This window comes from Brachyistius frenatus, unplaced genomic scaffold, assembly GCF_029030835.1.
Source record: "Brachyistius frenatus isolate BFR_SWC_R1_liver_20210118 unplaced genomic scaffold, ASM2903083v1 Contig_36, whole genome shotgun sequence".
In the NCBI taxonomy this organism is placed as follows: Eukaryota; Metazoa; Chordata; class Actinopteri; family Embiotocidae; genus Brachyistius; species Brachyistius frenatus.
Genome location: NW_027210635.1, coordinates 701,901 through 762,848, shown reverse-complemented (window position 1 = coordinate 762,848; position 60,948 = coordinate 701,901). Strand labels below are relative to the sequence as shown.

The 60,948-nt window shown below is 42.4% G+C and overlaps 4 protein-coding genes across 4 annotated transcripts; 2 read left to right on the top strand and 2 right to left on the bottom strand.

Moving 5' to 3' along the window:
- Nucleotides 1-2,048: 2,048 nt before the first annotated feature.
- mcoln1b (mucolipin TRP cation channel 1b) lies at nt 2,049-10,922 on the bottom strand. The gene is made up of 13 exons (XM_069701159.1): nt 10,705-10,922; nt 9,718-9,968; nt 9,438-9,599; nt 8,612-8,768; nt 8,046-8,127; nt 7,860-7,956; nt 7,590-7,689; nt 7,370-7,476; nt 6,396-6,545; nt 6,173-6,277; nt 5,846-5,968; nt 5,233-5,439; nt 2,049-4,629 (listed from the first exon to the last, which is right to left on the bottom strand). The coding sequence occupies exons 1-13, from the start codon at nt 10,745-10,747 to the stop codon at nt 4,495-4,497; spliced, it is 1,719 nt and encodes a 572-aa protein (XP_069557260.1). The 5' UTR covers nt 10,748-10,922; the 3' UTR covers nt 2,049-4,494.
- A 102-nt stretch (nt 10,923-11,024) lies between these two features.
- LOC138622395 (trafficking protein particle complex subunit 5-like) lies at nt 11,025-14,388 on the bottom strand. The gene is made up of 3 exons (XM_069701158.1): nt 14,336-14,388; nt 12,901-13,173; nt 11,025-12,817 (listed from the first exon to the last, which is right to left on the bottom strand). The coding sequence occupies exons 2-3, from the start codon at nt 13,168-13,170 to the stop codon at nt 12,521-12,523; spliced, it is 567 nt and encodes a 188-aa protein (XP_069557259.1). The 5' UTR covers nt 13,171-13,173; nt 14,336-14,388; the 3' UTR covers nt 11,025-12,520.
- Nucleotides 14,389-15,630: 1,242 nt separating this feature from the next.
- Nucleotides 15,631-21,187, top strand: pglyrp6 (peptidoglycan recognition protein 6). Its single transcript, XM_069701157.1, has 5 exons — nt 15,631-16,201; nt 17,182-17,997; nt 18,091-18,301; nt 18,373-18,667; nt 19,805-21,187. Exons 1-5 carry the CDS (start codon nt 16,135-16,137, stop codon nt 19,832-19,834), a joined length of 1,419 nt encoding a protein of 472 aa, XP_069557258.1. The 5' UTR covers nt 15,631-16,134; the 3' UTR covers nt 19,835-21,187.
- A 1,314-nt stretch (nt 21,188-22,501) lies between these two features.
- Nucleotides 22,502-44,623, top strand: wizb (WIZ zinc finger b). The gene is given in 19 exon segments (XM_069701156.1): nt 22,502-22,725; nt 23,252-23,429; nt 23,523-23,727; nt 24,024-24,099; nt 25,628-25,767; nt 25,852-26,393; nt 26,395-27,502; nt 28,464-28,904; nt 30,013-30,432; nt 32,312-32,458; nt 33,526-34,089; nt 34,172-34,621; nt 34,738-35,160; nt 35,163-35,243; nt 35,449-36,015; nt 36,099-36,310; nt 39,334-39,583; nt 40,976-41,141; nt 41,612-44,623. Coding segments are annotated over 18 exon segments (6,345 nt in total). The 5' UTR covers nt 22,502-22,725; nt 23,252-23,321; the 3' UTR covers nt 42,057-44,623.
- Nucleotides 44,624-60,948: the final 16,325 nt, after the last annotated feature.

The following is a 60,948-nucleotide window of genomic DNA, read 5'->3' as shown; positions in this document are numbered from 1 at the left end:
CATGTGGAGTCAGATCGCACAGAGGTCTGAATCTCCTGCTACTCCACCAGGCCACTCAAGAAAGCAGCTGGTACTGAGAGACACACCCATCACATCAGACACTGTCGCCATTTTCTTTTTTTTTTTTTTTTTTTTTTTGGCAGAGATATTCACAAATCAAACCCCTTTCAACACCCAGTGACTTCCAAATGCATAAGCGGTATCATCATGCATTGAAACTCTAATTGTGTGAATATCATTATCTTACAAATGGGTGTGTGTGTGTGTGTGTGTGAATGAATACCAGACAGATACAGGTTAGCAATCGTCAGTGCAGCTGCCACTCTCTGTGCACAGCATGGACACCCTGAAGAAAACATATCATACCAGCACAGCATATCATTAACATGCAGGATGTTTCTACGCTCAACATGTGAATAAGAAAGACAACAACCATCATCATACATTAGGCATGTGCTTCAGCAGTGTGTGGGCCATAGCGGTTCCTCACGGAATAAAATGATAATCTCAATGTTAAAGCAGATAATGAAACTTGTAACTCGTGTCTATGATGTCAGAGTCTCTGGTTTTTATGCCTCCACGATAGCGATGGTCATAGCTGGAGGCATTATGTTTTCAGGTTGTCTGTCCGTCCATCCATTCTGTTCTCGTGATATCTCAAGAACGGGAATTTCTGCAAACTTGGTACAAACATTCACGTGGTCCCAAGGATGAACTGACTAGATTTTTTTTTGGGGTGGGGAGGGGGTCAAAAGTCACCGTGACCTCACGTCGACCAATGTTTGTGAACATGATGTTTCTGAAACGCCTCAAGGAAATCTCTTAGAATTTGGCACAAACGTCCACTTGGACTCTCGAATGAACTCGATGAACGCGTTTTAGAATTTGTAGCTTCTTTGCAGAAACATATATTTGAAGCATTGTCTACTGTCGATCAGCTTTTTTGACCAAGAATGTGAACACACATAAGTACTCTCACTTTAAATTCTTTAAGACATATATTATACATATATATATATATATAAATTTTTTCACTACAGCAGCATACAGAAGCAATAAGATAATAATTATATTATTTTTATTATCTTATTGCTTCTGTATGCTGCTGTAGTGAAAAAAAAATTTTCCCTCGGGGATTAATAAAGTAAATACCTACCTACCTACCTACCTACCTATACAAGTTTGGACAGACGATGTAAACTGCAACTTGTTGTTGGAGGCATTTATTCTTAAGGCAGTCATTTTTGTTGTTCTAGTCAGTTAAGAAGAAGTAGTCGTGAGTTTCCATTTGAGTGCCGTTAACGCTGTAAAAGCTAGCTGCAAGGCCATGCCCTACAGCCTGTTTTCTCTGTGGGGCTGTTTAATTAGCTTTAACCTGAAACCTGATGATGTCCAGGGCAGGCTGGCCAGTTCCTGTCAGTCTGATTCTAAGTGCTTTATCTCAGCCCCGGTAGCATCCTTGAGTGAATAATGAATGCAGGTACTGAGTATATTGGACAGCTATACCACTCCACTGAGAAGAGTGATTATGCACATATCTGTGTCCAATATGCTCTCTTATTTTCGCCAATTTTTGTCTTCAGTATGTGCGTTTTCTTTAGCAGATCAAGCCAGCTGCTTCTTCCATTTTTCTTGTGTTTAGATGTAAGGTAGTTTGTGATAGTGGTAGACTTGAGGGTAAAGTACTTTACTCAGCATTATCTATTTTTAATGAGGGGTAATGTTTCACCCCTCCCTTCCTCCTCCTCAAAGTGTCTGTGTTTTAGCTTCCTGTCATTTATTTTATGCTTCTGATTGTATTGATTTCTTGTGATTGGTCAGCTGGTCGCTGCAGAGAGAGCCTGCTCTCACCCTCTAGTGGTGTCACACTACAAGTTCATCAGCGTTTTTGTGTTACATTCAATTGTATTTTCCATTACTTTGTTGATACCATGGATAACAGCAATTTCCTTTGTAAAAAATTGAATATATATATAGACTAAAAAAACAACAACATTTAATTAGTGTGATTTTAACCACTGACAAGTAGCACTGACCAAACCATGACACAGTTTTACTGTCTTTACTGTTTATTTTTGCTGATATGCATTTCCAGAGGGCAGCATCTTCACAGAAAAGAGGGTAAAAAAACATCACAATTTCCTTCTATACAGAAACCAATCAACTCCCTTAAGCTAAGACTTGTGTCTTCTTATTATGAGGTAAAAAATATTTAAGACAGCATACAAAATGTAAGCACACAAACACAGCGAGCAGTAATTGTTCCATTAAATCTAAATCAATTACAGACCATTTCCCAGAAGTGTCAGGAGAACACTAACAGATGCGTTACATTTAAAGTGCTTTGCTTTGTATGACTCCTTTGTGACACATTTAAAATCTAAGTAAGCGACACATTGATCTTCGTTAAGTACAAATAAATAAGTGCAAATTAACTTTGAGATTGTAAACAATATTAATCAATCTAAGTAAACATGTCAGTGTGCAATAAAAAAAAAATTAAAAAAAACATTCAGATATCTGTGCGGCACCTGAAATCCCTTTGCTCCCTTATATCCGGATACAGTTTTGGTACAGTGAAAATCTGTGTTTCGCTGAACAGTCCCCTTCATATGACCTTGCACAGTATGCTGGAATGACATTACCACTTCAGTAAGTTTCTATAATAGAAGTAATAGTTATCTTAAAAGGTTAACTGGAGAAGTGCTAGTTTTTAGAGATGCCCTAACTCATTCACAGATAAAATAAATTACTTTTACACACATGGCTTCAGTGTCAGTGCACTGAGAAGGTCCAAGTCTGACACCTTATATATAAAATACAAACTGAGCATGTACCGTAGATACCGCACTAAGAAGCCAAAATGCAGTAACTGCATATTTGTTCAACGTCATTCCGTACTACAAAAATTACATTGCAATTTTTGGGAGGAAAAACAGCACAAACAATTCGCAAGGATTAAAAAAACAGCAGTGAAAACCAAACTGCAGTGACTTGAGCCCCAGCTCCATAAACTAGCTGGTGAGATAGCCTTTAAGCTAATTCACTAACTTTTTACTGTTTCCTGAAATACAAAATTCCACAATGATATTCCATCACCGTGATTGAGCGTGTTAAACCACAAAAATAAGATGAGCTAAATGTTTAATGACTTTAGAGAAATAAAAAGTAACACCTAAAAAACTAGCCCCGTTAAACTAGCAGTAAATGCAGTCTCTGCAGCTTCTACTGGCACTCACACGATTGTATTTGTTTGAGCTACCTTTAAGTTTAAATGTCATTATATCTAATATTATATTATTTTAAATATTTTTTTAATTAAAGATGAATTATTGAACAAGCGTGTTGGTTAAAATAGTAAATAAAGCCAATGAAGAATCAAGAATTGTTTGTAGGCGTGTCGCCCGGAGTGCTCTGTCAAAATGTGTTTCTCGATTTTAGTGTAAATGCTGAAACAATCCTTAATTATCAGCATAAAAAGGCATATAATTGTACTTGTTTGTTCTGTAGTTACTGCTCTTTGCCTTTGCAGGGTAGCACCGCATTGAGCAACTCCTAAAAGGTTCAAAACACCTTCCTTTAAACATCACTTGACGTTGTTTGAATCCTTGAATCCTTTCTATAACAATACTGGTAAAAACGCCGTCTCCCGGTGCGTGCAGTCACCTGGCTCCTTAAAGCAGAAACAGTTCATCCATATTGATGAGTCATAGTTGGCTGCAGGGCTCGTCCTTCCTCGAATAACCATCACCTCCTTGCAGCAACGGAGAACATGAACAAAGGGGATGAGGAGCAAGCAAATTAAACAGTAGAGTGGAGGAACGGCCTTGACTGAAAAGGTTAACTAATGCATATGTACAGGGGTTAATGGACACTGTTTTTTCAGTTCGCCTGGCTGACTCTTGTGCCTAGTTTACCTATGCTGTGAAGAGTCACATGATATACATATATTTACATAATCAAGAGGCACAAAACCTCTGTGACCCAGGAAGTCATGTGAACAAAAAAATTATAATGACAACCCTGTACATAGTGGCTCATTCAAGCAAAAATTGGCATTCATTTTGCTTAATGAACGCTGTGTCAGGTCTACAGCAATGAATGCGTTCACTGGCATTGTGCGTCTAGTCATCACAGCCCGAACAAACTGACATTTCAGGCAGAGACGATAAATTATTCATAGACTATAAAAGCTGAAGCAGGTAACTGGGCGTGTGACTGTACAGTGCAATCTTTCATTCCAGTGCAGATTTAAATGCAAAATTCAAACACGGGCAGCAGAGGACAAAGTGGAACAAGGTCACTCGGTTCACTCTCAAGGCATTCATCGTCCCTGCCGAGTGAGCGGAAAAAGGAGCGCAATTGCAATCAACTGTCACTGGAGTGGAAATATGGTGCTTTACAGAGAAGAAAAAAATTAATAAAAAAAAAAAATCAAGAATCTCTTGCCAGTCCACACACACTGCTTACTCCCTTTGTGCATCCACTACGGACTTACGAGTCACAGCAGCAGAAGAAGGAGCACGACGACCCTTCAGGCCCACGAAACTTGCCCGAACTGGGCGTGTCCATGCACTCTGCGATGAAGGCGTGTAGATCTGTGATGCGTACCTGCTCCTGCGTTTGGGCCTGACGGAAGACAACATAAAACTGGATAATTTAAAAATCCTAATGTCACCAGACGAGGTGAAGAGAACCACACAACAGAGAATTGGATCCTGCTTGCTGTAGCTCACCTCACATTAAATGTCCAAGGGCTTGTATGCATCGGATAGAAAATAATAATAACAACAATCCATTTGAACTTTCATCTTGTTACTCTTTGCCTAAATATAACATTTAGCGATTGGGGTTGACTTACTAAATTTGTACTTAACAATGTTTTGATTTTAAAGTAAAACGGCAATTTGTTTTATCACAAGAGTCTACACCCATGCTACAGAAAGTCTGTGAGGCTGCACTTAGGCAGAGCAGGGGTTTCCACAGTGGCATGCCAACATGCTCACAATAACAACGCTACCATGCAGAAAAGTAAGCAGGTGCAATGTTAACCTTGTTCACCATCTTAACGTAGCACACTAAATGAGCACAAAACAAAGTGCGGCTGTGGCTGATGAGAAGTTGTGGAGATATTTTGACCGATGCGACCACCCCTCGGGCCACGTCACCAGCGTGGCTAAAAACGCACACAAGCAACAGCATAATAACACGAAACCAAAGTATTGACTGTACCATGATGGTGTCGTAGGCTCCCGTGATGAGGGCGATGAAGAGGGACAGCACCATGTAAATGAAGAGGGAGATGAAGGTGTAAAGGTAGACCTGGCTGAAGATCCACACCAGCGTGCCGCTTTGCTCCATCTCGGCGAACGTGACAAACATGTCGTCTCCATTGATCAGCGAAAACAGGCACTCGGACACCATGGACAGGGAGCGAAACTGGACACGTCGGGTCCATGTTAGCAAAAATAATGCTTTATATAATTAACTTTTAAAACAGTATTATGAAGTGGCGTGTCATTGTTTGGTTTTCTCTTTCTAATCTAATCTTCATTTTCTATGAAGTTTGCATATGTGAAGTTTTATGACTTGTTACTTGTAAAGTTTGTCTTTCCACCAGGGCACATTACACTTAGCCAACAAATCTCCTAACAGAATACTGGCATGATTCATATTTAATTACAGTAAATTTTCTCCTCTCATTACTTCTGCATAACTACAGAAATGATATGCTAAGGGACATTTTATGGTAATTAGACTGTTCTGACATGTACGTCTGGTCTGAATGACTCATGCCTGCTCAGTCCTGGTTAGAGACACTGGAGAGAGAGTGTGTGTACAGTACCTTAGCATGATAGGGCCCCAGCACAATCCATCCACAGAAGCAGTATCCCAAATAGATGGCAGCCACACAGCAGCAGAAGCGGATAACGTTCGGAAAAGCAGCTCGAAGAGTCACAATCAAGATCTGTGGGATAAAGAGTAACAGACGGAATAACCAAGAGATATGCAAAATAAGAGCATAATACACAAAAATAAATCAATGAAATATTGAAATACAGACACAGTAGGGTGTGTGTGTGTGTGTGTGTGTGTGTGTGTGTGTGTGTGTGTGTGTGTGTGTGTGTGTGTGTGTGTGTGTGTGTGTGTGTGTGTGTGGGGAGGGGTTCACATACATTGTATTTTGGAAGAAGCTCAGGTAGCGGATGACTCCCACCCACACCAGCAGAGTGGAGGTTCCCAGCAGGATCCCGCACACGTCATATGATGACAAATTCTGCATCACGAGGGTGACATCATTAATGACCACAAGCTGTGTAAGTTTGTACAGTTCAGCGGCCAGAGTTTAAAAATCTATTCTTCAAAAAGCAATCTTACTGATGATGTCACGTTACCTTGGAGTCTATCCCAATTTTGATGAAGCTGCCGATGATGGTGAACGTGTCGCTGATGATGAGCAGAATGTACCAGCCGTTGATGAACTCCATCCTTTCGCCCCAACTCACACTGCGGCCAAGTTTGTGTTTGAAAAACTGCACGTACTCCTGCGAGGGGAGATGGGAGGCGATCAATGAGGAGTACTGTTATAGTGGTAAAATATGGAAATAGGCCAGTCTTATTCTTTTAAGGTGATATTCTGATCCTGTAAACTGGGAGACCCATTTTTTTTATGAAGCTACTGTTTGTTCAGGAGGTGTGTGTAGTTCCCATCATGAAATTATCAGTGTTAAATATGATTTTATGGAATTTTGTTCTGGTCGCGGCAACCTGTGTAGAACAGATCAGTGACATCTCCTCATGTTAATATGAGAATAAACAAAAACCTGAACTTCTATCATCACATTTCCTTCATCATGAGGACATATTTAGACTGCTGCCTTGTTGCCTTATTGTAGTCTTATCGATACTGTATCGATGTTGTAATGATAAAAGTGTTCAAATATCCTGCAAACAGACCGTGATGTGCACATCAGCGAACACACAAGTGTGCGCACTGTTAAGCTGTGGCTCACTTACAAGGTTATGTAACCACTGCGGTGTGCTCGCAAGTTTACATGTCAACAATGATTATTTTCATTCCTTTAATTCAATAGTCAACATAATCACGCTATTTTTAACTGTTCAGTCTGGATAACTCATCTAAAGCATGACTGTCGGATTTTTTTTTTTCTCACAACACGCTCCTGCAAATGTTTCACAATAAAAGCCCTTGTTATAAGATGTGCCCTAAATTTCCAGTTAAAGGTACGTAGCCTTATGGAGTCATTTTTAATTCCACGGGACTCTTATTACGGATTAAGAAAAGAGAATGCATAAGATGGAAATTTAGTGAAACGGAAATACAGACATGTCTGGTGGACTTTCTTACGTGCTGTAGGAAGATGCCTGTGAGGATGGAGCGCCCACACAGCAGGAGGGACAACAGACAGACGGTCGCCACCACCACATCAAAGAACTCCCGTGTGTAGGTCTCCGCTGACAGAGGAGGAGGGAAATTAGGGAGATTAAAGGCAGTTAAGAACCTCGGTGGCAGGTGCATCAATAACTCCATCCAGTGAAGCTCACCCACCCACCCACCAGTCACTCACCATGTCCAGACACATTGGGGTCTTTACACTCCTTTATGGAGGCCTGGTTCTGTAGGCTGATCTTAACTTTGCCGCTGTGCGCCCTGTTATCCATGACGATCTGATAGCACAAACAAAAAGCATGTTAACCATGCGATGTTATGGTGTGACATCTTTTACAGAAATGCATTAGCTTATTTCTGGCTCAAAGTTTGAGAGCTGCTATCCCCCGTTGTGGTAATTATTACAGATTTCTATCGATAAATAGAAATAAAAGAAGAGCTAGCTCACTGTGATAGCGAAGGTGTAGCAGTCAGGGATTTCATTGTTTATGATGGTCTGAATGTTGATGGCCTTCAGCTGGAAGTCAATTGTGACATTGATCAACCTGGAGAGGAAATAAATGACACAAGAGAGTTAAAACAGTCATGAGGAATCATGCTTTTTAATGATGAACGAACAAAAGTGATGACTAACTTGGAAAACTTGAGAGTGAAGTTCTTATAGTCAGTGTTTCCGGGAGCCAAAGTGTTAGTCAGTGGATTCAATCCGATGCACTCTGTAAAAAGAAAATAGCATTAGAGGAACTAAAAAAAACAAACTCACATGAGGAAGTAATTTTTTTTTAACACTGATCCTCATCACATGAATGTCAAACCACTTTTCTACACTTCTTCATAGCATCTAAATTACCCCTTTGGAGCTTTTATTTGCCTTACTTTATTTTCACCACAGTTATCACGCCAAATCAACAGGTGTATGCAAATAACCCCCTTCCCAAGAAGTGTGTTGCTACCGAAGTATGTGGAAAAAAAGGAAGGCTGTTATGTTATCTTTTTGATGACAGAAGTTATTTGAAAGTAGGCCACAGTTGCAGGGCACCTCTTGACATTTGTGGAGCAGCGACACAATGACTTACTCACACAGTCACTTCTTTAAGGGCCAAGAGGAATAAAACAAGGCTGCCCATTTAAATGGTAAACACGCAGGGGCAAAATAAATGAACACGTACAGAGGAGGAGAAAAAGAAAAGGTCTGCCTACCGGGGACGACATGTGGGTCGATGTCGAACGTGTCATTGACGGGGTCGATGGTGCCCCTCCGGTAGTACCTCTGGCAGAGGGAAAGCGCACTGCCGTTTATGCCCACGTCAAACACGTATGCATAGCGTCCCAGAGAGATCTGAGGGAGAGCCAGGTACTGACGAGGAAAGGAGAGGTGGAGGGGGGTAATTAATACATAAAAAGGATATAGGAGTATATATAGTTTAAATATCTTCTTGTAAACCTAGTGGTACCCAGTAGTGTCTTTCTAGAGCTGCCGTCTCTGTTACTCTGGATAATTTACAGTAACGGTTGCTAACCTTTATTTAATTCAACTACGACATCAGCTACGTTATCAGGTCAAAATTTGAATGTGTACAATATGTATATCTACCAATACCTGCAAAACGAATGACCTTCCCTTCAGCTGTACTCTGTGTTTAGTGCTAATTAGCGCCCTAAATGCTAAACAACGAGCATCACGAGTCTTGTTTACCTTCAAGCTATGAATAAATGTAGTCTATTTTTGCATTCATGCCACAATGAAGACTTTGACTGTTGGAAGCGAAAGATTTAATCAGCTTTCCAGCACCTTGAGTGTTATCCTTCTCTAACAAAGATGGATTTGGAAGATGGAAGTTTTTTCAGCCTGATATATATATATATTTTTTTATCATATTAGCAACACACAGAACGGCCTTAAACAGGGAGTATTTCTATATCAATAAATACATGGATCTAATCTAAACTACTCTCAGTAGCAGGGGACATTAGTCCTGGAAAGACATGGCACGGCCGGACAATCTTTGCGTCTCCATGAGGCCACCTGCTCTATGGCGAAGTAGATGTGGTTGTACATCTCCGTCTGCGTGTGGACAGCCTGGGGAGCGTCGTCCTGATAATCCTTCAGGAAAAGGTGTTTGAACGACGCCGTGTTTTCCTCTTTAAATGTCACGACCATCTGGTTGCTCAGTCCAAACAGCACCAACTGACAGGCACAAAAACAAATGAGCTTCAACAGTCGGGCAGCAGCAGAGTAGTAGAGATTTAAACACTTCACTGACATGGGATTTAACGGACAAATCATAGCAGAGAGCTGTATCCACCTGCACAGTCACGATGATGATTTTGAGCAGCTGCAGGATCAGTTTGAAAGGCTTGCGACCCTTTGCGTGATATTTGTCACAAGGGCTCATGAAGAAGTACTTGAGTTTCCGTCTCAAGGCCTCCTCCTCCTCCTCCTCCTCTTGCTGCCGGCAGAGCACAGAGTCCTCCAGACCAGTGGGACGGGGGGTCCCACCTCCGAGAGGATCTTGGGACCCATAGCCGGTTACAGGGGAGAGCAGCCTGTCTTTCTCTGGGAAACAAAGTCAGCCATTTTTTTAAATAGGATATCAGAATTAATAAAATGTTCAAGAGGCACTCGAGAGGTTAGGAATGGCACTTTGATTAATTTGGCACCGATCAGTCAAAATCAAAGCAGCAGAGCCAGAAGGTTGCAGAATTTGATTCTGTGGTGTGGGTCACTCTCCAATCCCACACTTCACATAATACACCTGGATCCTCTCGAGTGTCTTTCATTCAGAGGAGCAACAATCAGTTAAATAAAGGGTTTCCAAATATTTTGAGAGGAAATTAGTATCGAGCCATTTTCAAAATAAAAAAAAAGTGGTTGTACAGACATTTCACCTCGGGCTCTATTCTTTATAGACAGCGGCTTGTGTGGTTGAAACCTCAGACAGTAGGAAGGAAGGTCGAGTCTTGAGCAGGCCTTCTTCTAACAAACTCAATGGGAATTTATAAAAACGGTGTCGTGGTCCTTTATGCTGGTATTCACCTGTGCATGTCGTTCAGGTAAACGAACTGGCGGTATCTTTATCTGAAACGTGCCCTTTTGTTGCCCCATAGGCTTGAACCCCGCCTCATCCACGGACACCACAACACGACCGCTGTCCGATTACTGCGCGTGGACATCAATGCTCTCTTATCGGTGCATTATTTTTTTTTTTTTTTAATGGAGCGGAGAAAGAATGGCACCGATTTAATGTCGCCGCGGAGGCGGAAAGAGACGGAGGGACGGCGTATTGACAAACCTGTGGCGCCGCCTTGGATTTGAGTGTAACTTGAAGAAGCCATGGTGATGCTGAGGCGGTCTCACCGGAGCGACGGAGCGCGGACATTACCGGCGCACGGGTCCGGCGCGGAGCAGGTTCATCGTTAATTCGGCGTGTCGGGTTTCATGGTGGATAAACGCGAGACGGGTGTCGCAGTGTTGCGATGGCACCCCAGCTGGTAAACACATCGTAACTTCCTGGTAACCACGTGACTCCACCACGTGACTCATTTGCTGCCGAGGAAACAAAAGAGGCCGTGCGGTGCAGCGCAGTGCTGTGAGGTAATGACTTGTGACAGGTTTTTATTTCAATAGTTTTATTTATGAAGATAACAGGCTAATAAACAGTGCCGTCAATAATAACACATTACACACACACACACACACACACACACATACACACACGCACACATTTTGAGCAGGGCTGTTGTCATGATGTCAGATAAACAGGTCAAATAGTAAAGACACCAACTTGATGCCCTGAATGTTAACTAGGTGCCAGATATTACAGAAATGAAAGTTGCAATTGAACTACAATCAACACAGAGATATTCTCATGAGTCTGCACCAGTGTTGGGGACTAACTTGTCACATGTAATTTAAATACAAAATACATGTATTTGTAATCAGTTATATGTAACCAAATTACAGTTTCTGTTTGTCAGGACAGGCTCCATTCATTTGGCAGTATGATCTAAAATTTTGAGTCTTGGTTTTGATTGGTTCTCTTGTTCGACTTCTCACCGCCTCTTGTTTGCCAGTCAAATCAATGCGCGTTGCTTCAAACAATCACGCCGAGGCAGTTGGTCATGTCACAGAACAAAAAGGAGAGATGTTTAAAACGGGTTATTCAGGACCCGTGTCTACAACCTGAGCAGTGAACAGCCTTGTAGACGGTTTTAATATCACTTAGCAGGAAGTCGACCTGAATGTAGACTTGGTTTGTGGTTCTGGGAACATTTTTACCTTCACTGCAGTCAGTTGTGACCTACATGCATGCAATTTACAGGAATATTTCAATCTTAATTCAAGTTATATTGAAAAACTTTTAATCAATGTTGGACATTAATCTGTATTGAATTCTGTTTTGATGTTTACACTGCCTACTTCCCTTTTATTGTTAAAGGACTTTTCAGCTTTATTGCTCAGTTTAAAACATTTGTTAGAAAAGTAAACAAATGTAATAAATTATTGTGATAAAGTAATAAAAATACTTAAATTAAATTTTTAACAAGATAACTAGTGATTTGTAACCCGTTACATTTTAGAAGTAACCTTGCCAACACTGGTCTGGACCGCTCTGTGTCAAATAAAAGTACCGGGACAATACTTTTTATTACCATTATAGAAACCAGGTATGTCTTAATTTGAAATTATTCAGATTATTTGTTATGAACAGATTCATAATTTAGTCTATAAACAGTCTAAGATTTGTGTAAAAGGGTCATTGTGATTTCCCAGAGCCCAAAAGGTCGTTATTGAATCAAAGCTATTAAGTTAAAATATGGTGGACAATCGGGTTTGAAAATGAGAAATGTAGTTCTAATGAAATAAACAAAACTGTCTATGATATAAATATGTGACAGAATACTTCATGAGGTACAACATGAGAGAGATGATCCACGAAACCAACTAGCTGCATCTTTCCTGCTCTACACGTGGCTTAGTGCAGCGCAGTCATATATTCATCATCCCTAAACCGCCCCACATTTCAGGAACAATCACTATCCTAGACCTGGATGATTTATCCTCATCCAGGATTGATTTACAATACAACTCACTCTCTCCGTTCTTTCCTATCTGCTGTCCAATGCCTTGTCTCTAGCTATAACTGACTCATTAAACTTTATCATCAGTGTGGTTCCCTTGTGCCAGTGAGCAGTAACCTTAGCCGTGAAGCCGCTGTGCGTGAGGACGGCCTCCACGATGCCCGCGGTGAAGGCAGCGCAGTTCAGGCTGCTGTTCTCCTTGGGTACTGAGATGTAGGCGTTGATAAGCGGCTCTTTCTCTATGATGTAATATGTCTTGTCATCGTCGTTGGCCTGCTCCAGCTTGTCAGCCTCCTTACCAAACAAAGACTTCCACACATTAACCTACAGGACAGACGTGTGTTAGAGTTAAAACGACAAGAAATGAAGAAATTAATCCATCCTGCAACGATTTTCCATTTGATTACCTTGATGAAAAGCAGCATGTTGAGCACTTTGGTCTCCCTCTTCCCGTTCTTCTCTCTCAGGACCAGCACATCCAGCATGCTGGCTCCCACGCTGTGGCCCATGTCGGCCAAACGCGTCTGCAGCTCGGTCACCGAGTAGACGCGGCTCTGGCAGTACTGGACCATCTCTGAGAACAGCAGGGCAAACGCGCTCACACTGACTTCCGTCTTGGGTCGGGTCAGGGGTCGCTCCAAGATGTTGGATTTCCCTCGAGTGAATCGTGTGTCCATTTTCTGTTGGGAGGGCAGTGACAGTCACAGGTTTGTGTCTACTGATCACTGAGATCTAATTAGTGTCATTAGCTATCGTTGCAGACAGTAAATAAGTTAAATAGTCTTGAATATTTAGCCAAAAGTAGTGATTAAACAAATAATTACCTAAAAGGACATGTTACCCTTTTCTGTATTTTCTGTCTTAAGTATAATGATATAATGTTGGATGTTCATATTAAAGTTTCAAATAATGAAGTAAACGTATGTAACAGTAATTCCTCCGGATCAGGAGGTCTCTCGGGGGAGAGACAGGAGCTAAAACATCTTGTTTCAGACGGAGGATGAACTGAGGGGCTGCATGAAGGGCTTAGTATCACACAAGGAGGTTTATGAACTATGAATCATGCAAAATTACTCCAGTTAAGAAAAAAAATATGAATGAGCACAATATGAGTCTTTAAATGAGTAAACAGGGGAACCAATGAACTAAAAGTGAACATCAGATGCTTCTGCCATAACAAATCATAGCGGGATGAATGTAAACACAGCAGTTTAACTGTTTGGGAAAAAAAAAAAAAAAAGTTCTAGATCAAATTCCCGTTTCCTGTAGTCTCAACACCTGTAAAATCATTTCAAATGGGAGCCCAGCTCATTCATTTCCAGCTGCCCTCAATAATCAAATGTAGCCAGAAGTATTAATGCTGCATGTATGAAATCCCCAAATTCACAGCGTTCAGCTCTGTGACTCCAATGAAGCAGAAACGACAAAACAAAAACACAACAAGCTTCCTCAGCTTTCGTACAGTAGACACGTGACACTCATATAATAGGAACTAATTTGTGGCCACTTGTGATCGACAGGCTCCACGGAGCTGTTTTTGTCAACGTCACAACTAATATATTAGTGATTAAAAGCGTCATTTCGTTAAAAAAAAAAGAAAGAAAGACCCACCTCACACCGTCTGAAAGCTTTAACCTGCTGAACCAGTGTTTAAAAAAACAACAACAATCAGCTGATCAGCTGCGGGCTAAAAGCTACACGCGTTAGCCGGTACTTCCTGTAAAGAGAAGTGTACGCGAGCAACACCAGCAGTGGAAACATATGCTTTGACAAATGCAGAGTAGATGACGTTAGTTATCGATTTTCCTGATTACTAAGTGAAATCGTGACTAATAAACAAACCTCGGTGGAGCTCGAGAAGCTGCAGCTTATTTTCTTCTTCTGTCGCTTCCTCGTTTTTCTTCTTCTTTGGTAACAAACCAACGTTAAAGGTGCATGTCGCCCCCTACTGTACCGGATATAGTATGGCACCCTGGCTTTCACGAGTTGGAGTCTGGATATTAAACTTGTTTGGTTTAAACATTGAAATAAAGGACATTAAACATGTAACTGTTTGTCTGCAGACTCTCACAGACCTCTGATGGTCCACTTCTCTTCCAATATCTATCGCTTTACTTTACTTGCTTTTCTCACAGTTATCTGACATGGTCTTTTTCATGGTGCACAAAGTAGCATTGCGTCCTCTATAGCCTAACCTTAACCAAGAAAACAAAAATGTAGCTCTATTAGATGTTAATCTGTTGTTAATCCAGATTTCCTGCCAGGATGCGATGAATTACTGATTTTCCTTCTGATCTCCCAAAACAAAAACATCACAATGATTTTTTTATTTAATGCACTTTTAGCAAGCTGATCTGCAACCTCATTTTCCTCTTTTCCAACATGTCCAAGTGTCCAACAAAAATGAACATGTATTCCTAGATATGGTGTAGAGTTAATATCATATAAACCTCAAATAACTCTTCATCTTCTTCCTCCTCTGTATTGAGTTACTTTACCAGCATTTAAATTGCATGCGGCCACCTCGTGTCGGAGCCTACAGACACAACATACTCTTACTTTTCTTTCCTCACTTGTACTTTACATGTTACTTTTCATTTGGTATTTAACCATACAAGCATCTGACAACCCTCGTTGTTTTTGGTCCAAATTAATCAGATTTACAGACCAGCGTCTTGGCACGCATTTGTCTCATCATGGCAAGAACATCACAGTTGAATCTTACAACACTCATCGTGGCTCCGGCCCAGCAACCAGGCCAATGAAGCAGTTATCATTGTTATTAGTTTTATCTATGTTTGACAGGTCAGTAAATCACCTTTCGTTTTGTGACGTGATTATAAGCACCTCACCCTTAAATATCACATACATTTATTTTGTGTTTTCAATTCAGTCTCAAGAACAGCCACTTATCTTTCTTGTTCCTCTTTCTAAAATGCGTATATTGTCAAAGTAACAGTAATTATATGTTTGACCTTTATGTGCAGCCCAGATCTTCTGCATTGTATTTTCCAGATCAGCCATGAACTACATCCACTTCCTGTTCTTGTCACCATGTAAGAACTGCTCTGGGTCGTTTGGTCTCCAGTTTATGCACACATGTGCATTTGTGCAATATACATTTCAGCAATATCTGTGTGTTATGCAGCTACAGTATATTTCTGTTGCTGCCACAGAGAACACATGTGATTCATGGTTTTGGGACTTCCTCAGTTTTACAGCCTGACTTTTCTGAACATTACCACGAAGCTGCTTATTGCCACAGAGAGGACTCCCAATAATTTGTACATTAGTGAACATTTTGCTGCGGGACGATATTATTCCCAGAATGTTTTCTTTCACAATCAGTAGCCAGGTTAATTTCAGAACTTGTGACTTTCTCGAAAATGTCCAAGTTGGTCACATCGATGTCGTGCGTTGTTCATGGAAAGACCTTGACCGGTAAGGACAAGCACTGGTCCCATTACAGATGCCAGTTTCCCATTAAACCCAGGCAGCCCCACCTCCTGATTAAACATATCTACAGCACGTGTACAGCCGTTACATAACCACCCACCTACTCTGTGGACTTCTATAAATGAGAGAGAGACAACAAGGTGCACATATTTGAGGCTTGGAGCTGAAGGTGCTCACAGCTCAGGATGGACAAAAGCTGCTGGAAATGGACCCTGATGCTTCTGGTGCTGCTGGTCAGCACGTATGCAGAAGGTAATAACATTATGTTTATGTTTTCACCAGTTTTGTGTGTTTTATGTAACATTAACACATGTATTCAGATGTTGACTTTGGTTTCTGTTGGTTTATTGCTCAGACTAATCTGAAGAAGATCGTTGTGATTTTGCATTTTTCTGCTATTTGTATTCATGTAGGACCCGATGCAGCTGAAATGAAATCTGCTGTATGTGAATACATCAAATCTTTTGTTGTGACAAAAGCACAAAAATATGCAGCCTCTATGGGCTTCCATCCCATTTGAACTATCAGGCCACAAAAGTGAATTGTTAATAAAGCATTTATGCAGAATCTGCACCAACTTGAAATCTCAGCATATTTCATCTGTTTTCTTCTCAACACAATGCGATTGTGTCATATAATGCAAAGTTTTAGAACATGCTGCTGCTGGTTTTTCAGGTCTTTGTTAGCACAAGACAAAGTTCTCTGAATCTTCATTGAAATCATGTTTTCTTTGCAGAAATAAGGTGAACTAATTTCAATGAATTTTGATCTGTTGCATCACAGAAATAGCAGAATGGAACTAGCCCAGGTATTAAATCTGAAAACACAGCATTAAAATGTATTATTCTCAAACTGACTGGTCTAAATACAGGAAGCAACGACTATAACTACGAATCTGTTCTGATGCTGGTAAAAGTTCATTTACATCGGTAACACAGGATGGTCCTCTGTAGCAGAATCACCAGCTGACTGTTGTAACATTCGCTGGTTAGCGACTTAATACTGAACTATTAGGAAACACTGCTAACAATATGTATTGCCTCATCTTTCCTCAGCCAACAGTAATTGTAATGGTAATAGTTTTTTTGAGGGCTCTGCATACCGACTTCCACCATTTTCCCTCTTTACTACTCTGCCAATGACATTAGTGTATGTGTAAGGACATGAACCCATGAAAAAAGATAAGGTTGTGTTCCTCTGAATGACAAACACTTAATGTTTTTTGTCTCTAGCATCATTTTTCTGGCACATGGAAGACTTCATCAAAGCAGTGAAGCAGGTGGAAGATGAGGAGTCTGGGTCTGAGCCACCAGCTGTGTTGAAGAGGCTGCGCAGGGCAGCTGGCCTTAATGATGCATTCATTCACCACTTCCTTGGAGATGTGGACTCCAGCAGTCCTGACTTAGATGCCAACCTTTCAGATTACATTAGAAAGGCTGTGCATCACAGGGTGACAGAAGATGGCAGAGAAGAGGGAGTAGTTCTGACCGCTGATGGGACCACTGTCGCCCTCACACCGCTCCTCCTGGGCATCGAGGCTGGTTTCCTCTCCAAGGCTCGAGGCCTGTACCAGCTCACCCTGGCCAAGGATCTTGGCCTTTCTCTCAGACACGGCTCAAATCCCACAAGGCGTCTCGGACGTGACGGCTGCTGGGACAGCATAACCTCTCCTCAAGTCTTCACCCTCTCGGACGACCCCTCTCTGCTCACCACTGCTCAGGTCAACGGAGGCATGGACGGTGTGGTACTGGGGATGGAGGTTTCTGACGCATCCAGACGTCCTCTCAAGCTGAGCGGCCTGCTGACAGAGTACTATTGCCACCAGCTGGAGAGCAGCGGACTAGACACGGCCCCGCGCCTCATCAGCCGACGTCGCAGGGAGAACTTTAAAGGGCTGGTCGTGTCTCCGGTGCTGACCAGACAGGTGGTGAAATCAGTTGAGCTGCAGCAGAGACTGACTGGACAGTCAAAGATGGAGGCAAAGGAGAAGAAACAGCTGATGTCTGTGGTGAGGGAGGCGATGAAAGAGTTCGTCCATATGTACATTGGTGAGCATCACACCAAACCAAAGAGGAAATGGGAAAATTCACAACTTCCTTCTGATTGCATATCATGAGGTTGAACTTTATTATGTGTTTCAGATTGTCCACCCATCATTCCTCGGTGTATGTGGGGTGCAGAGCTGTACAGAGGAACCCCCACCAACCTGTCCCTGCCTCTCTCCTTCATGTACATCCACCACACTCACACACCGAGCCAGCCCTGTCTGACCTTCCAGCAGTGCGCCACAGACATGCGCTCCATGCAGCGCTTCCACCAAGAGGACAGAGGCTGGGATGACATAGGCTACAGGTTAGAGCACTAGATAAAGGCATGTGTGAAATCTTTGCTTACAACATCTAACATCCTCTGTGCTCCTAAAGCTTTGTCGCAGGCTCTGACGGGTACATCTACATGGGTCGAGGATGGCACTGGCAAGGGGCCCACACCCTCGGGCACAACTCCATAGGCTACGGCGTGTCCTTCATCGGAGACTACGCCCGCAGTCTGCCCTCTCAGCACTCCATGGGGCTGGTGAGAGATCAGCTGGCGGCCTGCGCTGTCGGTGGAGGCAGACTGATAAACACCTTCACCCTGCAGGGGCACAGACAGGTGGTGAACACTTCATGTCCCGGAGACGCCCTCTACAATGAGATCAAAAGCTGGGAACACTTTGGGGTATGTACGGATGCCTACAGATCATCAGGTGATGTGTGTGGAATAAACATGGAAAAAAAAAAGAAAGAAATGGGTGTATTAAAAGGAAACAAAACTTCAATATCCAGAAAAGAATACAGTGGTTTCAGAAAATATCCAGACCCACTTTATTGTGATGTAGATGTAGTTTCAAATAGATAAATTTGCTATTTTTTTTTTTTATCACAAGCCACATGTGCTACTGTCAGTATTTTTAATTGGTTTTTTTCTTCACAAAATGATATTCTGAACTGTAATTATAGATGTAGTCCTGTATAAATAACACCAGTCAAACAGGCTGTCTTGAGCATTAAGGTTTTCACTTATCAAGTAGGATGTTTCAACAGAGCTTTGAATAATCTGCTAAATGACTACTTGTGCATGGACTGGCACATATTTTGGCCCAGAAGTCCATTGTGCCCACACAATGCATCCTGCTAACATTGGTGATCCACTGGCGCCACTATTGGGTTGATTTGTACTGAAATTTCTCATCAACTATTGGCCGGGTTGCTGTGACCTTTGTTTAACACACTGATGTTCGTCAAGAAATGATTTTTAATCACAGTGCAGAAGACATGACATTCACATACCAGACCCCGACACTTCAAACTGTAGACAAATGCATCTTGTTTTCTTTATCAGCCTGTGGCAAAGCCAATAGATTGGATATAGTTTAGAAAGTCACACTGCATGTCAGGACCAAAACCAAGCTATGAAGTCCAAGGAGCTCTTTGTATATAAGACTGTGCTGGAGCATCGATCAGGGGGGGCCTAACCCCCAAGTTGGGAACCATTGCACTAAACTACCTATAGAAAACGTAAAAAGTAGCTCAAACAGTTGCGCCACTTCAACCAGTTACATTCAGAACAGAAACATACAAACACATTTATGCATCTGTATTAACAAATATATCATTTCACTTAATGCACAGTCAGTATTTTTTTATAAGTGATACATTTGGCAGCCAATACCTTTTCCGCGTTTACTTCACTGGGACTTCTAGGGGACTTTTACAGGGTCTTTAGATTTTATTTATGTAAATGCTTTGAACATTTCTTCCACACTGTTTGAATGTTCAAACTATTTAACTTCATATTAAATTATCTTTCTTTTAGGAGGTTCGAGACATGAAACTGACGGCTTGACAAGAGGAAGAGTCGTCTTGTATAAACGAAACAAAAAAATCACAATAAATATTTGTCATGTTCCCATGTCCTGATTGTTGTAATTTTCTTTCATCGCTCTGACCTGTGAAAAGCAGTGGTGGAAAGTAACTTAATATTCCTGTACTTTCCGTTGAGTGCTTCTATGTCATGCTTCTTTATGCGTTCAAAGAAAAATATTGTACTTTTTCTCCACTACATTTATTTAACCAGGATAGTTATTGGTTACTTTACAGATCAAAATGTCACACACAAAACAAATCTGCTTTGAAATCTATTAGATTCCATTTTTTAAGAATTAGCTTCACCTAAAATGGCTTTGTCAATTATAAAAGAGTGTTTTCATATTAATGCATCAGTAAGGGTGGTGGCATGGTTCAACCCACCAATATGATGTCATACTTACAGTCATGTTAAAAAAAAAACCACAAGTACATCCATTGGAAATTGTTGGCTTTTATAATATCTGGACAAACAAATATTTGATTCTCAGTGGATTTCCTGTGTGTTTATCCTTTTGAAAGGTAAACTTTCAGTGAACCTTCAACTTTCACACAGGTGGCTTCAAGCTCTCTTTGATATGGTGCAGAATTAATGGTTGAATCAGTGACTGCAAGCTGCCCAGTCCCTGAGGCCACACAGCAACCACAACACGAGGTCCCGCTCATGAAAAGCTGTTACTGGTCTGCACCAAACTTGTGTCTACTGTTACTGCGGCCAAACAGCTTTATCTTTGATCGACCCATCCAGAGCACATTTTCAAAAAGGCCTGGTATTTTTTGCCTGAATGTTCACCGGCACACTGGAGTTCTTCTGTAATGTTGTTTTTGGAGAGCAAAGGTTTTTTCCTGGCAGCCTCTTATGTAGGTCAAATTTAATGCTCTGCATTATGCACTTTAATACCAACAGCTGAAAGAGTTACCTGCAGATCCTGTGATGAAATGTTGGGGTTGTTTGAGACTTCTTTTAGCATCAAACTATCTGGTTTTGGCCTGAGTTTGCAGGGGCGGACAGTCCTGGACAAACTGAAAGTAATTTAAAATTTGAACCACTTGTAGAAGATTCTCCTTACGGTGTAATGATTTATTTTATGAGGACACCACAGAATTCAATAGTAAAGTAAACATGGTACACTGGATGTCAGAGGTGTAAATGAAACCGACTCCACCTGTCAATCCCTGAACAGGTTATATCATTGGCACCAAATCTGGAGCCCCTGATTTAATGTTATGGATTTGAAGGTGTGATAAATGTAGGTTTCTTATTACTTTTTTCAAGATGTGACTGATCTGTTTTTTTTTTTAATTATTATTATTTATTCAAATAAAGAACATGACTGCAGAATGTCTCTTTTATGTGTCATTTGTTTGAGGGATCACTTTTATCTTCAGGCGCTGTTTTAAACACTAGTATTTGCTTGTTCAAAAAGCCAACAATTACTCACTTTTTACTCAACTGGAAGTGTTTGTTCAGTAAGGATATGAGTCACAATAACACGTATGTACTTGAGTGAAAATGTTTATTGCAGGACTTTTAATTTATTTGAGTATTTAGTGTGGTATAATACATAAAAAAAATAAAAAAATGAACTGAATACTTCTTCCCAATGCTGAAAAGTAGCCAAGTATTTACTCAAGTAACATTTAAGTACATTTACAGATACTTCAGCTGTACTTTACTTTCCTGCTGCTTCTACTTCCCTACAATTTAGAGGTAAAAATTTCACTCTTTACTCAATTTAATTTGACAATAACTTTTAGTATCTTTGGAGATTAAAGTTAATCAAAATCACAAATCATATCATCATAGATTAAGATGAGACTTGTATTAATTTCTGCGGAAATTCACAAGCTAACCAGCAGTGTAGAAAGTCATTTAAATTCGCTTCACCTTTACCAGCTCAGCTCCACCATTAAAGAGATGTAATTCTACTAATTACTGTACAATTCATTAACATAGCATACATTATTCTGATATGGGTCATTCGGTATTTAAAGTTAAAGTAAAGTTTTGAAACCATGATTTTTCTTTGAAACAGAGCATTTTACATGTTACTACTAACTACTAATGTTACTACTTTGAAGTACAAAGTGGGAACTATTTTTCATTTAAATCTACAAACAAACAGTCCCATCTGAGGCCGGCAGGAGGCGCCAGATGATCATATTGATAACCTGTAAAGCGTGTATTGATTTCCAGGATTTAGGAAATTTCGTTCCATAAACTAATTGATAAACTCAGTTAAGCCATCATTATCACAAAGCGATCGGACACATCTATGTTACATGTAAACATGTTAACCAATACAGTGTTAATACGGGCGCCGAATAAAGGTTACCAATTCAGTCTCATATTGGCAAAATTGTATTATTATTTTACCTAGCTGCATAAAATAATCTGGACATAAATAAACATAATCAGTGTGACATGTCCACGCGGCCCAGTCGTGTATTTTATCGCAGAGAAAATTGTCATCGTGATTTATCCGCACTGAGCTGAAGGTCTTTCACGTAAATACGCACACAATGACAGAAATATGGATAGAAACGCAGCACTCGTAAAAGTTGAACTTATTAAACTTGCCCCGGTAGGTTACTCGAAACTCTTCTCGTCACCCTCCCCGTCGACGTTACGTACGCAGCCGTGGCGTGCCTGCAAGCCAAATAACATGGAGTCCTCTGCCTGGCATCTCCAAGGGATCCATGCAAAAACCTGAGCAGCCCCTAAAAACAGCAAGTTTCTCCATGGGAGCAGTCGAAGCCTCTTGCGAGCATCGTCGCGGGGCGTAAAGCTTCAGCTTCGTCCTCAAAGTATGACGAACGGTGCCTGAACAGTCAGCCTTTCACTGCGATCCGCAAACCAGGCCGATTTCAGTGAGTATTTTTTTGCACAACAATAACTGCAGTTTATGGGCGTTTTGGGTGTTTTAAAGGCAGCGTGCGTGGATGCGTTGTTGTTCCAATCACCTGACAGCGACCGGATCGATAACAGCCACGTCCTCTGAAGCCACAGAGGCCAGTCCGTGGGACACCTTGATGTGCCCGGGCATTTTCCTGCTTTTTAGAGGGGGCAGCAGGAGAGGACATGGGCCTGAATATAAAGGCCACTTATTTATGTAACCATTTGGGCGCCCCATTTCATTCTTTAGGACCAGACATATTGTGAAAATAGGTCAGACAGTCCGAGAAAAAAAAAAAATACAGAGGACAGCCAAACCACGACAGATTCAGCAGATCAGACCATTTCATATAACCTGGTATTTGTTTTGATGCTTACTTACAATCTACTGGCTTTTAAAAAACAAAAACAAAATGTTCTGCATGCAAATCACTACGGTAAAGTGTCAGTGTGAAAGTGTCTCACCATGACAAACTTGAGTTTACGTGTGAATGTTTCCAGAAGAGGAGGAGGCTGCACAATGTAGGCAGGCTGGTCACCAGTGGGACGCCATACTGTTCTCTGGGGGACCATGGAGCCAGAGGGGCAACCCTTAACCCCAGGGACCAGCTATGGGCCCCCACCCTTCAACTCAGCACAAAGCCCTGCCAAACCCGCCTTCCCTGACTGCACCTTAGAGGTAAGTCATTCCTCTACTGTCATCTATTACTGCTGTCATTTCCATCATCCATCAATAATAAATGCTTTGTGTGCTTTTTATTATACCCGCTAGTCCTCATGTTCCCCGCGTCTGAGAGATGGCCTGATGTCTGCCAAGTGCTCGTGGGGCCACGCTGGAGACGAAGAAGGCTCCGAGCAGACCGAGGGCCCTCAGCCCGCTGCGGACCTGAGGAGGAGCGCACAGAGGACATTCAAGTCCTCAGCCTTCCCCTCCTCCCTGAGCTGGGACTCTGACTCTGAGAAAGAAACACTCGATGGTAACACATGACTTTATGCACATTTGAAACCTGTTACACACATCTCAATAGTGCAGTCTTACAGCAAGCCTAGACGCAGTTCTGGATGAAGCTAATACGCCGCCTAATGCATCAGTGTCCCTATCGTCGTTGTCCCCTTTACTGTTTTCAGTGTTTTTCAGTCTGCTTGTAGTCAGAAGTCTTTCATCTCTACGTAACCTGAGTATTCGCAGCGGTTTTAACTGTGGATTTTTACCTGTCGAGCCCGTGAAGTGATGTTCCTGTGGTTGTGTGTTTTGTGTGCTGTTATGCGTCAGAGGAGGAGCTACAGAACTTTTCTAACCCTCACGGTCTGGCTGCTCACAGCCCGGGATCTCCGTCTTCTGGACTCAGGTGAGGAGGACGAGCAGGAGGAACGGCAAAGAGTTTTTAGGTAGTGAAATCAGAGTTTAATAGGTATGCAGTGCCGTAGCCAGTGTTTTAGCAATACTGGGGCCATTAGACATAGTAGCCCCCCTTACCCCCCAATACCCCGCACAGACAACAACAAAGTCATTTTTGAAATGAATGCCATTTGTCGTAATTGATGTTAATTTAGTTAGCTGTCCAGTCCTGCAGGATCTGTCTAAATAGAGCTCCCATTTTTAAAGAAAGTTGTCTGGCAAGTCAAAGCAATAGTTCAACATTTTAGGAAATGTGCTTGCCTACATTTTTTTTGTGCTGAGAGTTCCATTAGAAGATTAATCCCACTTTCATGTTTGCAAAGTAAATATGAAGCTACAGCCAGCAGCAGCTTAGCATAACCGGACAAATCTAACCCAGCTCTGTCCAAAGGTAACAAGAATTTGTCTACCAGCACCTCTAAAGCTCACAAATTTTAATTCATAAAAAAAAAAAAACCAAAGTATAGCTGTGTCTGTCTCATTGCACGCAGTATGTTTCTTCATCCCAAACAGACAATGTACCAACTGGACAGACGCTAGCTGTAAGCTATCTAGAAAGCTGTGTGTGTGGGAGTGTGCCTGTGTGTAAGCCAACTCCCGGCCAAGAAACAAGATATATAAAATCTGTTTCCAGTCTTTGTGCTAAGTTTATCGCCTGTAGTTTATAACTTTACAGTTGTATGCAGAAGTTTGGGCACCCCGGGGCAAATTGCATATGTTGTTTAAAGAAGTAACTCCTGCAGCAAACAGACATTTAAAATGGAGCGTCCTTCGAATGGGATACAAAAGATAGAGTTACTTCTACTTTATAAACTTAAAAAATGTCATTGTGGTTTATGCAAAAGTTCTACTTGGAAAGTGAAGTCTCGTAGTCTTATGCAGCTGTATATTTGATGGACAGAGATGGGAGCGGTTTAAATCTCCTCACATAAATCTTGGTAGGAAAGCTAATAAGTGTACAGTACTTCGTCAAATGTCAAACTCTCGCTTTATGTGACGATACTCTACTACTACTGGTGCTGCTAAAGTCATTTCAGGAAACTTTATAAAATTAGAGGCCTGTGAAATACATTGTTCCTGTTTCATTTACCAAAATGAAGCTTGAAATGTTCCAAATCCCTCTCTGTGCAGCCAGCAATAAAATATTGGTGGGAAAATACAAAATCCTTTATGTATTTAGTTGATCTAAAAGAATCCACTTTAAATATATACAGAGTCAACAAACACTGGATTAGTGTAAAACCTTCCCACCATGTGTATGTTTGTAATTGCACTACCCACAATTAGCTAAAAACCCATGAAATCCCCTGAAGAAACATGGAGGACATGACCTCTGCGTCCTCAGTGGTAGCTGCGGCTCTGAGAATAAGGAATAAGAAGTCATACATAAGCTGTAATTTTGACTTCCTTCAGGCAGAGATGCCGCTTTCGCTCGGTAAAGATGTCGTGTAACATTTTCCCTTTCCGATGCTGTCCAGAATTGATTGTGAAGATGACCAAGAGCCTGAAAAACTGCAGCACTTCCACACTAAGACCGACACTTTTACCCCTGTCGAGGGGCACAACGAGAGCACAAAGACAGAGAAGCCAAATACTTCCCAAATTGGCCAAACGAAATGTAAGTACCATAAGGAAGAAACTAGATCTGCCTGCTGACGATTTATCTTTCCTCTCATTCAGAATTCCTCTTCTTTCTTCACAGCAGCAGACAGCAAAGTCTGGAATGTATCTGAGGGAGCCGAGCCATGTCTGTCCAAAGTAAAACCAAAGGAGGGTTGCCAAATGGAGAAGGAGGAGGAGGCGGACAGCAGTGAGGGAGAGAAAAGGCCCAAGGGAAAGGAAACCGAGGAGCCTGAGAGAGATGTGTACACCTTCCCTGGCGACTCGGACCCAGAGAGTCCCCCTCCCGCCCCCTGGGCTCATTGCACGTTCATTCAGCGGTGCAGAAAGAAGAGGGTGCTGCTCAGGCCCTTCTCTGGACTTGGCACCTTGAAGCGCACATTGCCTGAGACTGCCAAGCTGGCAGGACTGAATCCTCAAAAATCAAAAAGCACTGAGACGGCCCAGCTCGATCGAGGTGGAGGGGTTTATGATTTTGAGGAAGTCAACTTTGGCGAGGGAGCGGTGGAACCAATAAAGTTCAGAGGCAGAGGTGGAAAAAGAGCCAAAGAGGAAGAAGACAGCGAGGTGGAGCCGAGTAAAGACATTTTCACCTGTGTGGAGTGTAGCATTTACTTCAAAAAGCAAGGTCCACCTGCAGGAGCACATGATTGAGCACTGTCAGAGTGGTGGCAGACGTTCAGCGAAGGACGGCCGCTTTCCGTGTATCGAGTGTGGGTGGAACCTGCCAAGTCGACTCGCACTTGCAGACCACCGCAGAAAGCACCAGGAGTCCCGTCTGAAGATCCTCGAGGAGATTGAGAAACTGAATGAAAATGGGAAGACAAAAGAGATTCAGACACCTGACAGTAAAGTGGGGAAGCATATAACTGCAGACTCAGTGGGTACGCAAAACGCAGGCCCAGTTTCGATTACAGGCAAAGTGAAAGACCCAGAAATAGTCAAATCTCCAACTCTATCCCCGGTCCCAGTTTCAGCACCAGACTCAGACCCAGCAGTCCTCGACTTAGACACAACTCCTCCAAATTCAATTCGAACCCCACCTCAGGCCCGAATGATCTCCGCCTATCGCCGCCGATTTGTCTGCACCAAGTGTAACTTCAGCACAAGAACATCGCAGGCGCTGGCCAATCACTCCAAGACCCACAACAGAAAGAAACCCGCACCCCAGACTGACTCTCTGTCCCCCGGTTCACCATCAAGTTCGGCATCCACTTCTCTGTCATGTGGTCATTGTGCCTTCCTGACCTCGAGTACAACCATACTGAGGGAACACCAGACACTTGTTCACCCAGGACAGGTGTCTGTCACCGGGGCGCAGGACAATGAGACTGGCCACCGTTTGAGGTCTAACGTGGGAGCAAGGTTTTCAAAACCCAGCCTGGATTCTGAGCACCTCGCTGAGTGCGGATCCCTGCCCGATGCGCCCCACAACAAAAGCCAGCAAGGAATCACTGCCTCCGAGGACAGCACAACGCCAGACGGCGGCGCAGCTCGACCCGCAAGCCAGGTGGTCTTCAGGTGCGTCGGGAACAGGAGGTTCAGCAGGAGAGGGAAGCCTTGGTCTGATCTGGCCAAGTTCGATGCCGGGTTGGATGATGACAAGCTGCCTGGGAGCGAAGAGGAAGAGCAGGACCAAGATCAGAGCAGCGAGCTTAAAACTGTGCTGTCGCAGCGAGAAGCAAACTCACCTGTGGGAGTGAAGCTACACACCAGAGCACGATCCAACACAGGTGAGACTGAGAGCCAGAATAAAGACTTAAGTAAAGTCATCTTCACTTTTCTGTAAGTTGTTATGTCACTTAAGTCATGTATCAGTGATACCTTATAAATGCCGTTTCCTTTTTATTGTGAGTGCTCAAGTTTTAGGATTTGGATAAGACATTAGTCTGATTACTCTCAACACAATTTACACAGCTCGCTCGTAGCTTCATCTTAGAATCTTACTGAAAACCAGCTCATGCAGGAAGTATTAAAGCCGCGCCATTTAAAATTGGGATCAAAAGACTATATGATATGCTGGTTGTAGAGACAAACTCGGAGATTATTACCTGATTCTGAAGTTTGTAATATTTTTAAGCCTATTGTTTTGACTTAACAGACCACAAGTTTTACTGTTTCGATTCACCCCTGTGGCTCTCATGGCTTTGTTTTGAGCCTCAGCAGGCAGCCTTTTTCAAACGTTCAGATACACCCGCTGTACACTACCTGCCCAGCACCCAAACACCAGACACTGTTGGTGATCAGCTGGTGACCATAGTGGAGCATTTAACTGCAAAAGAGACAGATATTTTCCTCAGGAGGTGGTTGAAACCACAAACAGAGCTAAAAGAAAAGTCAGTATTGCATTGACACCAGTCAGTATTCCATGACTCCAAATGAATGATGCTTTGTGCCTCCTGGATGTGGAAATAAGTAACTATTTGCTCATGTGTTAGTCAACTTTATATGATAATAAACCAGTTTAATGCATTCCTCAACTAATATTACTGTACAATATTCTGTTCATTTCTGAGATAAGGTTGATATGTTGGAAGAAGGCCCTTAGGTCAAACAGAGTTCAATAGCTTCTCAGAGGAGCTCAATAGGAACTCTTATCCAACAACCTGGATGCATTTAAGGTACACTGTTTTAGATTGAGATGGATGTGTTGGTCATTTGTCTCATTCAGGAGTGTTTTTGTTTTCTTGATAGATGACTGTCCAGCTCAGCAGAGTGCTGCGTTATCGCTCCCCTCTAAGAAGAGCATAAAGGAGGAAAACAAGCAGGAAGCAGAGAAAGATGGAAAGGTTTTCTTTTTGAGGAGGAGCGCCCGGGTTACTGCTGCTCCTGCAGGAATTGACAGCGACGACGATGACGACGACATTGATGAGGAACGTGTGCGACGTTTCCTGTCAGAGGGCATCCTGGATGAAGACAAAGACGAGATTGATGAGGACACGGAGGCGCTGAAGAGTGTGGAGAGAAAATGCCCCTACTGCCCCGATCGATTTCATAATGGTATCGGGCTTGCCAATCACGTGAGAGGCCACCTGAACCGAGTGGGCGTCAGCTACAATGTGCGTCACTTCATATCCCCAGAAGAAGTCAACGCGATCGAGAAGAAGTTTTCCTATCAGAAGAAGAAAAAAAAAGGTCAGCGCTTGTTGCATGTGTTTCTCTGCGCAGGTTTACAACTCTGTATTTTTTATTTTCTTTGTCTTACACAGGCTCAGAATATTGACTCTCATATGGGTTGTGTAACAATATCAGAGGCTAAGATGAATAATATGAGCCGTAGTGTATATTGGCTTTTTTTATAATTCTCCTAAATGGTACGTCGAATAATTTCAGCATTTTCATATCTGTTGCTTTTTTTTTTTCTGAAACGCTCGAAATACTTTTTGCATTAATGTTAGCACCGCCACTCTGGAGGGTGGACTAATGAGCGACCGGTGTTACTGAAGTCAATCGTTTTTTTCTAAATGTAGTTGCAGGAGAGTTTTGGCGGTCAATGCCCCAGTTGGGTGCAACGACTGGAAATAATTCCGAATGGAGTGGGTCCAGACTCGTATATCTATGCAGTGAATCTGGATCTGTGAATACCAGGCTGTTTTAATTTAGGCTGGTTTGTGGTCAGAGTTTACTGTTGGAGCTATAGTGGACTGGGCCAAGTCACAATGGTGCTTTGACCTAAATATTATTCACTATCTTAGTTTAGCGTGCTAAGATTTGCTAATTAGCACTAAACACAAACTACAGCTCAGTGTGATAGGAATGTTAATAGTTCTGCAGGTATTTGGTCATAAACCAAAACGACATCCAGAGGGGTGACATGAGTGTGCACCGACTTCCAGAAGTTGCTGAGACATTTCACTCACAATCACACATGTTGAGTTGCATTTGGTCCTAGAGGAAGCATCGGGGGAGTACTCGTCCTCTGAGAGCCACAAATGTACCATGTGCCATGACAATCAATCAATCAATCAATCAATCAATCAATCAATCAATCAATCAATCAATCACGACCAAAATCATGAACCGATTGACTGACAGACCAACACTGCCATCCCTGAAATGATGCCATTAGGCTTTTTATGTGGCACTGATTTAAGTTGAAGTTTTCGCAACTGGCACTTCATATCATAAGAAGATACTGCTTTGATTTAAGGGGTCACGGTTCAAAAAGGCTGGAACCCACTGACCCATTGCACATTCAGTCACATGTCTAAAAGTCCACTTGCATGGCCTCTTCTCTCCATAGTTGCCAACTTTGACCCAGACACATTCAGTGTGATGCACTGTGAGTTCTGTAGCGCTGGCTTTGACACCCGAGCTGGCCTCTCCAGCCATGCCCGGGCCCACCTCCGCGACTTCGGTATCACTAACTGGGACGTCACCATCTCCCCCATCCACATCCTGAGGGAGCTGTTCTCCAGCAGGCCCGACCTCGTGATCCCCACGGCGCCCCCTCGGAGTCTCGGCTCTCCAGAGGAGGAGGACGAGGACGAGGACGACGATGAAGAAGAGGAGAAAGTCGTGAAAGAGGAAAGGGAGGGAATTATTGAGGTGAAGCTGGAGGGGGAGACAAGTGAAAGGATGCTGAGTGCTGCTGTTTCTGAGGCACTGCCCTCAGCATCTCCTCAGCGCTGGAAGAAGAAGGACAGAGTGGAAGAGTGTGAAGGTAAGATTATTGATCCATCCATAAGAGTAGAAATGTGACCTCGTTCTGTGGTTAGACTGCTGGTTGCTGGCGGATTTGAGTTATTACTTTGTGATTCAGACAGTGTGTGGAGTTTTAACTTGGCACTGATTCCAGGAGGAGGGGATAACCATGACTAGTTAAAACAAGAGAAATGTGAGTTCAGATGCTGTCACTGTTAAGTGTGGGTCTGTGTGTTTTTCCTGAAACGGGACTTCCTGACCTGAGCGACACTGCTGTGTGCTTTAAGTGTTTGAATCAGGATGGTGGCTGTCGAGAAAACCAGCCTTAACAAGAGTGAGTGTGAGTGTGTGTGTGTGAGAGAGAGAGAGAGAGAGAGAGAGAGAGAGAGAGAGTGAGTCCCTGATGCCCATGGTTGATGTGGCACTCGGTGCATTTATCCCAACCTCCGCCTCCACTCGATTGGTCACGCCTTAGCTTAGCGGTGCATATGGGGGCAAAATGGCTGCTTCCACCTCCCCGCAGACCCAAACAATAGCGGAAAAACTGTCTGGCTTCAGCTGCCGGGAGTCCGATGCACTGCGGTTGCGGACCGGTGAGTACCGCGCGCCGTAATTCCTGTGCACCGCGTGCCCTCGGATCACACGGCGGCTTCTCGCGCTGCACGTCTCGCGCCGCATCTCCAGTCACATTGTCGCCAGACAACAGCCATTAAAAACTCTTTTATCATGTGAGACCCACGTAAAGAAAATCAATGTCGCGCGGAGCCCTTCGCAGGTATAGCCCATGACACGCGTGTCAAAAGCTCACAAAGCGGGTCTGTCGTTACTGTTTAGGGTGTTCCTGCTGTGCACGCGCCGGTAAATTGTGATGATTTTCGCTGTTGGGATATTGTTGTTACACTTTTGTGTTTTCTCAGCGCCTGGAAGGTTTTCATTGTGCACGTCTCCTCTTCACGTCCAGTGTTTTCAGTTGCTGCAGGATCTCAAAAAAAAAAAAAAAAAAAAATTACCTACAGTTGCTCAATCCTCGCCATTTTACTTTGCTTTGATTTTTGATAGAGGACACGCTGTGCTTTCAAGTGCATGCATTTGTGCATGTTTTACAATATCCCGACTGTACGATTGCTCAGGAAACACAGTAACTTTGTGGGCCGAAAGTCAGTAATCGTATTACAACTTATCCGGATCAACGAAGTGTAATCGAAGTATCACTTTTACTTGAAAGTGTCGCGCTGCTCTCTTGTTTCTCTGCCCGACAAGTTAGCGTTAGCTACTTTGCTCCGTTTTTTTTTTTAAATAAATAGTCCGCTGATCATCTGGTATTGTCTCCGTGATAATAAATGGTGTTATAACGCTGCGCTCCGAGGTGTCACATCGCCGCTCTTTTACAGTCAAGAGATGAATTGACAGGCGCAGAGCCGCCCACCAGACAAAAAGCATTGTCTGTCTCCGCGTCTCTTTTGATTTCGCGATTTGTCGCAGAAAATGGCACTTTTGTCCCAGGAATGTCTGACTGCGGGGATCCAGGACTGCCGTGTTTGTTCCATACAGTAGTGCAATTGTGACTTTTTGAAAGGATTTCATTTCTTGAATTATTGTTTATGTACATTTCCTCACAGAAGACGTTATAATGCGCAGCTACCACCAGGACTGAGAAATTAACAGGCAAATGAGCTCGCAGGACTACAGGAGTAGATTTTTTTTCAGAGCCCGCATCTTATATTTCTTCTTGAGGCTCTAAAAGACGGACCGGTTTTGGATTTCTAAATGTCAGATTAGTTGTGCGATTCCTTCCTCAGACTTCATCGTTTATCTCAAGGTGATTTGTGTTATCACAAACATTTAATTCGCCTGATTAATGTGGATTTTCTGCACTCACATGGTTTGTTATGTTCTAGGTGATGACAAGGAAGCAGCTGAGGAAGAGGATGAGGAGGAGCTGCAGCTTCCAGCTCTGGATGGTCTGAGCTCCAGTCCCGGGAAACCAGCTCTGAGCGGCGTGAGCGCAGATAGCCTCTCTCCCGGGGAGGATGCAGACACCAAGGGTGAGGGAGAAATATGGGAATGCTGACCCCAGAGTGTTGACAAGGGATTGGATTTGCTACAGCCAAGCCTTATCATAGCTGTCAGGGAGAAAATTGTAAGACTGACCTCAGGTCAGCGCTGAGGCGTGGCGACACTACACAAGAGAGGGCAGTCCCGAGGGAAATCCTGAGAGGTAGACGAATGTGTTTAGGGGATAATAAGAGCACCTCTAACACTGTGCCAGTGTTCCTGCTGACTGGGTGAGGGTGGAGACAGGAAGGGTAAGTGGGGTGACATGTTGTCTGGGACAGAAGAACCTGAGCCACCAGCTGTTGCTTTTCAAACTTCGTGTTGTTAGTTCAAAGTTAGTTCAAACAAATTAATAGCAGGATGTCACCCGTAACCGGCGTATTCCACGCGGCACCGGCCTGTCACGTTCCTGCCTCTGCACAGCTTCATAACTCACCAGGGGGGGTTTCGCAAGCGTTTTGTCCGCCCCGATTTTGTTGACTTCCTGATGTTGTCATTTCCCCTTGAGTTTTGTGCATGTCGTGGGGTATGCTGTGAAATCGTTCGCTTTTTGTATATTGTTGTTAATTTTTTCTTAGTTGCGCTGCAGCCTTTAGACAAAATAGTTCAAAAGATTCGGTGTTTTCGTTGTTAAAAATAGAAAAATTCATTCTGATAATAATGCCGGTGCCTGCAGAGACCAGAGGGGGCAGATGTTGATTTAGAGATGCGATACATAATCGGGAGTTTGCACAGGGTGTTTTTTTTTTTTTTTTTTAAACTGGCAGATTTGCTCGGTGCAGCTCGACACGCTTAGACACCGGCTTCTGCAAAAATTAGACAAGGTGCGTATTTTAAGCACAGCGCTCAGTCGCTTCTGGGATACTGCTGACATGGTTGAATCGCAAGTATTAACTTGAGTGGCAACAGTCAGCTCTGGGAGCAGTGTCCGAGCTCGAATACGACCCAGCCCGGTTCCAGCGGAAAATAGCTCCAACATTTTAAAATCACATCCGGTCTCATAATATCTACATACATTCCAAATGTCTTTCATCAGCTGCTATTGCCTCTTTTGCAGACCACAACTTGAAGTGTGAGGTGTGTGACGCTCAGTTCGAGACCAGGCGTGGACTCTCCAGCCACGCCCGCTCTCACTTACGCCAGCTGGGCATCACCGTGTCGGAGAGTAGCGGGGCACCCATCGACCTCCTCTACCAAATTGCCAAGGAGCGCAGCGTCGACAGAAAAGTAGGCTCACCTCTTCTGGAGCCGCTCACAGCCAACAACTCCTCCCCGTCTGCTCCCCCGAAAGATGACGAGCTAGAAGACATGGAATTAGACGAGAAACCCATTCCCCTCTCCATCCTGGCCAAAGCAATGAAAGCAGCGCCGGCCTTGTCCTCCTCTACGCCCGCACATTCTCCCGGCGCCTCCCCAGCGCCGGCGCTCTCCGGCTCCCCGTCCTCAGTCGTGAAGAAAGCCCCCATTTCCTCTCTACTGCCTGTGTCTTCCCCCTTGCGCTCCCCGGAGCACAAGGCCGGGGGAATGAAAAGCCTGACCTGCAACCTCTCTGCCCCGGCCACCATCACAACAGCCAAACCCCTCTGGGCACCACAAGAGAATGACGCTCCTCTCAACCTCAGTAAGTGTCACTGCCATGAATGAAGTCTGTTTCAGATAACTGTTCAGTCTTTCTTATTTAGTTATTGGTTCTCCGTTTGCAGCTCTGGAAGTGGATCCCAACAAGGACATCGTTTGTCAGCTGTGTGGCGCCTGGTTCGAGACTCGGAAAGGCTTATCCAGCCACGCACGAGCCCACCTGCGGCACTTCGGGGTGGAGTACTCTGAATCCAAGGGCTCTCCCATCGACCTCCTGAACCAGCTCATTGACACTGACGACTTCAAGCACAAAGCCAGTGCGCTGCAGCTCGACGGCCACACGGAGCCTCTGGGCCTCACCGTCCCGCTCTCCTCCCCAAAACAATCCCTGCTGATGCTCTCCTCTTCCTCTCCATCACTCCTCTACAAGGTGACCACAACTGGGGGTGGGTCGACGTCCAAAGCTACCTCTGCCTCTTCTTCGTCTTTACTTGGCCTGCCTGCCAAGCGTCTCAAGTCCTCTTCCATGCAGGTCTTCCGCCTCAGTAGTGGGGAGCTCATGGCCCTTCCACACAGTGAGTGTTGCGTAACATGATTAACCCTTCACATACAGTGAAGATGATTTCATGAGGTGTAGTTCTTTTTTCTGTCCCCCACAAAGTCAAACCTTTAAAATCTTCTCATCTCTTAGATGAACCTCCAAAGGAAATAGGCTGTGAATTCTGCGGGGAATATTTTGAGAATCGCAAAGGGCTTTCCAGTCACGCCCGCTCCCACCTGCGCCAGATGGGCATCACCGAGTGGTCCGTCAACGGCTCCCCCATCGACACCCTGAGGGAGATCATCACGAGACGGGGCCTGCCTTGCGCCCTCCCTCTAAAACCTCTAAAAACTCCACCTCCGTCCTCCCCGGGACCCCCTCGTTCCCCTCTGTCGACCTCCTCGTCTCCTTCGGCCACCCTCCTTGGCCGCCTACCCTTCGCCTTTGCCCGGCCCTCCAGTCCTCCACAGTCTGCGGCGTCCAAGTCCAGCTCAGCTCCGCCGACATCTTCTAGTGGGCTCATCCTCAAACTGAAGCCGGAGCCGGTGCAGGTGGAGGTCACCACGCCTGGAGCTGTGGGGAGGCCTGGGGGTTTTCAGCTGAATGTCTCAACTCTAGCTGGAGCAGCTCAGACAACGTGTTCCCCCTCAACCTGGGTAACTTGAATCCTGGTTTGTCTTCAGCGCTTATTGAGCAATTTTGAGACCTAGTTTTCAATTTCTTTTCTTGCCGAGAGTAGACGCCACTCAAAAATATGAAGCGACCTCCAGTGACAGCAGATCCAGTATTTTACCTGGCTCGGTATTAAGTATCCAATGTGTGCTTTAATACAGTGTCTGTTTTCTCCCGGTCTGTCCTTAGCTATGGCCCATGAAGTGGAGCCTACAAGGGATATTCGCTGCGAGTTCTGCGGGGAATATTTTGAGAATCGTAAAGGCCTCTCCAGCCACGCCCGCTCCCACCTGCGACAGATGGGCATCACGGAGTGGTCCGTCAACGGCTCGCCCATTGACACCCTGAGGGAGGTTATGCACAAGAGAGGGGTCGGCGGCTCCTCTCGCTCCGACCAGGCAGTGAAGAAAGAATCGAGCCACGGGGCCAACAGTCTCTCGTGGGAGAACTTGGGGGGCGCCAGCAGCTCAGACGGTTTGGGTGTTTTGGGATACCAGTCCTCCAAATTCCGTAAATCTCCCCTCAGTTTGCTGCAGTCGGGGTCGAGGCTGAATAAGCAGGGCTTGGGCTCATCTGCGACCCCACCGGCAGGCAAGTTTTTCAGGATGTCCTCACTTGGGAAAAGGCCTTTGTCTGAGGAAGCCCGATCTGTGGAGACCGCTCACTCATCGCCACATCAGTTAAAGACTTTCTCACCCCTTCCACATGACTTCTCCTTCAAAAGAAAACCCTCCCCAGACAAGCATGGACACCAGGGTGAGTTGTAGTGTCAGTTATGCTGAATCCCGTCCCTACACTGGTGGCTAAACTTCAAGAAAGGTCTTCCCGGTACTTTTCAGATCCCAGTTGCGAGCTGTGTGGCTTCTACTTTGAGAACCGTAAGGCTTTGGCCAGCCATGCGCGAGCGCACCTGCGGCAGTTCGGCGTGACCGAGTGGTGTGTGAATGGCTCACCTATCGAGACCCTGAGCGCTTGGATGCGCAGCAGGCCGCAGAAGGTGTTGGAGATGCACCGGAGCTACATGCAGGGTAACCGCTCTGCCCTCAAGAAGGTGAGGAGAAGCAGTCGGTTGTTTGTAATTCATTTTAGTGTTTTTATCACAATATCGATTGCCTGGTTTTATGTTTGGCCTCTGACACTTTGGCAAAATCCGTTGCTGCCACTGTGAATGTTTCTTTTTTTTTTCCCCCACAGAAAAAAAAAAAGAATATCAGTGGAAGAGTTTGTTTCTCTCCCACAAAAACTACACAACTGTACAATAAGAGATCATAACCCACTGTGCTACTTTACTGACACACTCCCTCTCCTCCCAGCGTCTTTGAATAGGCGTCATGCCTGGAGATCTAACATGCCTCAGCTGGTGGCACGACAGACATTTTGTGTCTGTCTTGGAAAGCTTCAGACGTGTTGTCTCACAGCTTCGAGCCTTACTGTAGATCCTCTGTCTCTACACCCAGAAAAAAAAAATCACTGTGGGGACAGATGCCAGAACATCTCAGCTATTGACTTGATAGTTGCCATAGTAACCAGGGTGCCTAGCAGCTTATGTTTCATCTTCAGATAAATTATGGCATGCTGTTGATAGAAGAATATGTATGTTTTTTTCCTTTTTTTTCTCACCCTCCTGAATTAGTTTCTGGTGCATTTGCGTCACTGTCACACCTTTTCCCTGAGCTGTGATGTGACATACATACAGAATGGATTACCTTTTGAATGTCCTTGTAATCGTATTGTAAAGGTTTTTTTCATCCTGCAGAAAGAAACCCAACTAAGCTGAGGGTATTGGACTGTCAAGCCTGTATTCAAGGGACAAGTAGAGACTGATGGCATAATTAGAAACAGTGTTAATATGTAGACCTTTTTTTTTTTTTTTACTTCTAGCTATTTTGATAACTGATTCATTATTAGGTCAATTAAAGTTCCAACTTCATTAAGGGCATGCTACTTTTTAAAAAAAAATTTTTTTATCTTATGTGATAATAAACTTAATATGTTTTAGGTTAACAGTTTATTTGAAGATGATATCTTTGTGTGAACAGGAATTTTTCACTATTTTCTGAGATTTTATACACTAAGAATGAGGTGAGAAAATAATAAGCAGATGAATTGATAATGAAAACACGATTGTTAGTTGTTAGTCTGCAACATGGGGTCCATGTTTCACTTTAACATGTTATTCTTTGGATTTTTTCTTTTTTTTTTGATAAGTCATAAATAATCAATCAGCTAAATATCAGAAAGTAGGGAAAAATGTACAAATGTCCATCCCAGTTTATCTTCATTTGTCTTTTTTTGTACAGATCAATAATCCCAAACCCAAATATATTCAGTTTACAACGATGTAAAATGGAGAAAAACTGAAAATTAGTCAGATTGTTTTTGTTTTTTTAAACTTCACATTGAACAATTATCAAAATAATCAGTTATTAAACTGTTGTCTTCAGTACATTAATACGTTTAATGACAAATGTTTCAACTCTAGTACACAACCAGTCTATAGTAGTTGAAAACTTTTTATCGTTTAGTAAAGTTACATTTCAGGTAGCATGTATATGTGTTAATAACCCAAAAGTAAGACGAAATGATGAACAGGTGAAATGAGGAAAAACTTTAGATGCACTTTGACGTTACTCACCAGACCGTCCTTTAAGCCCAGCATGCCCTGCATGCAAGGGTGAAGTTGGGTGGAGCCATGCTGGACATTTTGTTATCTAACCTCACGAGTAGAGTTGTCCATCAGCCTCAGTCTTGAATGGAGTAAATAATACCACCTGTGTGGCTGGATTGTAAGTGTGGATTTTTTTAAATTTTTTTATTTCTTGACATCATGCTGTTTGTACCTTTTTTTTGGTTGTACTATTCCCAGATGGGTCTCCTAGCTTTTGCTTGCTATTACTGGCTGCGGTAAATACAAGTAAAAGGTTCGGCCAGCCTACAGTACATTCTTGAGGAGGAGATATGGCCCTGACAACACCGCAGATGTCAGATTAAAAAGACAAACTTGGTGGCAAAGTTATGTTTAGCGTGTTGTAGCTTCCAGCCAACTGACTGTGTGTTGCAGCAGCCGCTCAATAGTTCTGTGGCGAAAAGTATCAAGATCCCCAAAGCCAACTTTTCAGTATGATGATGCAGATAGTTTATTTATCCACATTATTAATATTTCTCAATAGCTAATGTAGATGATTGTTACTGTTGTGGTCACCTCTTTATTTCTCATATTGACATACGTCGAGGAGACATCTGAGATCTTTTGAACAAACTTTGAAACGACATAGTAGGGAGAGCTCAGGTGTATTTACGATGGCTGCATTCCTCTTTATGGAAGTCCTGCTTTTGTGCACATTGTTTCACTGTCATGGATTACTGGGACACTGAATGGAACAGAGCCATCATTATTACATCTACGCACTACCTACTGTGACGAGTCAAACAGTCTGCACTGAAAAGGTCTATTACTTTTGACCCTTTGCACTATGTGTTAAAAGGGTACACGATAAAAACAAATAGAATAGTCAAAGTCGTCATATTGACCGTTAAGGCGTATTGATCGATTAACGACGTCGTCTCCAAACATCGTTTTGATCCGCTTATGTTTGCCCTGTTAAAGCTACTCCTTACCTGTTAATTCAAACTCAACACTTCCTGTATCCATTTCAAATTAAAAGCCTGCTAGTGTTTCCGTAGAAAGAAACTCTTCAATTTTGAACAAGGCTTTTATTGTGAAACATTTGCAGGAATGTGCTGTGCCTAAAATTAGACAGTTTAGATGAGTAATCCCAAACGGTTGATGAAAATATCATGATTATATTGTAGACTTCAACTCATGTATTTCATTTTATATATATATATCTTATTTCTGTACTGTAAAAAAAATAGTCGACATTCTGTGTTCTGACAGAAAGTGGGCAATCAAAAAAACCGACATATAATAACCAAGTTAAATAAAAAGGGACGATGAAACAAATACGCACCAGTACAGTGCTGATACGATCACTAATTCTTTCCGTGTTCCAGAAGAGCCGCTCACCTCTCACTGCGTCCATGGATTCTGATCATATCCTCCCCATCTCATAGCAGAAGGCCTCCTCTTCCACCTCCTCCTCCTCCTCTCAGTGGTCTTCTTCTTTGGCTGTCAGCCTGGTGCGGCCACTGAGCCACGATGCCGGCCAGGGCTCTTCCAGGACCGCAGAGGGAGAAGCTGGTTCCAACCTCCAGGCCTCCTCCGTCAGGGCTGGTCGCAGCAGTCCCAGCCTCTCGCGGCTCGGCGGTCTCCCACTTCAAGCACAGGTGGCACGCAGTGAGCTGAATGTCCGCCTGCCCAGAGGTACGTGAGGATACAGGACATATTTTACCTCTCAGGTACAAACACTGGCATGCATCGTACACCTATTTTGCACACTTTGTATTCTACCAGTTGACTTTAATCTTGTTCAAGTAGCTTCTGACAAAAAAAACATTTGACACTGAAAATCGAAACTTTTTCAGTGCGTGTGTATGTTTAAACCTGCTTTGTTTTGCTTTTTGTATAAAATGTGGACACAAGCAGTATATTTAAAAAAAAAAAAAAAATATATAAACAAATAAATCAAACTACTGAACATACTGTAAACCTGTTGGTATAAACCTGCCATTTGACAACTATTTCAGTCAACATTGTCAGCCTCTCCTCTGTCTGCGTGTTATATAATCCCTGTCACAACTTGAAATGATAACTTCTGAGCAGAAACCTCCACAATGAAAATGGCATGTTTTGACAAAGGTTTGGATCACGCATAAAGCAGTTTAAAGGCCACGGCTCGCCTATACATGGGCGAATGTTCTACCAAAACAAGCTCTACTTTGCAGGGGCACCGTTGCTGCATCCTGGGCCAAGTGCCACCCGAGATGATTGTGATTGGATCAAAAACATACAAACGGGCCAGAGCATATCGTAGAATGATGTATGAGTGCTGCCAGACCAATCTCCAGTGCTGGCACAGTGCGGTGGAGCTAAGTCTGGCGTAATGCGAGACGAGTACTTGGATGGAAGTGCCGCTTTGCCTAAAAACATCCTCAAAAAGCTGCGAGCATGTAGCCTATTAATGCACTTCCATATAAAATATGATTGATCTTTACCGTTCGATGACTACCTCCCCTGCTGGCCAGCATTTACATCGCATCATTTTTCCATACTTGAGAAGATTAAAACATATGTGAAATAAAAAAAAAAGTACAAGGTGTAAAATCACTGTGTCTTGTTTAAGCTGAGGTGACTGACTGCAGCAACACAATATCAGGGTTAAACTGGGAGTTTCATTAGATGGAAGACAAATAAAAAATGTCAGTTATGGTAAAGAAACAACAAAAACACAGAGAGTGAGGTGTCTCATCAGGGGAAATAAAAGAAAGGGATGATAGGGAGAGAGCCACAGTACCATGCTCGCCTTTGTTCTAGTGGCTCTACTTACCAACGACTTTAATTTATGTTAATTTTTGAAAAGCAGTAAAAAGGTTAAAAAAAATAATTCTTAAAACATAATAAGTAATATTTGTATAAAAATTAACCTCACAGGCAGAAAATGAAAAGAGAAAAACTGCTGCTGGGTTTACAAAGAAAACTCCCTGATGAGCTCTTAATGTCAGATTTAATTCTAATCAACTGCGAACTGAAGCGCCGACGTCCGGGTGCGGCTCTACTTTGTACCAAGCCCGTTTGTTTTCTCCTCCTCCTGCTCAGGTTTTGAGCGCCGGCCCTTGAAGCACCCGTCTTGCCCGGATGGAGCGGAGAGGGACAGCGGCCCTCCGAAGACCCCGCGCACAGGCACCGTCCCCGCCCTGGTGCCCAAACCGCCCTCCTACCCACTGGTCAAACTGGTGGGCAAGTTCTACACCCTGAAGTGCCGGTGAGTGAGGCCTGTATGTCGGAGCGGAGCTTCCCAGGGCTTCCCAGGGCTTTTCCCAGGGCTTCCCAGGGCTCAGGACAAAGTGTATAGGGCTCTGAACATTACCAATTTTGAGACTGTAGCATTAATAGAACTGTCTGGCTACGTTTTCAATAGTCCCTTAATCCCCAAGCAGCAATCCCTGCCCCCACCACCCGCCGAGCCGCACTCCACTTTTAGTTGCTAATGCACTATATTGAGAATAGTGAACCATTTGGGATTTTCAGGCAACATGAATGAGTGTTAAGTTCTGAAATAACTGCAGTATAAAAGTTTTGACAGAATCGGCAGCTCCCGAAGGAGACTCCGACTGAACAGCATCAGATTGTACTTCATGTCTCTGTGCGAGAGTCGCAGCAGCTGCAGTTATTTTTCTGGTAGTATCATTGAGCGTAATGTCCGGCTTCAATGTGTTTTTCAATCTGCGTCAGGTTCTGTGAGGTGGAGTTTCACGGCCCGCTGTCGGTGCAGGAGGACTGGATCAGACACCTCCAGCAGCACATCCTCAAGATGAACTACAACAAGCCCACTGCCTCCAAAGCAGCCGTCGCCAAGCCCCCTGCCCTGGCTGATGCACCGGCCCCTGCCCTGGCTGATGCTCCGGCCTCTGACCTGGCTGATGCTCCGGCCACGGTCCCGGCCCCGGCCTCGGCCCCGGCCCCGGTCCCGGTCCCGGTCCAGGCGCCTGCCCCAGCCTCCACCTCTACCTCCAGAACCACCTCCACCCCGACCTGCGTCACGGCTCCCAACAGCTGCTCCCCCACGCCTACGGCCGAGTGCACTCCCGCCATCACTGCCACAGAGATAGTACAGGTCTCAGAGGAGCAGCCATCCCTAACTACAACTCCTATTTCCCTCCCCACCCAGACGGCATGAGCTCAGATTCATGATGTCATTATTAACCCCCTTTAGTTTTTTTCAAGTTTCTATTCGTCCACCTGTTACTTTCCTTTGGCCTTCACAAAGTGTTGTTTAGGGGGAGCGTTCTCCCTCCAAAGAGCCCTCTGAGCCCCAAGCACCTTTGAAGCAGCTTTCTAGACTGTTACTAAGTCCTGTTACCATGGGAACAAGCTCTCCTGTCTTATCTTCGCGCCGGGGATGGGTGATTATGGGAACTGTCCAAGGTTATGAGGAGAGATGAACTAATGTTTTGTGTTTGCCTTGTTTATACTGAATGTCCGGGTGTTAACATGGACAGTTACTGCACCTCTCCCATTCCCTGGGCGACTTGGGGGTTAATTTACCCCCTTATCAAAGTTTAACCCCCTCCATCTACTACAGCTCTCCCCCACCTTTCCCCTTATGAACAGCGCATTATTTAGACCTGCGAGACGCTGGTGGCACCGGCTTCTGCCTCTCACTTTAAGGTCCTGACTGAGATTAAATAACATTTATACTCATGCTAGTCTTGTGGTTAAGACTTTAAACATGTGGTAACACTTAGTGTTTAAAAAAAAAAGGCACTTTTAACGTTGACATTTGTCACTCAGCACTTAATGAAACGCTTGTTTAAAATGGGCGGCTTGATGGACTAATTCTGATTGGTTAAAGGAGCAAGAAGTGGAAGCACACCCAAAAAGGGAAAATCCCCCTTGTTTACTTTATAATGTCCCCAAAATATACATGTTGCTTGAATGTAGCTTAAAGCACCTATTAATTCCTTATATGCACACACTCATACGCAATCAAAAATATGCCCCATCTGACGATACCTTTGATAGTTTTATCTTTTATGATGTTGCTTCTCCACTGCTGGTTTAAGCAGACAGGGCTGCTGTTGTGTCGAAGTTGCTTTTTAATCTTCCTGATTTGAGAAGTGGGGCCACAGTGTTCAAGGTTACGCATTTTAGTTTTTCCATTCACAGTGTTGCCATTTTCTTCCTGCCTTTTTCAATGTAACCCAAATTTATTTATTTATTGGTTATTTTTGCATCTGAATGTGGTAAGCTAGGTGATTTAAAAGCTAAAATATAACTTAGGAATGTTTGAAAAATAGGTCCGCTGTGCGCTTTGACACAAGTGCACAATGTGAGTGTGTGTGTTTAGTTTAATGTTTCCCCTATATGAAGAGAAAGACGGAAGTAAACCTGCTTGGTAGGAAGACACCTCCTCAGCTCAAAGTGAACTAAATGTGGGAGCCTGTCTGTTGTAGTCTGATCAGGACTTAAATGCATCCGTGGTCGTGTTAGGATGTGCCAAAGAGTCTGTTTACTTCCATGTCTTGCCTCTGTAAAAGCTGTTTACATTGGACCTGATGGTGGAGGAAACTCTGCACAGCTAATGAGTTCCCGCACAGAACAATGGACTGAACCGACGGTGAGCTGCATCCACAAAGTTGTCCCCTCCTACCACAGTTTTAAAAACTCGGGGCTCCTGGAGTGGCTCCGTGGGACCCGCCTTGTTTCTGTGGGTTTAGATTATTCCAATTAAACGTCAACCACAATCCCAACTGGATTTCAAACAGGGGTCCTGAGAACTGTCAGTCCAAATCCAGAAAACATGTCTGACCTGGGGCTCAAGTCTGTGGTCCGTTTGTTTTTACGTTGCTTCAGTGTGTTCATATCAACGTAGAGCTGAAGCAGCACCTAAAGGGTCCATGTAGGTTGGCAACCTTTTTTCAAAGTTGGTTCCAGTGTTGCCCATGTTCGAAACATGACTGTTCAATCCAGACGACACCCCAACCCTTTTACGGAGTATAGATACATACTATATAACTACATGTACTTAAGAAACTGTTGATGCTAGTAGAGCTATCAGCAGTTCTATTAGCAAGGTAGTTAAAAAATAAGTGATCTTAATTCCTCTATTGTGATTTGATTTCAACATTTGATGCTATGTATTTTTTATTGCTCTGTGCATTTCTGTATTTGCAGTCCTGCAAGGTGAATCTTAGAGTATTTTTTATTTTATCTGTTAGTCTCTCCAAGCTGAAACTTTGGTGCTGGTGAGAATGCTGCAGGTGGCGAGTGTCTGAACGTGAAGAGAAACATTTCAACGCGATTGTCACGTCCTGGTATCAAAGGACTCTAATAAGCAAGGCCTTAAGGGGGACCACTTTGCAAGGTGAGCTATGATCCTCCCTCTCTGCATTCACAGAGTAATAGTTGCCGTTTGCCTCTTGGAGGTTGGTGGCTGCGTTGCTGTGTGAGATGTGAAATGGAGACCAGTGCATTAGAGTTCCCTTTTAAGATTACCTGATTAAGCCTCAGCTGGTGTAACTGGCTGTTCTGCGTGCGTGCGTGCGTGCGTGTGTGTGTGCGTGTGTGTGTGTGTGTGTGTGAGTGAGAGTGCGAGAGAGCTTATGAGTGTGAAAATGATTGTAAGACGACAATGAAAACTGACAAGAAAAAGATGCAGTGGAGGAAAGAGCTGTACTGTACACAAAGGGTTAAGTTTTAAGTGATCAACTCCAGAACAAAACAATAAATGTGATTTCAATTTCAGACCCTGAATCATTGCCTTTTATTGTAAACAGAGCAGCACATGACCCACCTGGATGTGTTCAACATTGCTGGAGGTGGTTCAACTTGTAAGTGTTTGTGACCATTAGGGGGAGCTACAATACAATCTGTGGTGTCATTATAGATTTGAAGCAGATTTGACATGAGATAAAAAAAAAAAAAAAAAAAGCAGTGGCCAACTTAAATTGACAATGTGGAAATTGTGGCTAAACCACAAAACATAAAAAAAACAAAAAACAATACAGTTAACTGAGGACAGTTGTCTAGAACGATCAATCACCACCATGGCCCTTTAAAAACAGGTACGTTTTCAGAAGTGTATAAAACAGTCTCGCCACAAAGTTCATTCAGCTGCTGCTCTGGAGCTTTTCATCATGTCACGGCTTATGGACGAGAAGTCCAATAAAGTGCTGAGGAAAAAAATGGAAAATTAGATATTAGTTGTTCAAAGACACATTTGTAGAAGCTTTCATTTGTCTATAATGGAGGAATACTTTCACCTATGGAAGCCTTACATCAGCTACATTTTCCACTCTCAGCAGTTTTCTTTATTCCTAACATTTAAGTTTTCACACCACATGAACGTGATAAAAAAAAATGTCACACCATATTCTGACATACTGCTGTACTATCAAAGAATGCTTTTATAACTCCCAAATTATTTAAAGCGGCAATAATCAATATCTTTATATTAATAATGGACTGTGTGTAAAGTGAAAGAGGCCACCTGTAGTAATAAAATTAACCCCTGACTTTCCACTCCCCTGAGATTTTTAGCTCATTGTTTTGGTTTTGTGACCTACAACTTTGCTGTATGGGCTCAAACTCATGGTTGGCCTCAATGTTTTTTTTAGGCGCGAATTTTGAAAACTTCCTTTCCAGCTACAACAGACAGTCAGCAGCTGGCTGTTGAACATATAGGTGCACTCAGCAGCTAAATGGAGCCTGAATAATGGACATGTGCTCATAAACGTGATTCGTAATTCATGCTAATGTTGCCGTATGAGCTGGATGTGTACCTGTACTAACAAGTAACATCAGGCGAGGGATTTGCAAACAGATTATGTACGGTATGCAGGCATTTGATGGCAAACACAAAGCTTTAAAACTAATTTAGTTGTTCTTTAAATCTTGAGTGATGAATGATTTTTTTTTTTGCAGCAGAAACAAGTTGCTTACTGTTTGAGTTCATGTTAGTACACAGTTCCCTATTTCCACATCGGTCAGATCCAAAGCACCATTTTCATTTATCTGGAGTTGTGCCCAATATTTTCTCTGTTCGCATTGCTTTTGATTTTCACTGAACTTCTGAGAGAAACAATCCATCTTTTTAGCAGCACTATGTTTACCAGCAAGCTGCTGACTTTGTCCATCTGTGATGAGAGGCGGGAGCAGTACATAAGTGCATAGTAAGTTGTTAGATCATTTCCACTTAAAACAGCTTCCTGTTGCAGCTCAAACAAGACTATGAGAGTAGTGAGAGTAAACAACAACAACAAAAAAGGGAGCTGCAGGATGGAAAACCAAAACATTGAGCTGAAAGATACTAAAAAGCCCTGTTTGGAACGGCAGGTTAATAATCCTCCCTGCACAGGTCAGTCAATTTGATTGACCCTTTTCACATACAAGTGAACATGGGATCCATTGTTAACCTAAAGATGAGCTGCTTTAAGTGCCGTTTAATGAAGAAGAGCGAGCCTCTTTTCAGAACATTTGCTAATAAGCTCAAATAGGAAGCAAATAAACCTGCATGACAAACACACTTTAATGATTACTTGTTTTACGACCTGAAGCACAGGCTGCCTCTTCCTGGATCAATTCCAATTAACCTGCAATGTGTCATCAAGTGAAAGCAATTATTCTGATCAATGATGAGGTTAATGAGTTCTCCAGAATGAGCTCCACTGTGTTGCATGTTGGAAGACACCAAGAGTAAACTCCAACTCCTTGAATAGTTCACTCTTTGTTCATGTATGACGTAACAAAACAGTGCACCGGGTTGACAGTGTGGGTAGATGTTTCCTGGGGCTGAAACGATCCAGGGATCAGAAGTGCTCTTTCTACTTTGTTTTACTTGGACAGGCAGCTTCTGCACGCCTCTGGGAAGACAAAACTGTCTTATGTTCCTGAGAACATCAGTGTGAATCACACTGATGTCGATCCCTTCAGTGACGAGAAACTAATATGAATTGAAGCAGGCAGAGGCAACCACAAGGACTGAGTTCATGACCTGAACCACAAACACTGCTGATTAAAGGCCTTTTATGACGCATGGCCTCATGTTTAAATAAGGAAGAAAAATAAATAAATCTTAATGTCCATCACCAAAGCCACTAAAATAGCACCAAAGTCTGAATTTGTACTATTGAATATTGAGCGGGGTTTTGTTTTGACACGGTTGATCGAAACATTTCTTAGGAATTCAGAAAAACTGAATGATTGTAAACTACTGTGGGAACCGAGGAAGCGCTTCATAACGTTTGACAAAGACATGGTAAAAAACAGGAATTACATGAAAAACATATCGAGGTCTTGAATGTGAGTCACGAGCCAACATTTTTTTTACATGAAAGAAAAATGTGAAATGAGAATGAAGTTTATAATTTCGGATGAAATATTTGAAACGGGACATAAACAAACAGACATTCAAACATGGAGGGAATTTGAATGGAAGGTCTAATGGATGTTGGAGGACTTGTGGCTTTGGAAGGAACTTTAGTGAATCCACCTAATTTTATATGAAGATGATGGAGAAGTGCTGCTGGGTCTTTGTTGTGATCACATCCAGGTATGTCAGGTGTATCGCGCCCAATGCCCCCATTCATGACCATGATGGAGACTTACAGTATGTGGGTCACAACACGTTGGTCATTCTAAATCCATATTGCCATGTATTGATTACAACCTTTTAATTTTGCACAAACCCCACAGTGTGCCTTCAGTTGTTTTGAAGGAGACTTGCATTTTATATTTCTAATGAAACCATATTCAACCCAAACAATGAGTCCTTCACAAGATGGAACCAGCACTTTTGACTTTAACACCATAGAAATACAGCTGAAAATGATTTGAACTTCTTATTAATGATCATGGCCTCCTAAAGCGTGGCCCTCCAATTTTAGGTGAAGGTTAAAAATGGTGAAGAGTGCATAAAGAAGGTTTCAAATAACTAATAATTTTTTCATGGAGAAATTGGCAGACTGTATCCAACACCAGTGTGTGTCTCTTATTTCATTAGTTTTGATTTATTGTTTCTTTCTATTTGTCTCAGTGTTTGCAGTTGTCCTTTTTTATGTTAGCCTGATGGAATAGAAATCAACTTAAAAAGAAATATAATAATTAAAATAATCTCTCTGTAGTTGTAATATAAAATGTGCGCTCCTAATTATAGTGCAATTATATAGTTTTTTTCTACAAAGTTTGTATTCCTTTTGTCTTTTGCCTATTTTTCCCTTTATTATGTTAGTTTGGCTTATACTACTATATGCCCTTATTTTTTTGGTCCGTGTTCTCTGTTCTTCATTGATTTACGACAAAATAAATGTTAAAAACCAGAAATATTTAGAAAATTTAAATAAAACCTTTTCATCTTTAACTCATTAATCAAAATGTTTTCACTAAAAGTGAAAAAGTCATGTTTTTTAAAAATTTATTTTTATTTCATTTCTGCTTTGGAGCTTTCTAGTGCCAATGAAAGGGTTCACTCAACTGTAATTGTTGTTTAGCTTGGACTTAAACAAAAAGGGAAAGATTGTACCATGCTGGTGCAGCTGCAGATGTTACCCTCTGACCGCCTGCCAATACACAAACACCTTGAGCACACAAATATGACGGGGCTGCGCTCTGAATCCAAATAAAAAACAAGGCTTCCATGTAAGAAAAGTTAAACAACACCGAATGAACTCTCAGTTTTAATCAATGAAAAACAGATGGTAAATATTACAGAAGAGTTTTGTTCTATAATGTAAATACAACAGAACACATTATTATGTGAGCTGGAATGTGAATAATTTATCTTTTGACATTTAACCAGGTCGTGAACATCCAGAAAAAGCACCAACATGAAGTATAAACAGCTGAAGAGAAACACATTTTTCCTTTTAAATCTCTGCAGTCTTAATTCAGCAGTTCACAGTTATGGTCATATTTACATTTTGTAGGGGACAAAATAACCTTAAGGACATGAGTTTAAATGAAAGGAGAAGATGATCCTTGAAGTTCTATCAGAAGATTTTCAACTGGTAGAACAAAATTGGTCATCTTATGAAGTCCAGCTTCCTGATTATCACAATGTTAATCAAAGTGTGACGGAAAAAGTCGCTCCAGCTGTTTCCACAACATCCTCCGTCTCTCATCACATATCACAGAGGCAACAAAGATTATCATCATATCTATTCCTTTGGGTTAACAGAGTTCACAAATGTTGCTTTTATTGCAGATAAAAGCCTCAGATCAGAGGCAAATTGCATTCGCTCGACCTTTCAGACGGGATCTAAAAGACTTGCTAAAGTTTACAGAGGCCCGAAAATATGAAGCAGGCTGGATATCTGGACCCGCCACAGAGTCCAAATCCTGTTGTGTGTAAATTGTTGTGACCGGGTTTGCGACTGACAATGAGGGCGGCAGACACCGGGTGAAGGAAAACCCGGGATATATTGGGTTTCCCATGTGAACGTCCTCAGAGTTACGTGAAACAGCTTTCTTCGTGTATCCTGTCTCTAATCGTTCCAAAGCAAAATACTTGTCTGTAAACCTGAGTCCTATTTGCTCTTGGTTATGACTCATGTATGGTAAGTTTCCTCAAAATAGGATACCTTTAAGCATCTGGTAATTGTTAGCAGTTCGCATCCAAATCTACATTTCTTCAAAGAAAGTCAGACATCGACACAAAAACCCATGAATGCACATTACACAACAAAAAAGTTTGACTTTCCCAGTCATAATTATGTTGACCAGAATGCTATTTACAAGTGGGAAACTGGTCAAATATACCAGTTGACATGTGAACGTGGTCTTCCCTTCAGTTAGCTTTGGTGGCTCGCTCACAGCGTCCACTTGCTCTACTTTTGTCACTTGTCTGGAGGAAGTCAGGTTAACAGTTCCCAGCAAGACACTGATGGCAAACAGGTGTGGGGTTTGTCTCAGTAGAACAATAGATGACATATCACAACAGGAACAGGTGTAATATATAACAACATGATTGTGTTCAAGTTTAGGTGAACTCTGTTGCGGTGTTGGTTTTGTGAATAGCTTTTGTGAACACATTTAATAACATGCTTTTCCTTCTCTGACAAGTCAAATGTCTGCTGTAAAAAAAAAAAAAAAAAAAAAAAAGGTTTATATCTTAATCCACCTGGAGTTAATTGGGCAGCCCCGCCCATTACCAGCCAGCTTGTCACAGTTTCACTAGGGAGAGGACAAACTGCAGACAGCAGGTCAAAACAAAAAACAAACTTTGCTCACAGTTAGGTGGTACATAGTGAATTTTTTTTTCTTTTTTCTTTTTAATCTAGGAAAACGAACAAAGCCGTGAGAACAGGCTGGGGCCGATTCCAAGACAGGCAACGAGCAGAAAACACAGACAAGAATGAACAGGCGGGTAAAGAGCCTCAATGCTGCAAGAGTTCAGCAATAAAGACAACATAACAATCTAGCAACAGAGCAGTGGTGAACTATGAGTGTATTTACACTGAGGAAGGTGAACTGAATGGTTTCAGGTGGACTGATTGGGGAAGTGGGAGCAGGTGTGACAGGCAGGAAACCAAGCAAACAGAAAGACCAGCAACATTAAAATACCAAGAGGCAGCACCAACATAACCAAAAAGAAAGAAGGAAATTATAATTGTGAATCTGTTTAAGAAACCCTAATAGTTAACCTAACGCCATGTGGAGCTTTCATTTTTTTTTTAATGTGATGGAATTTGTTATTCTGACTAACTACATTTCACCCCACAACCCTGTTAATTTCTTTCATTTGAATTGTAATAAAAAAGTATTGATTTCAAAATATAGTTAAAAAAAAAAAAGAGTGTTTTGATACGATGAGTAACTCTCCAGGTCAAACTGGACTGAAGTCTGCAAAAGTCAATCCACTGTTATGAAATGTGCCCGCTTTCCATTTCACAGACATGTTTGGTGTAAAAGTGAGAGATAATCCCACCTTTTAACTTTAAGGTTCGCACGCAACCACTGATCCATGTTGACGGGATTAAGCGTCTGGATTTTAGGTGCCAAATATTTGAATGAATTAATCTATATAAGGATGCACTCCGGCCCTCCTGGGTCTCCTGGGTCTTAATATTTCCACAAGGCTTCCTTGACATTTGTTTTGAATCTTCTGAGAAGCCAAATTTGGAGTGGAACTGAAGGTAAAAACAGGAAAAGTTCCTATCTCTGTCTTGAGATTAGATCCTTGGACCCCCGAGGTGCTGCATGATTACCCAAACTCGCCCTATTGTTAGCCTACAAAGTCGCACACAAATAAACCAACATACCCCAAACACACACAAAGCAGGAAACATCATTATTTTGTGCAGTTTAGTGAGCATTTTAACAGTAAACACACTGAAAATAACAGAAAAATCAGAGTCAGACTATCACAAGTACAATTGAGAAACACTTCAGCTGTGTGCTCACAACAGTTTACTTTATAACTGCACCACACAAAAGACATAAATCAGCACTTTTTTTGGCACTATGTGTCTCAGTTGTTAAAAATCCATCAGCCTGACGTGCCAGTTAAAGCCTCGTCCACATTTGAGGGTGATGAATGATGGTGGAGGTGAAGTGCTGTCTCACAGCTGTTCAGACCACTCTCAATCTCCAGTGTGCTCAGTCCTGTTAGCATTCGCCCTGGAATCTGACATGGGTACACTTTCATCATTGATGTCTGCCTGCTAATCAGGGGGGCTCACGGCCTTACCTGCAAAGCCCTCCATCCACTTGATTTATGAGACATAGTTCATAGTCAAGAGTTTTATGGTTTTCTTTGAGCCATGCTAGTTTCCTGGCCTGGGACTGCTTTGGTAACAGATGAAAATACTGTATCTAAACAAATATTGGATGCTCTGGGACAACAGACATTAATGGTTCCCAGTAGATGACAAATCAGGAGAGCGCTCTTTTATCTCTAGGACAGTCAACGTGGTTTTTGATTGTGGTTTTAAATGAGAAGTAACAGCTATGGATCATCATGGTCCATCCATTCATGTGCGCCTCAAGATGAAGATGACTAAAGATAAACCGTAACAACTGTGATAATCTTTTCACTTTTTTTTTTTTTTTTATAACTTTTACAGCCAAAGTAAATGTTAACATGCTCACGCACTACACTAAGTTGGTGAACATGGTCAAAATGTAGCATTGCGATAATGTTAACGTGTTTGCATGCTGACATCAGGAATCAGCTCAAAACACTGTTGTGCCTGAACGCAAAGAGCTTTACTTACTCACTAAAACCATTTAGAAAACTTGAATGTAATCACTGCTTCACCCATTTAGTCGTTGAATGGATGGAAAAGCCATTCTGTTGTACATTACAGTTTTAGTTGTGGTGACCTCCAAAGAGGTTCAGTAAAATATATTAAACATTTTGGAAGAAAACCAAAAGTCTGCAGATTTCTGAGAGTGTTTATGTGGTCAGGGAAGGGCCGCTCTGGGAACATCCAGATACATGTTAAGGTGAATTAACATTATTTTTTAACACATAACACTTGTGCAGTGTGGGTGCCAGGAAAACATTTGCACGCCATATGTATGGTAGTTTAGTCTACATGGAAGATGGTGTGGGTTTGATGGAGGAAAAATGTAAAACCAAAAACAAATCCAGTTTTTACAGTTATTCCATCTCTGTGTTTGATCAGAATTTTGTATTGTCATTTATCTAAAGAAAAAAAAAGAAAGGTAAAAATGTATGTGGGGCTGTGATATTGTCAAATAATAGTCAAATAGGTCGGTGGCAAATATCGGACGGCATTTTTTACTTGAAATGCGCATCCCTGCTTTAAAGCAACACCGTTCCATTTTGGCCATTACGCTTATTTGTTTGCCTGCCTTGTGCTAATTGAGATGACTAATACCACACTCACGTATGCACCGTCAGCTGGATTTTTCCAAGGACAGCAGCGGGATGTCCGGCCTGAAGGAGGGCCTAAAATCCAACGTGACCGGTCGTTACATTGTGCGAGGTTTACCGTGGCAAGACAAGAGGTTCAAAAGAGTTCACCAGCACCCTGCCTCACACTGAGTAAAGCTATTAAGAAGATCAACTTGAATTCAAGAAGAGAGAATAGCTATTTTTGGTCGATGCTATTGCCTTGATCTGTCAGCTTTTAATATCACAGGCTCACGGGATAGTGAGACACGGAGCAGAAAAGGCTTAATAGTCTGGTTTACAATGCCTCCAGGATGTCATTCATCATCAGGTGGAGGGGGGGGGTTGTGACTGGGCTGGCCGGCACACATCGATATGTAGCCCACAGCTATCTGTGCGGCCTGACTAGCCGACTGATGGCTCCCTGAGGGAAAAAAACCTGCTCTCTGTCCCCTCAGTCCTATTTAGATCACCACTTCTGGCACTATCCCTGTTTAGATGGACACAAAAACACATACAATTAAGTCTTCTTTTGAGACAATGACAGAAAAGAGGAAATAACTGTAAGCTGTCTCTTCTGCATTTGTGTTTGGTGTTGGGAGCGTTGTGTTTTCTGGCTCCGCACCGTGTAGGTGACTGCTGCTGAAAACACCACTTTTATTCACAGAGACACGCCACTGTGGAACGTCTTGTCTTCTCTGTCCTTCAGGAGCAGATATGTTTACAGGAGATACTGTGCAGTCATAGACAGACTTGACTGAGAGGACAGCCCTAAATTTACGCGCGCAGCTTCCTTGCTTTTTCCAGATTCTCATGTCAACAGAGAAGAGTGCAGTTGGTTTGTCTGTCAGGGACAAAGTTCAGGGTGCACGTGCTTTGATTTTGTTGTACCGGTTCCCAGGAGATGCACTGCGTAAATGAATTTCTTTGGAAACATTTGATCTGTATTTGGCGAACTGTCAAACGGTGTCACTGTGAAATTCCGATTAATTCGGAGGATTAACAGAGTAAACAAGTGAATAGCTTTCAGCTGGAAGGATTTTGTCTTTAAGACTGTAATAAGGGAAGATAAATGATAAATTATACCTAGTTTTAGTGGTTGTTTTGAAATCTGAAAGTATTTGTCTGCAATAACCCTTTATTTGTAATTAAATGATTAAAGACCCCTTTTTTTCAGATTCTTATTTTTTTTTACACTTTAAAATCAGATTTTTTTTTCAACTTCAGATCTATTTTTTTACTTTCAAATTGTATTTTTTCAGCTTCAAACTTTTAGATTTGGCGTGTGTGTGTGTGGGGGGGGGGTAATTGAAATTAATCAGTTATTCAAAAGAATATCAGAGTTGAATCAAAATTATATTCAAGCTGAAAAAATGTCTTTTCTTTCTTTCTATTATGAATACATAGTTGTATTTTTTATTTTAATTTGATTTGATCTATTTATTTTGGAATTAACAAAACATTTGGCCCTGACAGGCCCATACAGGCCGAGCATATTGGGTGCATTCGCACCTGCAGGTGCTCTGCAGAGAGCTGTTGACTTGTGATCGCGTCACCCGAGATGCATTTTAATGTCAGCTCTAAACGGTGTAAGATTTCTGTTACTCATATCATAAAGATAAGGGTCAATCTTTTCCTGCCTTCTTTTCTTGAAACAGGAGTTTGTTTGGCTGCACTATAAACATATCCAATTACTCTTCTGATGTATTTCTGACATCAGAAGATGATCAGATTTCTTAGAATAGCTAAACAGAAAATGTTTTTCAGCCTTAGTTTCCTACTTAAATCACAGGTATACACACAGTGAGCTTCAGTCCAATGAGATGTAAATTCAACATTAGCTATGCACTCATACCCACTTAGTTAAGTTCAATGGTTCTGCTCCAGGATGCTGAGGTAATATCAACCATCTGGAGAGGTGAATGCTGATTGACCGCAGCCAATAAAAATTAAAGTCTGTGATCCCTGGAGCAGGATTATGAGGAAACACATTAGCATCTCATCACCTGCTTCTTAAGGGCTTTAAGTGTCACTTGTTCCAGGGAGCATCACGGGTTACGAGTCACCATGTGTCCCTTGCTCCCATGGAAATGAGGTCGAGGGTGTCACCCGGGGATATCTTATCAATCTCAGCTCTACTTTAAGCAGCATGAAACTTTTCTGATACAGGATCATTGTGTCGTCAGCAGCTGATTCGTCCCGCTAGGTTTTAATTGTAGTACTTTTATTGTCGTGTTTACTGTTATTTATCACGTCTGCGATTTATCATGTCTGATATATAATAATAATGGAAGATACGTCATTGCAAAAGGGCAGAATTTTAAACGTTTTGGCACTGTGCTCTGACATTAAAATTTTGTTTTTTATTAGACTCACGCTCTAACTAAAGGTCAGAATTTTATGCTTTTTAAAAAGCCATAACTTCTGTCACACAAGTTTAATAATGAGGGTGAGAGGTAGCAGCTTGCGTCACAGTGGGAGAAGTCTCATCTCCTTAAAAGAGGACGGTTCCTGAACATCTCATCTGTTCTGCTTCACTCTCACCTGTAGTTTTTAACATAATTATTATTTAAAGCTTCCAGAGGCATTATGAGGCCTGAGGCTGAAAGCCATTTTACACGGACAAACTGGAGTGTCAGCTGAATGGGTGTAAGTGAAACCTGTATCTAAAAACATGCTTTCAGCTCTGCGAGTCAGTATTGATCTGTTTGGATGCTCTCTCTGAAGTCTGGGGATGCATTAAGAAGACGAGCGCTCCCAGAGCCACTCCATGGATGAAAAGCAGAAGCAGTAAAATGATAATTAGCCACCAAAAGGCTGCAAGGAAGGGAAAAGATAATTGGCTCATCGATTGCTGATGAATAGAGTGCAAAATGAAATAAGTCATATTCTCTGCCGGAACAGTCATAATTGCTGTGGTACAATTGTTCCTGTTACTGCAGTTTGGATGAGGCTTATTCCCTGATTAGTATTTAAAGCTTGTGGTTGAAAATATGATCATTAAAGCTTAAATTTAACCTCTGTTATGCACCTATAGTTAGATAATTACCATAGACTGTACATATGAGTGGATGTAGCTCCTGCTTGTGAAAAGTGAAGCCAATGCACAAGTGCATTAAAGTGCAATACCACTGAGGACCTCTAGGGGCTGGCTCCAAAAACCCTCTCACTCCATAGACTTCCATTTAACTTCTCATGAAGTACAAAGTCAATTATTTCACAAGTCCTCAGGTTATAAAGCTGTCATTCACCAAATTCGCTCCTTCTCATCAGTGTTCTGGTGCTCCTTCTGAAAATAATTCCATCAATAATTATATATTAGACTTAAAAAAGCAGTGTGTTTGAGGGGGGTGTCTGTTTGTATGACTTGCCTTGGGTGAAATCAGGTTTCCCATAAAGGTGGACGGGCATAAAGTCCTCAGATTCTCAATCAGATTTGAGACAGCTCCGCTGCTCGCTCCGCCCCAGCTCGTCCAAATATGGTCAATTCTGCCTCTATGAATACAAGATGGCGAAAACCAAAATGTGAGCCTGCAAAACGTCAGTTCACAAACCAAATGGTGACGTCACAGTGGGTTTGATGCTTGATAATTACTGATCATTTTAGATGATACGTCTGACACAGTTGGTGTTGTGAACTGTCCATGTGCCGATGGAGAACAGAGAGCTTGACAGGAGTAATGACTACAGAAGACGGGATGCCTCAGATGGGAGTAGGACTGCCTCCACTGCAAAGGGTTCAATGGAAGCAAGAAGGGAGTTTCAGATTTGCATCTTCTCTTTATTTGTATAGGAACAAAAAAGAAGCAAGGCAGGAAACGATTATGTACACAGACACCAAACATGACCTCTTATTCCTCCGAAAACTTTAAATAACCGGTTTGCTTCTTAATCTTGGAACGACTGAGTTTGATTATTTTCCTAGGAATGTGTCCTCCACTGCTTTCCTGCTTATCCTACTTTAGTTCGTGAGAGTTAGTTGCGGCAGCTCACCTACCTACCTACCTACCTAATTTTCTTTTGTCAGCTTGTAGAAGTGTCATTCAACCTTCATTCAAGTTTTGTTTGTGTTTATCAGTGACTATAATCTCCCTCTTGCAGTCTCAATAGATAAATATCTGAAAAGGGCACGTGTCATTTATTTTTTTCTGTACACTGCCTGTGATTTTAGCAATAGCAGGATGGAGGAGTTAATGTCTACACAAATACAAGTATTTATTATCATTCACTGTTCTCTATTTGGTTTATTCTGCATATGTCATACCCTGATTAGTAATTTTAATCGTATGTAACAGAAACTTTTTGAAACAGCACTCAGTGTATGAAATATGATTCTAATAAATTCCCTCCTCATTCAAAGGTTTTATTTCTTTTACTACACTGTTATTTACGAGCATAAATCTTTTTATTTCGATTTTTTTTTTTTTTTAAGTCACCAATGGCCAGTTGCAGGAAAAAAGTGTTTGTTTTAAGAGGGGAAAACATGTGGTCTGTGGGCACAGTTATTGATATGTTTCTGGACCAAATGAAAGCACATGTTGGAGAGCTGCAGTGGAATTAATATGGAGGCTGGTCTCCCATCAAGCGCGGTTAAACATAGCTTAGAAAGAATTATATACAGACATTATTAATGTCTATTGCCCTTCCGTTATTGTCAGAGGTTTCTGGTATGTGTTTTATTGTCTAATGATGTAATGACGTAAACATTTTAGCCCATGTCTGTCCGTCATTGTGACCTTTTATTCTTTGATCCCGAAACAATCTAATTGCAGCAAATCATCAAGCAACACACAACATGTTTCCCTCTCTTTGGCTGTAATGAGCCACATAAATCTGATCAATAAAAGTGTTGATGCAAGTAATTCTGGACTGTTTAGTCATCAAGTTGGAATCACTTGGGATTGTTTGTGTATAATTGTTTTATTTCTGCGCCAAATTCCACAGAGGAAACTTTGACAATACCATCCTTCACCATCATCATTATAATCATCAAAACGTTATCAGAACATCATGTCTGTCTGATTTCATGTTGTTAGATCTGACTTCGGCAGAAACTTCCACATATTTCTGTGTTTTGTCAGTGAGAGTGATGAGTCATGCTCTCAGGGTTTTTGAACTCGCCTCCCCGTACTGCAGCTCCCTTCAGCCCCCTTTCAAAAAGACTGGCGAGCAGTCAAGGCCTCTTTAGGAACTAATTTTTTACGCACTCCCAACACTTCCGCTAACCTTTGGATAAGAGGGGAGGATATGATCAGCGCTTCCTCAAACGAAAGGATATTTGGTTTTTATCAGAGGAGGAATTTTGGGCAACTCTGGCACATGTTGTGGAGACAAGATGTCCTGAGATGTGAAGAAAATTAAACATCCTTTGTCTGTTTTGCAACAGTAACATGTCAGAAACTATTTTTTTTACAATTGACTGGTTGATTTAGAGTCAATATTTTCAGTATTTGCAGTGTTTAGCTTACCTGCTATCCTTGCTTGACCCGCAGTGTCTCCTCTCAGAGTGGAAGGGCTGAACAGAAGCAAGATTGTGAGGATTGCTGGGAATAACAAATTATGTAATCTAATGGCTCCGTAATGGAGCCTTCCTGCATTTTAGCGAGAGACATAGTGAGTGCCATAGATGTGACTTTGAACAGGACTGTTCAATTTTAAACTCGGGGAGGGAAAGGATAAAAAAATAGCACCAGTACTAGAAGTGATGCTGCAAATGTCCCGAATATTTTGGGGTTGTTTATATTTTTTGCAGCCGTTAAATAACCAACACCCACTCTCTGTTATGTTACAACTGCTGCTGCACATCAGGCCATATTTCAAAATCATAAATAAAATGACTCATCAAAAGTCCAACATCATTGCAATTAAATAAAGTCAAAATTAATTTTTACACAGAGAGCTGGTGTAGAGATTATTGCGCAGTTAATTGTCATAAAGTTGGGAGATAAGTGTGAGAATTCCCCCGGCGGTTCAGTTTTACTGATACGATCTTTATTTATTTTCCACTTGTTGACAATATAAGTGAGGTGGCATCAACTCCACATCTGAGAGGAAGTCCTATCAATTCAATAGAGAAGATTTATTAGGAGTATTCATTCAACTTAACAAGAAAACTTCAAACTCAAATTTACTATCAATTCAAGGAGTATGTGGCAATACTAACATGCTGGTGGATAGCAAAGAAAATGTTGGTTATGTTCAAGATCTTGGTTAGGCATGTTAGCAAAGTCAGAGGATCATCAAAGTAATGAGGATTCATCCTGCACTTATGGACTTAAATTCATTGCAATCCATCCAGTAGCTGGTGGGATGTTTCACTTAAAACCCAAATTGATTTCCAAACACAATCACCTGCTTTATCCTGAGCAGGGTCATGGGGCTGGTCATTCGGGCGAAGTCATTGTACACCCTCGATAGTCACAGGGTCTGACACAGAGAGACAGACAGAAACAGATAACCATTTATTCACACTCTCATTTACACCGACGGGCAATTTTAGAATCACATATTAACCTGACATGCAGGTCTTTTGGAAAGTGGGAGGAAGTAGGAAAGAACCCACGCAGGCACAGGAAGAACACACAGACTGGCAGAGGTTTCGAACCTTCGCATCTTCTTGCTGTGAGGCGACAGTGCTCGCCACCGCACCACTGTGCACCTATCACCAAAGTCAGTAGGATGCATCCTGTGGATTCATCAACCTGTCTGTCAGTCTGCACCAAAGTGTTAGACCAGCCAATAATGTCATCCGTTGAGCCATGCAGCGAGTGCAGTTCATAAGATGGTTGTGAGCACTATGAACCTACTTCAGTTGGTAACCTGAATACCAACTCCACATCAGTACTGGTATCTTGGCTGATGTTCACCCTGTATTGTGCAGAGTGAAGGTCAAGGGTCATTTGGATGGGGACTGTCCTAACTGGCTGTGTGGAGCAAACACACACACACACACACACACACACACACACACACACACACACACACACACACACACACACACACACACACACACACACACACACACACACACAGTTTGTAGAGCTACATTTGGATGGTTTAAGGACCTCCATTAATCGTTATTAGCCTGTTTTTCCCGATCCAAATCTTGCAGACACCAAAAAAGGAACAGCACAGGAAACATGATGCAAAGGTTCCTTCAAGACTACAAGAGTCTGGTTTTGTGGGATGTTGCTTTTCATCCTTCACACCATGACAGTTTTTATGCAATGGAGAAGCAGAGGAGGTAGCGACCAGTGAGGCTCCACAGCTGTGCCGATTAACAGGGGGGCCGCAGCCTGACCACAAAAGGAAAAATACAGCACGTACTCACACAGTGCAGTACCAGAGAGTGAGAGATGATCATGCCAGAGCAAAGTCAGGCCTCTGTAATAAACACTATCGTTGAATTTCATCTTTACAACTAGTAATCATGTCCTCAACACATTCCACATGACAACATCAGGACCTTTTACTGTGATCAGGTGCACAATCTCCAAAAATATGCCCTCTACAGATTACAATAGAAAAGCCTCTGATTTTTACAGGAATTTGAAACAAATCTTCTTATTAACATCTCTCCTAGAAGAGAAACAATTTGTCAGGACTTAAAACAGTGTCAAGATGAAGACCGTGCATTTGAAAAGTGTACTTCACTGATCTTGCACAGAACTCTACAGCATTTGTCAGATCACGGTCAGATTAAAAATGACCAAAACGGAAGCAGCGGAAGTAGAGGCATCTTCCTTGTAAAAACCTGACATCTACGTTAGGCACAACGCAACTCGACCGCACACAGTTCAGCAGGAAGCTCAGGTGTGTTATGCTAATAGCACCTAATGTAGTTGTTGTGTGAAGAAAAAAGTTAGAACAAAATTTGTAAAAGTTAAAAACAAATTTTGAATCCTGCTTTTCTTTCTCACTTCCACACACCTTCTAATCACCACACAAAGTGTGCATGTTTGTTGGATTGTCTGCTTTAGAAAATAAAAATATAAACGTGTTAAAACTGCTTTTAATTGTTTGTTCCCACTGTATTTTTGTCTTACATTCACTTTTCTTTCATTATCTAATATTTTTTATGCTTTCTCGTGACCCCAGTCTAACTTCGCTGTGATCTTTGGCTTGAGGCTTTGAAGAATGCTCATCGTGCTCCACGGTGGTCAAAGACAAGAGGTGTTGAGCAACAGCTCAGACCCTCCCTTGTTTGTATCTGTAT

What these genes read in the sequence shown, in the direction of transcription:
- pglyrp6 (XM_069701157.1), top strand. Translation starts at nt 16,135, where the DNA reads ATGGACAAAAGCTGCTGGAAATGGACCCTGATGCTTCTGGTGCTGCTG. An exon ending in GGTCAGCACGTATGCAGAAG is followed by an intron (nt 16,202 to 17,181) that starts GTAATAACATTA and finishes TTTTGTCTCTAG; the next exon opens with CATCATTTTTCTGGCACATG. An exon ending in GTTCGTCCATATGTACATTG is followed by an intron (nt 17,998 to 18,090) that starts GTGAGCATCACA and finishes TATGTGTTTCAG; the next exon opens with ATTGTCCACCCATCATTCCT.
- mcoln1b (XM_069701159.1), bottom strand. Translation starts at nt 10,747, where the DNA reads ATGGCTTCTTCAAGTTACACTCAAATCCAAGGCGGCGCCACAG. An exon ending in CAGGCATCTTCCTACAGCAC is followed by an intron (nt 6,546 to 7,369) that starts GTAAGAAAGTCC and finishes CTCCCCTCGCAG; the next exon opens with GAGTACGTGCAGTTTTTCAA. An exon ending in TGGGGCCCTATCATGCTAAG is followed by an intron (nt 5,440 to 5,845) that starts GTACTGTACACA and finishes CGACGTGTCCAG; the next exon opens with TTTCGCTCCCTGTCCATGGT.
- LOC138622395 (XM_069701158.1), bottom strand. Translation starts at nt 13,170, where the DNA reads ATGGACACACGATTCACTCGAGGGAAATCCAACATCTTGGAGCGACCC. An exon ending in ACATGCTGCTTTTCATCAAG is followed by an intron (nt 12,818 to 12,900) that starts GTAATCAAATGG and finishes TCTGTCCTGTAG; the next exon opens with GTTAATGTGTGGAAGTCTTT.